This window comes from Gossypium raimondii, chromosome 1 (genome assembly GCF_025698545.1).
Source record: "Gossypium raimondii isolate GPD5lz chromosome 1, ASM2569854v1, whole genome shotgun sequence".
Classification (NCBI taxonomy): domain Eukaryota; kingdom Viridiplantae; phylum Streptophyta; class Magnoliopsida; order Malvales; family Malvaceae; genus Gossypium; species Gossypium raimondii.
The window spans coordinates 28,483,238-28,555,326 of NC_068565.1; the positions used below are offsets into that span (position 1 = coordinate 28,483,238).

At 33.6% G+C, this 72,089-nt stretch overlaps 2 protein-coding genes and 1 non-coding gene across 10 annotated transcripts; 1 reads left to right on the plus strand and 2 right to left on the minus strand.

Annotated features, from left to right (window-relative positions):
• Positions 1-9,918: 9,918 nt before the first annotated feature.
• LOC105785520 (187-kDa microtubule-associated protein AIR9) lies at positions 9,919-39,139 on the plus strand. 6 transcript variants are annotated; one of them, XM_052633073.1, is made up of 40 exons: positions 9,924-10,164; positions 10,248-10,334; positions 10,914-11,776; positions 12,562-12,633; positions 13,116-13,181; positions 13,296-13,367; positions 13,448-13,513; positions 13,622-13,684; positions 13,790-13,855; positions 14,716-14,815; positions 14,977-15,078; positions 15,579-15,811; positions 15,946-16,060; positions 16,262-16,382; positions 16,500-16,675; positions 17,153-17,288; positions 17,650-17,750; positions 17,838-17,885; positions 19,680-19,864; positions 19,959-20,076; positions 20,267-20,394; positions 20,654-20,822; positions 21,581-21,699; positions 21,907-22,075; positions 22,195-22,279; positions 22,383-22,456; positions 22,542-22,661; positions 22,766-22,961; positions 23,052-23,176; positions 23,358-23,565; positions 34,242-34,315; positions 34,523-34,675; positions 34,781-34,919; positions 35,149-35,330; positions 35,774-35,929; positions 36,703-36,834; positions 37,135-37,193; positions 38,220-38,252; positions 38,350-38,481; positions 38,708-39,139. In XM_052633073.1, exons 3-40 carry the CDS (start codon positions 10,934-10,936, stop codon positions 38,882-38,884), a joined length of 5,313 nt encoding a protein of 1,770 aa, XP_052489033.1. In that variant the 5' UTR covers positions 9,924-10,164; positions 10,248-10,334; positions 10,914-10,933; the 3' UTR covers positions 38,885-39,139. The 6 variants fall into 6 exon arrangements, 5 of the variants coding, with proteins under 5 accessions (XP_052489033.1, XP_052489031.1, XP_052489034.1 ...); XM_052633071.1 differs by lacking the exon at positions 10,248-10,334; XM_052633074.1 differs by lacking the exon at positions 10,248-10,334 and having other exon boundaries at positions 23,055-23,176.
• LOC105785522 (cationic amino acid transporter 1) lies at positions 38,731-41,880 on the minus strand. Of its 3 annotated transcripts, none has more exons than XM_012611618.2 (2): positions 41,796-41,880; positions 38,731-41,187 (listed from the first exon to the last, which is right to left on the minus strand). In XM_012611618.2, the coding sequence occupies exon 2, from the start codon at positions 41,164-41,166 to the stop codon at positions 39,388-39,390; it is 1,779 nt and encodes a 592-aa protein (XP_012467072.1). In that variant the 5' UTR covers positions 41,167-41,187; positions 41,796-41,880; the 3' UTR covers positions 38,731-39,387. The 3 variants fall into 3 exon arrangements, with proteins under 3 accessions (XP_012467072.1, XP_012467073.1, XP_012467071.1); XM_012611619.2 differs by having other exon boundaries at positions 38,731-41,179; positions 41,796-41,847; XM_012611617.2 differs by having other exon boundaries at positions 38,731-41,310; positions 41,796-41,844.
• Positions 41,881-67,595: 25,715 nt separating this feature from the next.
• Positions 67,596-67,702, minus strand: LOC128032624 (small nucleolar RNA R71). The gene has a single exon (XR_008188869.1). It is a non-coding gene; the product is annotated as a small nucleolar RNA R71 (small nucleolar RNA).
• Between the last annotated feature and the right edge of the window lie 4,387 nt (positions 67,703-72,089).

Consider the following 72,089-nt stretch of genomic DNA (forward strand, 5'->3'; position numbering starts at 1 on the left):
TACCAAGAGATTGGATGATGGAAAGAATTAATAGTTCTAGTACTTCTAAACCAGTACGTACAATAGAATATATGTCGTCAGGCAATAAATTGTATTTTAAAAACAATTGTATAACAAATACAAATGAAAATTTAGTTTTACCCTCTAGTTCTCAACCAGAAGAAGAAGAGGATAATATTAGTACAAATAGTACACCAATAGGAATTAAAACTGTTCAAATTCCTATATTTCCTACTGAACCTAGTAATAATTCTAGAAAAACTAGAATGGAAGAAATTCAAACTTCAACAATTGATAAAAAGTCAAAAGTTGGAATAAATATCAAAGTTACATTCCAATTTAAAAAATATAAAAATATTCTCTAAATGCCTTGATAGATACTGGAGCTACAATCTGTAGTTGCAGAAAAAATCTGATTCCTGTAGAAAAATGGGAATTAATGAAAAAACCCATTAAAATAACGGGAATAGATCGTAGTAAAACCATTATAAATTATAAAGCTAAAAATATACCAATCTACATAAAGAATGTCAGATTTGTGGTTCCTAAAATAGTATGTTTTCCTAATATGCAGGGAGATATATTATTTGTAGATATTTACCTTTACTATAGATAAACATTCTATTTGGCTATCAATAGAAGAAAATTTGGTGGAAATTCCACTTGAAAATAATAATAATATTGTGTGTAATAAAAAATTTACACTAATTAAAAATTAATTAGTTTAACAAATATTTGTGATTTATTACTAATAATTGTTGATTATTTGAAGCAAGCCTTTTAATGGATAGAGGTAAAAACCCTCTAAAAGAAACTGTAAGTGAATGGACTATCGTTCACAGAAAGCCCAACAAAGGGAAAGTAGAATCAAACTCCAAAAAAGGATTTGTACCTGCACAAATACCATTTTATCCTAACCAAGGATATTATGTGTCTTATCCAATGGTAAACCAACCACTTGGACCAAATGTTTTAAAATATCCAATGGTAAACCAACCAGTTGGAAATAATTTTTCAAACACGGTGTACCAATCACCAATGTCTCAAGATTTGAATTTAGCATCACAAACCAGTTATGCTGAAATCATCAAAGGTTCGAAAAATTTGTCGAAAAAACAACAAATTGAAGAAGAAAAAGAAATTTCAAAAATAAAATATTTTTATAATCCTGGTTTATCACCAAAAAATTATGATTTTATAAATGAGATATGGAAAACCCATATTTCAAATCAAAGAGCTAATTTCAGAAGAGCTCTTACCAAATTTTCATTATTTTTAGTTGAAAAACAACTAAGGAAAATGAAGTCAAGCTTTATTATTAAAATCGCTTTTATATCGAGATTGGGTTGAAATCCAACTCTTTATGATGGATATTAAGGAGATAAATAATCTTCTTGATACTATTCAATATTTTATTCATAAAGGAAAAAAAGTCCTTTTATGAATAAGGTATTTAGAATCTGTTTACATACTGATTTGTCCATTGGAAATATTCAACAAAATAAATCATATGATCTGCAATCGCAGAATCAATTTAGAAAACTTTTTCTAAATATTTTCTCCAATCTTATGTTTTTACCAATTTTATTGGAAATAGTATTCCAACTATAAAATTTAGATTGGATCATGAACCATTTGATATAACAAGTATTGAATGGGGATTTGTTAGAGAAATAGTAGTACAAAATCTCTATTTTCATCTTCTAAAAGATTTTCCACCAATAGTAAAATCTTTTTTACAATCCATCATAAGCAATGATGATTTTTTCTATTATTTTTATATCCAAATTAGTACTCTTTTTGGTATATCTGAAAAAGAAAGATTTTTTTTAGCCATATCAAATTTGGTATTTTCATACTGTGATTGGCAGTCCTCGATTATCAGCCTTAAATGAAGATAAAGAATACTTGACAACAACAATTGACAAGTGTCAGAAAGATTTAAGCTATTATCAAATCCAAACTGGAATTGATTTAATGGCTAAAACCAAATATCTTCTTCAAGAAAGAAATTATCGACTCAGAACTGATGGAAGAAGGATAATGACGTATTATTCCAGAATTAGTGATAAAGATGACGAATCCATTTGTCTACTAAAAAAGATAGCAGAAATGGATATAGAAGATTTCCCACCTCATATTTTGCAACAAATCAAAAATATATAGGAAAATTGTCATCAAGATATATCTACAATTCATCACTATGGATGACATCAACAAAGATGGCAACATGTATTGATGATGCAAGCAATGATGGAAGCAACCATTAATGCTAAAGACAAAAAGTCCTAATCGTCATCAAAACAATGATGAGGTAAGCAGTGACAAAAGCGGCCATGACACAAGCAATGATGGAAGCAGTCATAAATGCAAGCATGCTACGTGGAATCAACCATGACCATGCAAAAGGACGTGGAAGCAACCACATCCATTAGAAGCCGAATCCTTATCAGAAACACTGTTCGGGATTCAAAATACGATTGTATAGAATTTTTTAATCTCCTCTATAAATAGGAGGAAAGATCAGTTGTATAGATATCTTGTAAATTACCAAATACTTTCTTTTTTAGTTTTCTCTTGTAAACTTTTCCTTTTTGAAATAAAACAGTCTATCTTCCCTTCCGCTCATACTCTCAAAATCCCTTCCTCTCATACTCTCAATATCCACTTTTATCCATCACCAATGTCTCAAGATTTGAATTTAGCATCACAAACCAGTTATGCTAAAATCATTAAAGGTTTGGAAAATTTGTTGAAAAAACAACAAATTGAAGAAGAAAAAGAAATTTCAAAAATAAAAGATTTTTATAATCCTGGTTTATCACCAGAAAATTATGATTTTATAAATGAGATATGGAAAACCCATATTTCAAATCAAAGAGCTCATTTCAGAAGAGCTCTTACCAGATTTTCATTATTTTTAGTTGAAAAAACAACTAAGGAAAATGAAGCTAATGATTTAATATTAAAATCAGTTTTATATCGAGATTGGGATGATTTCCAACTCTTTATGATGGATATTAAGGAGATAAATAATCTTCTTGATACTATTCAATATTTTATTCATAAAGGAAAAATAATCCTATTATGAATAAAGTATTTAGAATATGTATGTATAATAAAGCTAGGAAATTATTACTAGTAGAAATATTCACAAAATAAATGAAGTAATTTGTAGACAAAGAAATTCAATTTCAAAAAGCTTTTTCAAAATATTTTCTACAAGCATATGTTTTAATTATTATCTAGATAATGAATTTCCTACTTTAAAATACTGATTAGATCATGAACCATTTGATATAACCAATATTGAATGGGGTTTTACTAAGGAAGTAGTTGTACAAAACTTTTCTTTTAATCTTTTAACAGAATTTCCTGCTATAGTAAAATCATTTTACAAAGCATCATAAACAATGATGATTTCTTTTATTATTTTCATATCGAAATTAGTAGTTTAATAGGTATAGCTGAAAAAGAAAAATTTTATCAGCCGTATCAAATTTGTATCATTAAAAAGATGATTGGAACCCCTCAATTATCTGCGGTTAATGAAGACAAAGAACATTTGTCAAAAACTATTGATGAATGTTATAATAAATTTGATCATTATCAAGTCCAAACAGGAATTGATTTATTATCACAAGCCCATTATCTTCTCCATGATGATGTTTATAAATTATGGACGGATGGAAGAAGGATATTGGCCTTTCCTAATGGAAACATCCAGGAGGATAGAGATGAGGAATCTGTGAAGCTGTTAAAAAAGATAGCTGACATGGAATTAGAAGAATTTCCATCTCATATTATAGAAAAAATCAAAAATACATGAGAGACTTGGAACCCACCACCAAGACTTTCATCAGATTCTTTACATTTGGACGAAATTGAAGAAATGAATCTCAATAATATGCAAGAAGGTTGATGTCAACAAAGATAGCAACTTAATCCACATACCAAAAAAAAAGGTTTGGCAAGGTGGAAGTCATCAAAACAATGATGAGGTAAGCAGTGACAAAAGTGGTCATGACACAAGTAGTGATGGTTTAAGATAGACTATTTTATTACAAAAAGGAAAAGTTTACAAGAGAAAACTAAAAAGGAAAGTATTTGTTAATTTACAAGATATCTATACAATTGATCTTTCCTCCTATTTATAGAGGAGATTAAAAAATTCTATACAATCGTATTTTAAATCCCGAACAGTGTTTCTGATAAGGATTCAGCTTCTAATGGATGTGGTTGCTTCACGTCTCATGTCCTTTTGCATGGTCATGGTTGATTCCACGTAGCATGCTTGCATTTATGACTGCTTCCATCATTACTTGTGTCATGGCCACTTTTGTGCTGAAAATAATATTAATATTTCAGTTCTGTAGAAGAAAAAGTAAATAATTTAGGAGATATTAAAAATTTAGACCTAAACCATGAGTCTAAAGAAAATTTAATTAATGTTAATAATAAGTTAGATGAAGTCTTTAATAATAATAATAATAATATACAATCGATGTAGATTTAGGTCATTTATACTATGGTAATGGTAAGGATAATATTTTAGTTTTATCCGAAGAAGAAAACACTTCTTCGATGAATCAACATCTATGTTAAAAATTATAAAAAAACATAAAAAACATAAAAAAGATGATAAACAAAAAGAATATGATTTCCAGTCCTATAAAACCCTTATAGAACATTGGAAAGAAAAATTTACTAATACTAATGATCAACTTGAAAGAGTTGAATATTTAAAACTAATAGAAGACCTTTATGAAAAGCATAAAGAGTCTATCTTCCCTTCCGCTCATACTCTCAAAATACCTTCACTCCCCCTTGTTGGTATCAGAGGTGCCGAGTAACGAGTTTCTGGAGAAATAATATCGTAATATTCATTATAAGTTTTTATTTTTGATTTGCATTTCTGTTTGTTTCACAGTTGTTTGTTTCAAAACCCATATATCTGTTATTCTGTCTTCTTATTGCCGTTGAGTCTAGAGAGGACGTTAGGCGTTGTGTGAAGACGATATAGATAATAGACGGTCTTAGGTACCAGGAACAAACATTATGGAACAAATTGAGTGTCAATTTCAAGATAAAACTTGTAATCATATTACGCAAATAGACTCTAGAAATGAAAACAACATTTCATCTCTGAGTAAGGGTATCAATAGTCTTGTTGATATGACTTTTTTTATTTTTCTAAGTTATATAATAAGGTCAGTTCTGTAGAAGAAAAAGTAAATAATTTAGGAGATATTAAAAATTTAGACTTAAACCATGAGTCTAAATTTTTAATATCTCCTCAATTATTTACTTTTTCTTCTACAGAACTGACATTATTATATAACTTAGAAAAATAAAAACTTACAATGAATATTACGATATTATTTCTCAAGAAACTCGTTACACCGGCAGCTCTGATACCAACGAGGGGGAGTGAAGGTATTTTGAGAGTATGAGCGGAAGGGAAGATAGATTGTTTTATTACAAAAAGGAAAAGTTTACAAGAGAAAACTAAAAAAGAAATTATTTGGTAATTTACAAGATATCTATACAATTGATCTTTCCTCCTATTTATAGAGGAGATTAAAAAATTCTATACAATCATATTTTGAATCCCGAACAGTGTTTCTGATAAGTATTCGACTTCTAATGGATGTGGTTGCTTCACGTCTCATGTCCTTTTGCATGGTCATGTTTGATTCTACATAGCATGCTTGCAATTATGACTGCTTCCATCACTACTTGTGTCATGGCCGCTTTTGTCACTGCTTACCTCATCATTTTTTTGATGACGATTAAGACTTTTTGTCTTTAGCATTAATGGTTGCTTCCATCATTGCTTGCATCATCAATCCATGTTGCCATCTTTGTTGATGTCATCCATAGTGATGAATTGTAGATATATCTTGATGACAATTTTCCTATGTATTTTTGATTTGTTGCAAAATATGAGGTGGGAAATCTTCTATATCCATTTCTGCTATCTTTTTTAGTAGACAAATGGATTCTTCATATTTATCACTAATTCTGGAATAATACGCCATTATCCTTCTTCCATCAGTTCTGAGTCGATAATTTCTTTCTTGAAGAAGACATCTGGCTTTAGCCATTAAATCAATTCCAGTTTGGATTTGATAATAGCTTAAATCTTTCTCACACTGGTCAATTGTTATTGTCAAGTGTTCTTTATCTTCATTTAAGGCTGATAATCGAAGACTGCCGATCACAGTATGAAAATACCAAATTTGATATGGCTGAAAAAATCTTTCTTTTTCAGATATACCAAAAAGAGTACTAATTTGGATATAAAAATAATAGAAAAAATCATCATTGCTTATGATGGATTGTAAAAAAGATTTTCCTATTGCTGGAAAATCTTTTAAAAGATGAAAAGAGAGATTTTGTACTACTATTTCTCTAACAAATCCCCATTCAATACTTGTTATATCAAATGGTTCATGATCCAATCTAAATTTTATAGTTGGAATACTATTTCCAATAAAATTGGTAAAACATAAGATTGGAGAAAATATTCGAAAAAGTTTTTCTAAATTGATTCTCTGATTGCAAATCATATGATTTATTTTGTTGAATATTTCCAATGGACAAATCAGTATGTAAACAGATTCTAAATACCTTATTCATAAAAGGACTGTTTTTTCTTTTATGAATAAAATATTGAATAGTATCAAGAAGATTATTTATCTCCTTAATATCCATCATAAAGAGTTGAATTCATCCCAATCTCGATATAAAACCGATTTTAATAATAAATCTTCGCTTTTATTTTCCTTAGTTGTTTTTTCAACTAAAAATAATGAAAATATGGTAAGAGCTCTCTTGAAATTAGCTCTTTGATTTGAAATATGGGTTTTCCATATCTCATTTATAAAATAATAATTTTCGGTGATAAACCAGGATTATAAAAATCTTTTATTTTTGAAATTTCTTTTTCTTCTTCAATTTGTTGTTTTTTCAACAAATTTTCCGAGCCTTTGATGATTTCAGTATAACTGGTTTGTGATAGAGGTGTTCATGGGCCGGGCCCAGAAAAAATTTTTGGCCAGCCTCCTAGGTGGAGTCTCTACCACCAAATATGGGCTGAATTTTGTCCAAGCCCGGCAGGAATAAAATTCTAAGTTCGAGTCTTTCGGCCCTACCGCCCATTTTTAATAAACACCAAAAAATAATTTTAAAAATAAAAAAAATAAAAATAAAAGTATTTTAAAAATATTTTAAAATTAAAAAATAAAAATAAAAAATATATTTTTATTAAATTCGGGCTGGGCCTGAGCCAAAAAAGTGGTGCCCAAGGCCTATCCCGTTTTCTAAACGGGCCTCGTTTTTTTGCCCAAACCCATATTTCTGGCCTATATTTTTACTCGAACCTTCCCATATTTCGGGCGGGCTACCCGGCCCATGGACACCTCTAGTTTGTGATGTTAAATTCAAATCTTAAGACATTGGTGATTGATACACCATGTTTGAAAAATTGTTTCCAACTGGTTAGTTTACCATCGGATATTTTAAAACATTTGGTCCAAGTGGTTGGTGTACCATTGGATAAGACACATAATATCCTTGGTTAGGGTAAAATGGTATTTGTGCAGGTAGAAATCCTTTTTTGGAGTTTGATTCTGCTTTCCCTTTGTTGGGTTTTTTGTGAACAGTAGTCCATTCACCGGCAGTTTCTTTTAGAGGGTTTTTACCTCTATCCATTAAAAGGCCTGCTCTATCTTTTTAGGGCTTAGTATAATTCCATGTTTTAGGAATTCTTGAGAAATAATATTTAGATGTTTTCTATGCTTTTCAAGTGTTTCTGAAAAGACTAAGATATCATCTATATATACCACACAAAATCTTTTATACTTATTAAAAATAGAATCCATCCATCTTTGGAAGATTTGTGGGGCATTGCATAAACCAAATGGCATTACCTTCCATTGATAATGACCATTAGGGACACTAAAAGCTGTTAAAGGTTTTGATTCATCGGTAAACATGATTTGCCAAAATCCCGATTTACAATCAAATTTACTAAAGTATTTAGCATGTTTAGCTTGATTAATTAAAACTTCTTTTCTTGGAATAAAATATCCATCAAAAATAGTATTTTGATTTAATCTTTTATAATTAATAACTATTCTAGCTTTACCTCTTTTAATTTTAGTATGGTTTCTTACCATAAAAGTCGGACTGGAATGAGGAGTATTAGTTTTTCTATTAATCCTTTTTCTAATAGTTCATTTATTTGAACATCAAATTCTTCTATATCTTGTTTAGTATAGATTATAGGCTTAACCCTAATGATTTTATTAGGATTTATCGCTTTTATTTCACAAGATCTAGAACTGTTTTCCATAATTTTAATGGTTCTTCACTAAAATTATTTTCAAGAATTTTAAACAACCAATGATATGTTTCTAGTTGTTTAATTTGTTCTTTCCTTGTTGGTGTAAAATTTTGATCACACACAAATTTATGGTTTTCAACAAGTGGTATTTGATTGAGAAATTTTCTACAGATAGAATAACAAAATTTCTATCAATAGAAAAAGGTAAGTGTTGATATATAAAATTATTTCCTAGTAATATGTCTCCATGCATTTCAGGAAAACACAAAATTTTAGGAATAACAAATCTAACATTGTTTATGTAGATTGGTACATTTCTAGCTTTGTATTGGATTATAGTTTCGTTACCATCTATTCCTATTGCTCTTATAGGATTATTCATAGATTCCCATTTTTCTATAGGAATAGCATTTTTTCTGCAACTACTTGTTGTAGCTCCAGTGTCTAATAAAGCATGTAAAGAATATTTTTTATACTCTCTAAATTGAAAATTAATTTCAATATAAGTATAATATTTCTTAGGTTGAAAATTTGAAAAAGTAATAATATCATTTTTTCCAATTTTCATTTGTTGAATAATAGTTTTTACTTTTTCAATTCTAGTGTTTCTAGAATTTTCTAATAAAAATATTTTTTCATTTTTATCAAATTTTATATTATAAGGATTTGTAGTATCCATGAGTTTCGGGATGTCTATAGTTTCATCTTCGGATGAAGTGGTTTCTTCATCAGAATTATAAGTTGAGACTTTTATATCTTTATCCTGATCTGTTGAAGTTTTTTCTTCATCAGATTGTTTCTTAAATAATTCTGTTTTCAAAATTACTTGAACTGCTACTATCATCATATTTTAACATATAATGATAATTAAACATACTGAATAGATCTTTATGTTTTTCATAAAGTTCTTCTATTAGTTTTAAATATTCAAATCTTTCAAGTTGATCATTAGTATTAGTAAATTTTTCTTTCCAATGTTCTATAAGGGTTTTATAGGATGGAAATCATATTCTTTTGTTTATCATCTTTTTACGCTTTTTTATGTTTTTATAATTTTTAACATAGATGTTAATTCATCGAAGAAATATTTTTTCTTGAATAAAACTAAAATATTATCCTTACTATTATCATAATATAAAGGACCTAAATCTACATCGATTCTATATTATTATTATTATTAAAGACTTCATCTAACTTATTATTAATATTAATTAATATTTCTTTAGACTCATGATTTAAGTTTAAATTTTAATATCTCCTAAATTATTTTGGGTTAAGGGTAAGGGAACTTGAGTTAATATTGTATTTTTTAATGTTTGTCCATTCTAAAGGTGACTTCTAATAATAAATTTTTTCCTCTCTTCATTTTCTATAATTTTCATTCATGAGTAATTTATATGCCAGCAAACATTCCAGAAAAAAAAATGAAAATTATTTTCGAAAACATTATCCAGAAAGAAAACGTTCGAGTCACGTGTAGAGTTCTGACTGAGTGGACTCGCCAGATTTTTTTTTAAACAGTAAGTTTTCTATTTTCCGCCATTTTAATCACTACAAACAGAAATAATTTGAAGACAATAAAACAAACACTCGCACTCACATGAGCGGCACCCTTTCCTCTCTGCATTGCTTTTCAACTGCTAAGCTTCCATTTTCCTTTTTCTTTTTCTCTCAGCTCGTCTTATCTTCTTCAACCTTTTTCCTGCTTTGCTTTTTGCCCCATCTTAACAAATTTATATCTTATTTTATGCTAAAATATAAAAACCCTAGTTGTAATAGTACTCTTCTCCGGATCTACATTGCTGTACATTTAGGTAAGACTTCTTTTTCTGTTCTTTCTTTCCTCTTTTCCCTCTTCTCCCCTTTAGATCTGAGTAAAAACACTTAATTTTTGCAGAACAACCTGCATTGTCTACTAGATCCAACAATTATCTTTCTCTACCTCTAATTCTCATACCTACTTATCTGCCGAACCTTGTTCTTTGTAAGTCATTTTCTTAGAACAATCTTTCTTTTGAAAAGGTTGGCGTAATTATGTTTCCACTTTGGTTGCATTGTTATCCGTTTGGTAGATAAGAAAAGTGAAGGAAGTGGGAAGGAAAAAGAGCTCCCATTTTTGTTTTGTATAATTTTTTTATTATTTCGGTTTGGTTTTAAAGGAAGGAAAGAGACAACTTACATAAGCATCGGTTACAGTGAGTGTGCATTATTAACGTTTAAAGTCAATACTTTTTTGCTTTCGTTTCCTTTTTAACCATGTTTTGTCGGTCACCAAACTGGGCACACTCACCTCTCATATTGCAATGGAAACGAAAAATAAAGAGGAATTTGGGTTTTTCTTTTTTGGTTTGCTTTTGAGGCAACCGCAATTTAAAGATTATTTTGGTTAGAGTGGCTCAGATAAGGAGTCCCAAATTTATTTTCCGCTGCTCCGTTTAGTTCCTTTCTGCTTTTGTCATTTGGTATTTTCTCAAACGGGCAACAGTTTGTGAAAGTATCAGTTTTGAGTTTTTGATTAGTGCTTTTAGGGGGCTGAAGGACACTTTTGCTTCTTATTTGCTAGAACTAGTATTGTAGCTTAAAATGGAGGACCCCGAAGCACAACCTGGTGAAGATCCGGTGATAAAGCCCCTAAATTTGGACCACCATTTCGCTGAAAGTCCTGCAGAAAGTGTGACTAAGGTTGCTAAACCTGGGAAATCTAGTGAAGCAGCAAAGCCAAAAGTCTCAGCACCGGCTAATTCAACCAGAAAGAGAAGTGATACTAGAAATGGATCTGAATTAAGTTCAGGTTTTGCTAGATCAACTGTATCTTCTTCATTGAGATCATCCAATTCTGTTGCCGTGACAAGAAGGAACAGCACAGGAGGCTTGTCTGAGAAGTCACCAGCCTCTACTGCAAGACAGCAAAACAATACTAGTTCTATTGCAGGCAAGAAACCCTCCACCCTGTTGGCTACTGAGTCAGTTAGGCGGTCCCTACCAGAACTCAGAGGAAGTTCACTGTCTTCATCGGCAACAAAACTAACACCCCGAGCAAACCTTTCAGAGACTAGGAAGTTGGTTCCAGTGTCACCTGTGGGTCGAAGTTTAAGTACATCGACTGCGTCTGGTACAAGTATACAAAAAACTCTGAGAAAGTCCACTGTAAAGCCATCGTCGTCAGCCTCTTCATCCTTGAAAAAGATTAGTTCTTCATCACTGGACAGCACTGCCAGTAGCGCCAGCAAGAAGACAATCTCAAAGGTTTCTTCTCCAATCACACGGTCACCTACAGTATCCAGTGGTTTAAGATCTGGGTCTTTGTCATCATCCCTGGATAGGAGTTCTAATTTATCTGGGCAGAAGAAAGCAGCGACCCCAGAAAGTAGAGATTCACATTTCATTGTTCTTCCTCAGGTGGAGATCAAAGCTGGTGATGATGTGGTAAGAATATCTATTACATCACTGAATGTCTTATGGTATTCATCAGCATGTTAAGAAAAATGTTGTCCGCAATTTAGGTATGATTATTGTAGGTGCGCTTTTGGACCTATGCAGTCTGCTTTCTAGGATCTGATTTACATTGCCTCTGCATTTGCAATATGATTATGATTTATGAATAAAGAACTTAAAATGTTTTAGTGGCATTGGTTTTTCTCTTTATTTCTACCTGAACACTTGACAGTGGATTTTCCATATTGAAAGTTTGTTTCCATTCTGGAAAACATATAAATTATCCTTGTTATGTTGATCTTTGCTGCCTTATCTGTTTTATAGGATTTCTTTAAGTGACCATTGTAAGGATGATTGTAGTGAGAAAAAATTGTCTTTGAATCAACTATGTACTGGAGATTTCAATTTTCTGGTGATTTCCTCATGGATGAACCCCTAACCATTGAACATACTAGGAATACCCTAGCTTTAGCCTAGACATGCTTAAGATGAGCAGTTAATCCCTATTCTCCAAGTGGCTATCTGCAAGTAGTTCATATGTTATCAAAGTTGTAGTTCTCTTTTGATGATTTTGTAAATTTATCTACATAGATGTACATCTCTTTTACCCATCTCTCTCTCTCTCTCTCTCTCTCTCTCTCTCTGTATATATATATATATCTTTGTGTGCATATTGTATTCTCTATGGCTTTTTAGTGATCCTCATAAAATGCCATATGTCTTCTGGCTAAGCTTCTAATTGATACAGTTGTTTTGTTTTTCCACTGCATTATCAGAGATTGGATCTTAGGGGCCATAGAGTGCGCAACCTTAATGCTGGTGGGTTGAACTTGTCACCAAATCTAGAGGTAAACTAATTCTTTTGCCAGGCATCCTTATATAAATTTATCCAATTTTATTAGAAATTTTGTATGTTTTTTTTCATTTGAAGTTGCTCCATATCAAACAATTTACGTTTTTTTTTCCCTTTGTAAAATATCATAGAACATCCATACACTTAGGGTCCAACACGAAACTTAGCACTTAGGTTGCTGGTGTATGGCTTATATCTGTTGCTCCATTGTTTGGGGTTTTTCTATTTTTAGGCCTTATTTGTTAGGTTTGACCTAATTTTGATATCTTCAACTTTGTATAACTATAAAGCATGTGTGCTTGAAATTGTTTATCTAGACTAGAACTCAGTTTGAGGCTGGGATGAGGAACTTAGGAACTGAAGTGGAGATTTTATTGTTCATATTGGCTGTATCATGGGATGAGATTAGAATATTACTGGAGAAGTTCCGTTGAATTTCATATTGTTGTTCCTTCTGCTAATTATTTTGTTTGGCAGTTTGTTTATCTCAGAGACAATCTCTTATCAACACTGGAAGGAGTTGAAATATTGACACGAGTGAAGGTTTGATAATTTGAATTACACATTTTTGTCTTTTACCTGCTTTGTTTAAGAACTAATTTATTATATTTATCTTTTTGAATAAATTGGGAATTGATGAGAGTAAAATCTTTACAGGTTCTTGATTTGAGCTTTAATGATTTCAAAGGGCCTGGATTTGAACCTCTTGCGAATTGCAAAGCCCTACAGGTTTGTCTTTCTTGAATGACGAGAGCAAACGTCAATGTCCTCAATGCTTCAAGGTTCTAACATATTTATTGCTTGTGTAGCAATTATATCTTGCTGGGAATCAAATCACTTCACTTATAAGTTTACCTCAGCTACCGAACTTGGAGGTGAGCTCTTGAAGTAGTATTTATCTTTGAGATCATGTTAAGATTTAAAATTTATTTTAGCCTTCTAAATTTTGTACATTTTCCTTCTTGTTCCCTGTCTTTCTCTAGTTTCTCTCTGTTGCTCAAAACAAGTTGAAATCCCTTGCAATGGCAAGTCAACCTCGACTACAGGTTATAACCTATTTTGATTGTTTGCTTATTATTGGTTATTTGTTATATAATTCTGGCTGTTTATTGCATAATATTGATAAAGTTTAGTTCATATTTCCTGCACAGGTTTTAGCTGCCAGCAAAAATAGAATATCAACTCTAAAGGGTTTTCCCTATCTTCCGGTTCTTGAGGTTAGTACCATGAGTTTGTAATATAAGTTGGTATGTATCATGAAGAAATTCTAAGAGAAACTATGAGGAATTTTACAGCGTTACTTTCCTGCCTTATGCACACATAAAAGTAAACTATAATAAGAAAGAAAAATCTCCCTTTTAAAAATAAAATGTCTGTTGTAGATACAAAATCAAATAGTTGTACATATAGTTCTTCAGATTGGTTTGTCAAATCCTGAGAATCTTGGAATAAGAATCCCAAATTTCTTCAAATAGTTGTACGTATAGTTCTTTGAAATGTCCATTGTGGCTTGGCTTTGATGCCAACTTTTTATAGTCCTGAGTTTGGGATCGAGTATCCAAACTAGTAGCACAAAAAATCAAATTCAAAGAGAGGATCTTTGCCTTTATATCAGTTCCTACTTTTGCTTATGGTCGTTGAACTCTGAGGAAGTTTCCTACCTTAATTACTGGAGCTTTCAATTCCCTTTATTCATTAATAATTTTCCTCTTAAATAGAAGTGTACGATTTAGGAAATTAGATGCAAAACCTTAGTTTCATATTCTATTAAGGAAACTAAAATATGAAAACAAAGTATCCTAATTTATTAGGATGTTTTATTTAAACTAATAAGTGAATTCTATTTAATAAAATCACAGTCAAATCCTACTAAAATCAGATTCAAATCAGAACTAAATACCTAACAAAGTCTAATGGTTCTAATACCATGAAAGAATTCTAATTTAGCTGTACATAATCCTCTAAATTAGTGTATAAAATTTCTTCTATTTAGCCTATCAAACCTTGAGAATATTGGAATAAGAATCCCAGATTTCCTCAACATCATAACGGGTTTTCTCACTGTGATGTGGTTCAGCATTTGCGAGTGGAGGAGAACCCTATACTTAAGATGCCTCATTTGGAAGCAGCTTCCATTTTACTTGTTGGGCCGACCTTGAAGAAATTTAATGATAGAGGTACTTTTACCGTTGGCAATATATTGGTTTTGGAACTCTAATGTTTCATCTTTTGTTCTATGCATTAAACTCTTTCTATGTGAGAGGTTAACGTTGCTTTTGACAATCTATAGCTAAGTTTGCTTTAGTCTCTCTGGAACTAATATGGGTCATTCTTTTAGATCTTTCCCGAGATGAGCTAGCACTTGCAAAGCGTTATCCTACACATACGGCTTTGTGCATTAGGGATGGTTGGGAGTTTTCTCGTCCAGAGCATGCTGCAGGTTTGTATTTTGTGATAACTCGTTTACCATTTGCATTGCAAATTGGTTCTAATAAGATAGTTTCAATAGTGTTTTGAGATTGCATGTCATTTTTAGTATGGTTAACTATTTACATAATTCATTGCGTACACGGTGTTTAGTAGTTATGGGAGAAGTTTCAGTGCATTTGTGTGATTCCAGCTATAGGTACACATGCCAGTAAAAAAGGGAAAGGGAGATGTACTTGTCAAAGCATGCGCTTTGATGCTTGTTGTGTTGTTACAACAGTAATAGGAAAGGGGAAAACACAGAATGTAGTTAATCCTTGAAATTTTTGTATGTTCTCCTAACATGAACAACTTTTGCTTGGTAGTATATCTTAAATCGTATGTGGTACATGGACTGAGTTTAAGATTGCTCGATGTGAGTCATTGCTCTTGGGGTGGGGGGTGTAAATGCATGTAAAAAACACATGGACTGCTGTGGCAATTGAGTATTTAAATGTATGGTTTTCTCAACAGACTCAACATTTCGCTTCCTGTTTGAGCAATGGAAGGATCATTTTCCTCCTGGTTATCTGCTTAAAGAAGCCTCTATTGACAAACCTTTTGAAGAGGATGCTTGTCGCTGTCACATAGTTTTTGTTCAGGAGAGCACGTTGAGCATTGACTCAGATATAATCTTAAAGTATAAATGGTTTCTGGGTGAGAGAACCCTTTCGAATTTCACTGCTATTCCTGATGTCAATGGTGAGGTAATTGATTAACGCTAGATTGTTACTTCTGCTTTAAATTTATTTTGGTCGATTAATACTTATATTTTATGCCTTGTAATGACATCTTTTCGTTATTGTTCTTTTGTTCAATATGGTATTATGTGATTGTCTAGGTTTACTGGCCGAAGCATGAAGACATAAATAAAATATTGAAAGTGGAATGCATTCCAGTTTTAGGGGAAACCGAGTATCCTTCAATTTTTGCCATATCATCTCCAGTTGCGCGAGGTTTTTACCATGTCCTGTGGTTATTGAATTTTCCTTAATTTGGTTCCTTGTTTTGCAATATGTCTTAGTGCACGTGCATGCTCGGAGCAGAACCTGTTCATATCTTTAAATTTATATGCACATGCATACCGTGTTTATTTCACTTTGTACAAACTTCTCTTAGCTTCTCCACTCTAAAGCTTGTTTCTCTGCCTTGTAAAGGGAATGGAGTTCCAAAGGTTGTAAACCTTGAAGTACATGGAGAACTGGTGGAAGGTAATGTAATCAAGGGTCACGCTAAGGTTGCATGGTGTGGTGGGACTCCTGGGAAGGGTGTTGCTAGGTAAGGATGCTTCTTAAAGTGGTTTTACGACATACCCATACTGATATATGTACATGCTTACATGTTTCTTTTAAATGAAACCCTTACGGATAAATTTTTTGTTTTCCACATTTTCAGCTGGTTAAGGAAAAGATGGAACAGCAGCCCGGTGGTAATTGCTGGAGCAGAGGATGAAGAGTATCAATTGACCTTAGATGACATTGACTCCAGTTTGGTCTTTATGTATACTCCAGTAACAGAAGAAGGTGCCAAAGGGGAGCCTCAATATAAGTATACTGATTTTGTAAAAGCAGGTATGTGGGAAAAGTCTATGCATATCTCATCTTCTAGCTTTGGTATAATTTAATTTTGTTTCTTAAATATGTTACTCAATTTTGGTGGTATCTCATTTTTAAAATTTATGCTTTTGTTTTTTCTCTGGCAGATCACTTATTTCCATAGCAGTTCTATATGATTTCTATAGCAGTTGTTTGCATTTCTATTAACTGTTCATATCATTGTATCATGTAAGCTGCTAATTATACTTTGTTATAACATTCATCAAAAGATACAGATGTCTCCTTGAAGTCTTGGCAGCGTTGAGTAGAACTAGTTTTGCATTTCCTGTTGAATCTGCTTATCTCTTCTTTTCATTTTTCTAGTTCAATAAAGAGATTCTAAGTTGAGTACTTAATTAGATGTTATGGGGAGCTTGTTCCCTGTCATTCATCTTCTCTTGTGCTTTCTCTCTTTTTTAATTCCAATTTAAAATAATTGAAATATGTTTGCAGCTGCTCCATCCGTTAATAATGTCCGAATTGTTGGGGATGCTGTAGAAGGGAATGTCATCAGGGGAGTTGGCAATTACTTTGGAGGAAGAGAGGGTCCGAGCAAGTTTGAGTGGTTACGCGAGAATAAGGAGACTGGGTTAGTACACTTTTAAAATGAGTACTTTGGAGCATAAGTGGATCTAATCCCCTCTCCTCTTGTGTTTTTGCTAAATTTGAAGTTAACCTAATTCCTTTTGCAATTTTTTACAATTATTTTTTATTTTTTCCTTCTTACAACATTTTTGTTCGCTTGGGCTCTCTTACACTTATGCATGAGTGTACTTTCTTCCATATGGAGATATTGTCTTAATCACTCACCTATTATGATGATTGGATTATTTTCATGAAATTTATCTAGAGATTTAATCCCACTATCGTTTTCATACAGTTTTCTTACATTACATCACATTACCTTACGTTAGTTCTTCACAAATCCTTTTACTGGAATTTGTTGACAGAGACTTTCTGATAGTGACAAGTGGTACACCTGAGTATAGTTTGACGAAAGAAGATGTTGGGCGACGCTTGGCTTTTGTATATATACCTATAAACTTTGAGGGTATATCCAATTTGCCCTTTTTGAACTTTCTTACCATCAAGCAACTTGTAAATTGGATGGTAATGTGGTAATATTCACTGTTTTCAGGACAGGAAGGGGAATCTGTGTCAATAGTCTCTGGTACTGTGAGGCAAGGTATACTCATTTATGTTTATGTTTCACGGTAATGTATATTTTATCATTGTTTGTTGTTAAACTGGTAGTAGATACATGACTAGAAAAGTTTGGTAATTGATTTAATTTTATTTTATGGGGTAACTCTTAGTTTGCTTTTAGAGAATGCTTATCCTATTTATTCTGCAGAATCTGTGAAAAAAAAAGAGCCCACTGCAGCCTGTGGTTGACTTCTCTATCATCATTACTATAGTAGACAATTGTACTGCTTACTCGTTTCCAATATTTTAAGAATGTTCACTAGTCCATGGCATCATCAGACTTGTTGAATGTTACCCCAAAGTGCAGTCAATTGAGCTTTGAGTGATAAAACATCAATTAAGTCCTGTTAGTGGAAACTGTTTTTGATCAGTTTGACCATTAACGAATTCTGACTGACTAATGGAAGCAATGAGAAGCTTACATGGTATGTCATGTCGATAAGTATGCTGACTTGACATGCTACGTTAGCATATATTTAAAAAAATAAAAAAAAATCATAAAAAAGATATATAAAAGAATTATTAAAAATGCATGTTCAGAATGAACTTGGACAAATTGGTGTGCGAGTTCATTTTAATTTGGACAACAAATTCTGGATGTGGTTCAGAACATTATATATATAAATGGTAAAAAATAATAAAACATTAAATATTAAAATGGTAAAAAATTATAATAATTCTAAAAAATTAAAATTTATAAAAATCATAAAAAATAAGAGTTCTAAAATATTTAAAATTATAAAATTATTAAAAATTGTAAAAGATGAAAATAGTCGATGAAATATAGTAGGACCAAAATATCACATGATATTGTGGACTAAAATGAAATTTGGCACAAATATATGTATATATTACACACACATATGTATGTATAATAGAAACCACAATATCTACACTAATTTTAACATATATATGCATGTTAAAAATAAGAGGTATTTTAAGAAAATGGTGGTACAAAATATTAACACTAATTTTAATATACATATATGTGTGTGTGTAATATATATGTATATGTACATGTATATGTATATATTTGTATCAAATTTTATTTTAGTCATCATAATGTGTGATATTTTGATCATATTATGTGTAATTGACTATTTTGACAATTTTTAATAATTTTAATTTTAATATTTTACCTTTTTAAATAATTTTATAATTATTTACAATTTTTAATAATTTTTATAATATTCTAAACCATCTTCAGAATGAATCTAGGCAAATGGATGTCCATACTTAGATGACGTGGATGTTAAGTTTTCAGGGTTTATTCTAGACATGCATTATTTAGTTACTATTTAGGGTTTTTTAGAAACATGTTGACGTGCCACGTAAGTATCCTCAAGGCATGCCACATGTCAGTTTTTATTACTTTCGTCAGCCACATCAGTGTCTGTTAACAGTGAAATCAGTCTACGGCAGTTTCTGTTAATGGAATGCCCTAATTGATTTTTTATTTTTGTGATTGAGGGCTCAATTGATTTTTTTTTTTACTAAGGATTCTTTAGACCCCCTTGCCATTTTAATTTGTATGGTGAGGTATTATTATCTTCTTATATTGATTGCAAACTATTCTTTATGTTCCCAGTTTGCTTATAACTTATGCTTTTCATTTTATGAATATAATCCTTGGAGCAAGAAATATCATCTATGATATCAAGAGTTTAGTCCTTAACGTTTATCATCCTTATAGATGAGAATTAATTCTTAGTGTGACTGCTTTCTTGTGTTACTAATTTCCTTTGTTTTGAGATATTATTTTTTAAATTTCCAGCTCCACCAAAAGTAACAAATGTTAAGATAATTGGCGATTTGAGGGAGAACAGTAAGATTACTGTGACCGGTGCTGTCATGGGAGGTACGGAAGGTTCAAGCAGAGTACAGTGGTTTAAGACAAATTCGTCAACGCTCAATGGTGAGAATGAGCTTGAAGCAATGAGCACGTCCAAAGTTGCTAAGGTTGGTGGTTACTAAAATATCCACACATGTAGTTCCTTGTCCTCTCACATTTATACTTGATGCAAACTCTGAGTTGACTTTGACCTTTATTTAGGCATTCCGCATACCATTAGGAGCAGTTGGCTGTTATATTGTTGCAAAATATACTCCGATGACTCCTAATGGTGAATCTGGTGAATCAGTTTATGTCATAACGGAAAGAGTAGTGGAGAGTAAGTAATTTCTTTTTCTAATTTTTTTGTATTTTTTTGTTGAATTCCAGTGAAAAGTGAACAATGAATGCAGGAAGGTTTACTTGTAACTTTGGATTTTTTATCTCAACTCTCCCCTCTTCTCTTTTGAGTTTTTAACAATTCACTTATCTGATTGATGTACATGTGTGTATCCTTCTGACCCGTACAGCTCTTCCCCCCAGCCTGAATTTCTTATCTATCACGGGTGATTATAGTGAAGGTGGTATACTGACAGCATCATATGGCTATATAGGGGGTCAAGAAGGAAAAAGTATCTACAATTGGTACCTTCATGAGGTATACATTTCAGTTATACCTAGGGTTCTCATATGATTTCATTTACTTGCAAATGGTTGAGTTTAGTCCCTTTGTCAAGTTTTGATGCTTTAAATGTTTTAAGTTTAAAGAAACTCTATTATCATATGACTCTGCTTTAATAATAAGAAAAAAAAAACTACCAAAATATAAAGAAAAAAAATAAAGGTGCTAAAAGCATCTAAGCTAAGCTTTTGTAAATGAGTTCTGCTCTTACTACATATGTTACTGGAATCTGTAGGTTGAAAATGACATGGGCACTCTGATTCATGAGGTTTCTGGGCTTCTTCAGTATCGTGTAACCAAAGATGCAATTGGTAAATTTATCTCCTTTGAGTGTATTCCAGTGCGTGATGATGGGATTGTAGGTGAGCCAAGAACCTGCTTGGGACAGGAACGTATTCGTCCTGGTAACATCCTATCTTTTATTTCAGTATTTCTTATTCATCTTTTCTTCCTCTAACATGTTAACTTTTAACTAATTGAACTTTTGTAGTGGATTTGAAAAAAAAAATTAGCATTTACGTTTATTGGAGAATGGAGAATAATTGTTGAATTGGAGAAAATGGAACTTAGGAGAAGTTTGATATTTAGGGCTGTAAAATTCTCTCATTTACCCAGTTTCATCTACTTGGTGGCTTTGTGTTTCATCTGGTGATAAGTCTAGACTGTATTTGATTGATTCAAATGAGCAGGTTGAATGTTGTTAGCATCTTAATATATTGATTTCTTCTGAATTGCATTATAAGTTAATTCTATCTAACTTCGTACAACTTTAGGAAGCTTACTGTTATGCAACAAAAATGACCTTGTATATTATAAAGGATGCTTGAAGAGACTTGTATTATACAACATGTGGTTCTGTTAAGATCAAATATGCTTTTCTTTGAATAATCTTTTGGCGGCAAGCATGGAAATTGCATATTCGATATCTGCATTATGACATGTCTAATATGGATTGCACCGAGTCTACAGTTTTTTTATGTCTAATATCCTTTTGTAACTTTCCGTTTGCAATTTAATAATGGAGGGATTGTTATTTTCCTGGCATCTAAGCCCTTTATTTGTCTTGTTCTTCTTCTAAAGGAGAATAAGCTTTGGTGCATTCTTGGTTGCTAAATTTGGAGTGATTGGGTTTCATTCTTGTGTTGTGCTTCTTGATGACCAGGAAGCCCGAGATTGCTTGCTCTTCAGATAGTTGGAGATGCTGTTGAAGGAACTATTTTGAGTGTTGAGAAAAACTACTGGGGTGGTGAAGAGGGTGATTCAGTTTTTCGTTGGTTTCAGGTAATTATCTGTCTTTCTGTAAACTACTAACTTCTTAATTGTATGCAGTATTCATGAAACATTGCTATTATAAATGAAGTTCATAATTAGTATTCATAATTAGTATTCTAAGTTGACATAGATGGAAATTTATTTGAAAACTTCTTTGATGTTGCACTATAGAATTTTGTTTTCTGTAACTCATTAATAAAATATGTATATCTGCAGACTAGTTCAGATGGTTCGCAATGTGAGATTAGGGGTGCTAGTGGCTCATCATATATGCCGACAGTTGATGATATTGGTTTCTTTATTTCAGTCTCATGTGAGCCTGTGAGAAATGACTGGGCTCGTGGTCCCATTGTTCTTTCTGAACAAATTGGACCTATAGTAGCTGGTATAGAGTTAGCTTTCTAAAACTTCTCTTTAAGTTTTTACTTTTTTATTTTGCCTATACCAAGTTTCGATCATTAATAATTGAATAGGTATAATTTGGAAATTAAAATTGAAATGCAGGTCCACCTACTTGTCAGTCTCTGGAGTTTCTTGGATCAATCATGGAGGGACAACGTTTGAGCTTCATTGCTTCATATATTGGAGGGTGAGACTCTTGGAGAAATGCCTTCATCTTTGATGAGAGCTAATTTATGTCTTACTTGTAGTACACAGACCTTGTTGAACTAAAATTCTTGTTCTTGATTCAGGGAGAGGGGAGATTGTTTACATGAATGGTTTAGGCTGAAAGCCAATGGGATCAAGGAGAAACTAAGTAGTGATGGTGAGTTTTGTTTTTGAATGTTAATTGGAAATTTCTAGATAACCATTTGGAGATGCAAGGCTGAAATTCTTGCATATTTTTCCAGAGTTTATTGATTTAACTCTTGATGATGTGGGAAGAAGTATTGAACTTGTTTACACTCCCATACGCAAAGATGGAATCAAAGGGAATTCTAGGAGCATAATATCTGATGAGATTTCTCCCGGTGAGTTGTATTGCTCATTTTTAGTTTTGTTCGTTAATTCTTAAAGTTGGACACTTTGGTACCATGCTTATTCCTCTTATCGTGCTCAAATTTTCTTGCATCAGCGGATCCAGTAGGTTTGGCCCTAGTCATTCCTGATTGCCATCAGAACCAGGAGATTGTCCCACAAAAAACATATTTTGGTGGACAGGAAGGTGTTGGAAAGTATACTTGGCATAGAACAAAGACCAAGCCAAATGGGTTGGTTTTGACAGATATATCTAGCTCTTCTGAAGATGTTGTTATGTGCGGTCAGACATTGTAAGTTTTAAGTTTGATGTGATAGGGTACATGATTTCTAATTCCTTTTGCACATGTAAAATGAACATTTATTAATACCTTCTACTTTAGCAGCACGTATACTCCATCACTGGAAGATGTGGGTGCTTATTTAGTACTACAATGGCTACCCACTCGTGTCGATGGTCAATCTGGAAAGCCATTAGTTGCAATTTCTAGCTCAGCAGTTATCCCAGGTATATCTGTAATTCATTTTGGTTACATATATATTTTTTGTCCATACTGAATAATATTCACTTTCCAACCTTAGTCTTTACTCCCCCTCCTCCCCACCCCACCCCACCCCAAGTATCCATGATGATTCATGTTCATGGTTCTAAACTTTTTGTTGAGCTCAAATGGTTATGGGTATTGCAGCACCTCCAGCAGTTTCCAGTGTTCATGTTAAGCAGCTGACTTCAGGAATATATTCTGGGGAGGGTGAATATTCTGGTGGCTACGAGGGATCAAGTCTCTTTAGTTGGTATAGAGAGACAAGTGATGGAACAATCATTCTCATCAATGGGGCTAACTATAAAACTTATGAGGTCACTGATGCAGATTACAACAGTCGTTTGTTGTTTGGGTAAGCATTGCATCATACTCATGTTACTTGGAGGTTGGATATTCTTTGAAAAATATATTAGTTACGTTGTCACCACCAATTTTACTTAAATCAATAACTCGTGCCATATTTAGCTTAAAAGTTATTACCTTTTTTTGCTATTTAACCCTAAAAATTTTGATCTTTGTAACGGACGTAAAAATCGAGAAGAAAGCAAAATGAACATTATGATAAGAAAAAAACTTTTGTTTATTCACATAATAGGGTATCTTATTTATACAAGTTACAAGAGTCAATTTAAGGAAAGAAATCAAAATAAGCAAAATCCCTAAAAATCTCCACATCATAATATATAAATAATATCTCTAAGATTTAGCTTAACTAATATCTTATTTACAGCACTCCCCCTCAAGGTGGAGCATAGATATTAATAATGCTTAGCCTATTATAAATGGAATCAACCTGAGCTCCATTCAAAGCTTTTGTGAAGGTATCTCTTGTTAGATGTCAGTTTGTTATTATTTTATTAGAAGTATTAGGAGATTTTATTTGAGTTTTATATTTGTACGAGATTTCTTTAATTAAAAGTATCTTTCCGGTATTAGGGTGTATTAGGGTTTAGGAGTTTTTTGGTGTTCTTTTTTAATTTCCTTAGCTTATAAGTATTTTATTCAATTAAGTAAACTTATGTAATGTCTATTTAATAGGTTGATTGGGAGCAAAAAAAAAAAAAAAAAAGAAGCTAGAATTTATTCCAATATTTAGAGGTTTAAGACTCTTTCTTAATGAGTTTAAGGTTTGGAATTCCTATCGATGAGTTTCATTTGTTCATCATAGACATGGTTGACTTTTGACTATTGACAACCTTGTCAATCAAGGTTGATACGACTTCTTGGGCTAAATTATTGGGATTTATTCTATTTATTGTGAAGATTGTATTTCTTTAAGTAGTTCAACATACTTGTGTATATATACCCATTTAAATACTTGAGTTAATACATAAGAAAATTATTCCAAAACCTTTAAATTTTTGTTTTTTGTCAATTTTTTATGGTATCAAAGCTAGAATTCCAGATTTGAAGGCCAATTTTTTTCTTTTTTTTTCAAAACCTTAAAAACCCAAATTTGGTACTTTCCACCCTATGCTTTTCTTTTCTCGTCCCTAGGAAGAATTTGAACCTCATTGTCAGCAAAACCCCAGATTTAGGTAGGCCAACTATCTGCGCGTGGGTCTCACGCGCCACCGTTAGCTTCTGCGTATTCATCAACGTACTAGTGTCACGGGCGACAGTTCAAATCCCGTGACCATCGCACCAAATGCATCCAATGGAGGTCTATTGCTTAGATGGGGATCATTTGGCCCACGAGAACTGACCAGATTCAAAGAGCTATTGAAGAAGCTTGTCAGATTGAAGCCTGGTTGGCCCGATAACGAAGAGATGACAACTTAGGCTAATATGGTAACTAATCTTAGAAGATAGAAGGAATCATATCTTGTAAAGATTAGATTAGATTTGATATGGTATATCTTGTAAATCCCTAAAATGAAGGGATATGGTTATTCTCGTCCGTCGATATAAATATATCTTGACCGTCGATTTTGGGGGAGCTCAAGTATAAATAGAGAGCCCCCCCTTCATTTGTACTCACTCCATTTATTGTTTCATTATTCTTTGTGAATAAGAGAATAGGGAGCATTTACTCAAACACTTGCGAGCGTTCTTTCTGTTGTTCTTTGTTGTTCTTCTTTTGGCATAAATCGCTTCCGCTCTTCAATTTGGTGCATTAGAGGAGTTCTTAAGGAATCCTCGCTTGAGTTAAGACTGACTTAGGCGAGTTTGGACGAACGGATTGCCTAAGGCCGCACGGATCGTTAGACGAAAACTCTAGCCCCGTGACAAGTGGTATTAGAGCTGTCGGTTCGAACCAAGTGATATCTGAGTTATTGGTTCGAAGGCACTGTTGGGATGTTGAAAGAAGAGTTTGAACAAAGGTGGGTGAGGAAGTTTTTGAGGGAGACATTATCGGAGTAGAGGAATGTGTGGGTAAACTCAAGAGATCCATGGAAGATGTAAAGGAGGCACTCGACGGGGTCGAGGATCGCATAGCAAACTGGAAGGAATAGTTCAGAGACTATGTAAAGATGTCTCTTGATTCCACCATGGATAAGGTAAACGAGTTGTTTAATTCACACAGGGATAAGCTGTCGGAAAGGAATGATGCTCTCGAGGCCATGATGATGGATTTGAAGGAGGAAACAATGGCCACGACGAGGGCTTTGAGCACAAGAATAGAGGAGCTCGAGGAAGAGCTGGCCTTGTGTCGAGCAACCGTGGGGAAAGGAGTGGTAAATGCAGCACTCAGTAACGAGGATGTCCCGAAGCCGAAAGAGTTTGTGGGGACAAGGTCTGCATGCGATGTGGACAATTTCTTGTGGAGGATGAAAAACTACTTCTGTGCCAAAGGCATCATGGATGACGCAATTAAAGTAAACATTGCTTCAATGTTTCTTACTGACATTGCGCTTTTATGGTGGCGAGGCAGGACCACAGATAAAAGGCAAGGTGAGATTGGGACGTGGAAAAAGTTCCAATGCAAATTGAAGGGATAGTTTTATCCAGAATTTGCCGAGGAAGACGCTCGGGCAAAGTTGCAAGGGATAACGCAACGGGGCACAGTGGGGGAGTATGTTCGAGAGTTCAAGGAACTCATGCTCCAAGTTTCAGAGGTAACCGAAAGAGAGGCATTGCTTGCTTTTCAAAATGGATTGAAGCCGTGGGTCAGACAGGAGGTGGAACAAAGAGGTGTCCAAAAGCTGTCGGAAGCCATGACGATAGTTGAGTCCGTGTTCAAGCTTGGTTTAGGGAAAGACAAGCTTGGGTCTTCCAAGTCCGAGGAAAGGGGCGTATGTGTAATGGATCACAAGGAAAATATTGTTGATGGCAATGTCAACAGCGACAATGGTGGTAATGGGAAACCACGAGTTGGGAAGAAGAAACCCAAGAGGAAAAGGGACAAGCCGAGATGCTTTCTTTGCGACGGTCCACACATGTTGAAGAAATGTCCGAAGAAATCCGTGCTTAAGGAGAAGCCGGTGGGTAAGGCCTTGGTAATTGGTTCGAGCGCGAGGGGTGTCGAAGCCAAGGAGGCCGAAAGCGAGAAGAAGCCAATGGAGTGCTTCTTGTGTCATGGTTCGCATAGGTTGCGGAAGTGTCCAAGAAAGTCTGTCATCGAGGGAAATGATGGAGCAGACAAGGAGCCCAAGAAGCTTAGTTCGAGCAAGGGAAAAGTCGAAGCCAAGAGGGCAAAGAGGAGCGAAAAGAAGCGAGTAAAGTGCTTCTTGTGCCGTGGTCCGCATGAGTTGCGGAACTGTCCAAAGCAAGTCGGAGTCAAAAGAAAGGCAACGTCTGAGCTTGGTGAGTCATCGAAGGGGCTTTCACCCAAGGAAGAGGTGAGTTTGTCATCGGATTTAGAGGAAAGAGTTGCGATGAAAACAGTGAAACTGTGACCAATGAGGCTCAAGTTAAGTGAATCGTCGGAGTTGGCAGAGTCATCGACAAGGCTTCCACCTATGGGAGAGGTAGGTGGTGCATCGAACGTCAAGGAAAAAGAAGTGATGCATGTGGGACAGTTGACCAGAGTAAATGCTGTGATAGTGTTTTGCATTCTAACTTGTTGACTTGGCAAGAACGTAGCGGCCCTTTCGAAGATTTTGAGCAAAGAGGCCGAGAGACTGTGGGCAAAACGAAGCCAAGTGTGGTGAATCAAGAGGATTTTGTTTGAGCAAAGTTAGAATGTGGACAAGAGAGTGACATAACTTCTTGTCGTCGAGATGTACAAACGAGTACCACGGTTCGAGTGAAGAAGCGACGTAAGCCAAGGCAAAAGTCCCGAAGGAAGGGAAAGACTAAGGCGTCGAGACGAGACTGAGGCAAATCAAGTCAGTGCCATTCAAAAGTTGCAACGAGGACGTTGCGAGAATGGGTGGGGGAGAATGTCACGGGCCGCAGTTCAAATCCCGTGACCACGCACCAAATGCATCCAATGGAGGTCTATTGTTTAGATGGGGATCATTTGGCCCACGAGAACTGACCAGATTCAAAGAGCTATTGAAGAAGCTTGTCAGATTGAAGCCTGGTTGGCCCGATAACGAAGAGATAACAACTTAGTCTAATATGATAACTAATCTTAGAAGATAGAGAGAATCATATCTTGTAAAGATTAGATTAGATTTGATATGGTATATCTTGTAAATCCCTAAAATAAAAGGATATGGTTATTCTCGTCCGTTGATGTAAATCTATCTTGACCGTCGGTTTTGGGGGAGCTCAAGTATAAATAGAGAGCCTCCCCCTCATTTGTACTCACTCCATTCATTGTTTTATTTTTCTTTGTGAATAAGAGAATAGAGAGCATTTACTCAAACACTTGCGAGCGTTATTTCTGTTGTTCTTTGTTTTTTTTTTTGGCATAAATCGCTTCCGCTCTTCAATTTGGTGCCTTGGAGGAGTTCTTAAGGAATCCTCACTTGAGTTAAGGTTGACTTAGGCGAGTTTGGACGAACAGATCGCTTAAGGCCGCACGGATCGTTAGACGAAAACTCTAGCCCTGTGACACTAGCGCGTGACGCACACCTCTTAAGGTTGTCATTGCTCCGATCAGTTTTGTTGGGCTCTTAGGCATTGTTCCGGCCTTCGTCTATTGTTTTTGGTTGTTGGGACTAATTTTTTGGGAAGCTAGGTTTTAAAGTTTTAGTATTTAGATGGATAATCCCTCTTTACTAGCCTCGTAAATTTGGATGGGAAAAGTTATCTCACGTGGTCATGTTCATGTTTGGCATTCATCAAAGCTAGAGGCTTGTAGGGGATATATTATTGGAGCTACCAAGAAACCCGTTGAAAAAGATTTCACCATTGATATGTGGGACTCCAAAAAATTCTCTTTGTTATGGAGCCTCATATCTCGAAAACCTATCTATTGCTCGATACCACCACAAAGATATGGGAGGTAGCAACTTTTACATACTTGAAGGAAGGGAATGATGCTCAAGTCTTCGGAATCCAAAATAAAGTCTATAACATCAAACAAAGTGAGATGGCAATCTCAATATTTTTCAAAACTTAAGTGGATTATGGCAGGAATTGGATTACTAACAAGATTTTTAGGCTGATTGTATTGGATATGTAGTCAAATTCAAAAAGATGATTGCCAAGGAGTGGGTTTATGATTTCCTCATTGGGTTAAATAATGATTATGGTCAAATACGAGTTCAAGTATTGGGTAAGATACCATTTCCCTCACTTGAAGAACCATTGCTCATGTGCAACGTGAAGAGAGTTGGAGTGCTATGCCCTACAACATCGATTGAAAATGCTGGAATGGTTGCTAGAGGTTAACGAAAGCATCCTAAGTCCAAGGATTCAAATAAAGATCATCTGCATTGTGAGTATTGTGGGAAATCGAGACACACCAAGGAAACTTGTTAGAAACTACATGGTTGACCCATCAGAGGAAGGAGAGGAAAACGAACCACTTCAACTTGTGGTTAAGCCAATCTTTCTGAAACCACAGTCATCCAAAGAGACTACCACCGAGACAATTTCTATAGATGAAATTCAACATCTAAAGTGTCTTCTGCCTCAACTTGCCTCTTTTAATGCAATGTCTCATCTTGTGACATCAGGTAAAGCTCTTAATGCCTACATTAATACTAAGTCATAGATTATTGATTTTGGAGTGAATAGACACATGATGAGATCCTCTAAAAACCCTTTTAACTATTCTCCTTGTCCAACCAAAGATAGTGTCCTTATATTTCAGTATCCTCTAAAAATCAAGTTTTGTCAATTGTACTCACAATATTTCACTATATTTTGTGCTTCATGTCCTTAAATTTCCTGTCAACATCCTATTAGTTAGTGTCATCACTAAAGCTTTAAATTGTAAACAAGAGGTTTTCCCTAATTGTTGTCTTTTAGGATCTTTAAATAGGGAAGAGGATTGACAGTGGTAGAATGCATGATGACTTATACATGTTGGAGGAGAATTTAGATTTGGATCAGTGTCAAACTCCTTTTGGTGGAAATAAGGATGTTAAAAGGGAAATAATACAATGGCATAGATGGTTAAGGCATCCATCTTTTTATGTTTTAGAAAAGTTATATCCAAGCTTGTTTTCAAAGATACAGTTTGATTCTTTGGTTTGTGATGCATTTGAATGTGCCAAACATAACGAAAATTCTTATCCTTTGCGAAATAATAGTAGTGTTCCTTTTATGACTATTCATTATGATGTTTGGGGACCTAGTAAAATTAACTAATTGAATGACAGTTGTTGGTTTGTCACTTTTATTTATTGTTGCACTAGGATGACATGAATTTACTTAATTAAATAAAAAAGTAATGTTTTCTCTTGTTTCCAATCTTTTCACAAGATGGTTAGTACTAAATTTGATACGAAAGTGAAATTTTTGAGAACTGATAATGGCAGGGAATACAACTTCGTTTCTTACTACAGTCTTATGGGATCATCCGTCAAACTTGTCCAATAACTAGTGCACAAAATAGGGTGGTAGAAAGGAAGAATAGACACTTATTGGAAGTAGCTCGATCCTTAATGTTCACAATGACTCCCAAAGCCTTACTAGGGAAATGATGTTCTTGTAGTTGCGTATTTGATTACACAATTCCTCTAAAGGTGTTTGGGTGTTTTTGTTTTGTTCAGTCTCCAAATGTTGGAAATTAGATCCTCGTGCCCTTAAGTGTGTATTTGTTTTATACTTTCCTACACAAAAGGGTTGCAAATTTTATCATCCTTCGATTAGAAGATATTGTCAATATGGATGTTACATTCTACGAAGATGAATCCTACTTCAGCATCAAGGAGTCACCTTTTCAAGGGGAGCATGGTACAGAAGAGCTTACACCTATGCCTAGTATTGTTGCTTTAGGAGATTTTATTCAAAGTGAAAAACTTGTTTAGGCGGAGATTACGGAACGCTTGAACAAGTCAAATTTGAAGGCTTATGGAGAAATAAGGTAGAAACCATCATGCACCCTACTCAATGCCAAGAATCTACCTCTCTTGGTGAATCATTTATAATTCCTAGTTCTAATGATTTAGATTTGCCTATAGCTCGAAGGAAAGGTGTCAGTTCCTATACCAAACATCCTCCTATATCTAACTTTATTTCCTATGAGTCATTGTTTCATTTCTATAGAGCTCTTGCGTTGTTCTTGTCCTTTGTGTATTCCACAAGATTGGCGGGAAGCTTTTAATGATCCAAGGTGGAAGGGCGCCATGATTGAAGAGATGAATGCTCTAGCAAAGAATGAGACTTGGGAATTGGTACTCTTCCACAATTAAAGAAACTAGTTGGATACAAGTGGGTGTTCACAATAAAACAAAGGCAGATGGATCAATTGAGAGGTTTAAAGTAAGATTGATAACTAAGGGTTTCACTTAGACTTTATGGAGTGGACTATCAAGAGACACTTGTCCTTGTTGCCAAGATGAATGCTATTTGAATCTTGCTATCGTGTGACCAACCTTGATCGAGACTTGCAGCAATTTGATATAAAGAATGTGTTCTTGCATAAAGATTTGGAAGATGAGGTTTATACGAAGATTCCTCCTGGTTTTGGTAATGTAAACACCCAAGGGAAAGTTTGTAGATTGAAGAAATCTTTGTATGATTTGAAATAATTTTCTAGTGTTACGATGCTAGAACTTTAGTCTGGCAAACTTTTCGACTTTAGGTGATTTCTTAGGTTCAAATTTGTTTAAGTCAGCCTACTCTCAAAAAATGAGAATTCTTACAAAAATTCTCTAAGGCACTGAAGCAAAGCGGAAGCAAACTTACGTGAAAGAGCAATAAGAAACAAAAAGCCGAAAGAAAAATCTCACACCAAGTGTTTGAGTAAATACTCTTAATATATATTTTTAACTCAAGAATGGGATGAATATAAATAAAGGGAGATAGAGCTCTATTTATAGGTAAGCTATCTCAGATTCAATGATACATATCAAATTACATCAATGATTGAGGTTAGTTCCCTCTACATAAGAGAGTTTTAACGGATTCAAATTCTATACATGTTCATCTTTTAGCATTTTCAATAATTACCTTGGTAAAATACAATGTTTACAATTTAACCTGAATCCAAATAGATGGACCTTGAGTCTCTTCTAAGCAATGGGTCAGTCCTGTCAGGCCGAATGATCCCTAATGAAACATCAGAGTGTGCCTTGGTCGCGGGTCTTTGTGCGGCCCGTGACACTAGAGGATGGTTTGATAGATTTAGTAAACCAATGATAGGGGATGACAAAGAAGAGATGACATGGCTAAAAGGGCAGTTGGCTCAGGAATTTGAGATCAAGGATTTGGGAAAATTGCATTTCTTAGGAATTGAGGTTGCTAGATTAGGGATGGAATCTTCATCTCTTAAAGAAAATGCATTCTAGATCTCTTGACAAAAACGAGTGATGGGGTGTAAACCAGCAGAATCACTTGTAGAGAGCAATCACAAGTTGAAAGCGAGAGTTGGAAAAACTAAGGACATGGTAAGCTAGTTTATGCATGATCCTTGAGAACCTCATGCAAGTTGTCTTTTTCCTCTAAACTTGGTCATCTTCAAGTAGAAGCTTTTATGGATGCAGATTGGGCTGGGTCACTAGATGGTCGAAGATCAACATTCAAATATTGCACACTTGTGGGAGGTAATCTTGTCACGTGGAGAAGTAAATTGAGTATAGGTACTCATTCTAGTGCTGAGGCAGAATATAGAGCAATGGCTCAAGGAGTTTGTGAGCTTTTGTTGTTGAAGAAATTGATAAAGGAATTATGGTTGTTAGAAGGGAACAAATTGTCCTTGAATTGTGACAACAAAACTGCCATCATTATTTTTCAAAATCTAGTCCAACATGATTGAACAAAGCATATTGAGATTGATAGACACTTCATGAAAAAGAAGTTGACTACTAGTATTCTGAACTTAGTTCATGTGGCATCTGATTGGCAATTAGCCAATATCTTTACTAAAGGACTCAACAACAGAACTTATCACTATCTGGTCTACAGGTTGGGCATGTGTGATATCTATGCAACAACTTAAGGGGGAGTGTTAACCATTGACTATTGATAGTCTTGTCAATCAACGTTGATCTAATTTCTTGGGAATAAATTATTGGGATTTTATTTATTCTATTTATTGTGAAGATTGTATTTCCTAAGTAGTTCAACATAATTGTTTATATGTACCCATGTAAATACTTGAGTTAATACACAAGAAAATTATTTCAAAACCCTCAAATTTTTATTTTTTTCATCAATTTCTTCAAACATTCGCGAGGAAGAAGTAAAAATTAAGGAAACAACCCCGTTGAGACATATAGTTTACCTGTGAATTGTCCAATGACAAGATCTATAAGTTGGGATTGTATCATCTCCTGGTTGATCTCCAGCTTTAACATAACTTGTAGAGATAAACTTTTCTTGGTATCTTTTCTTGAATAAAGTGACATTCAACTTCAATATGCTTAGTTCGCTCATGATATATTAGATTAGAGTATATACAATTTTTAATCCAAATTCACAATTGATACACCCATGCAATTTCACACACAAATTGTGCCATAGCTTTGAATTTTGATTCTACACCGATATGCTACTTTCTATTTCTTGTTTTTCCAATAAATTAAGTTTCCTCCAACAAACACACAGTATCCTGTGATTGATATTCTATTTTTTTTCGATCCTTCCCAATTTGTATACGAGAAGCATTCAATATTAGTGTTTACATGATTTTCATATAATAAACCTTGTCCTGGACTTCCCTTTAAATAACAAAGAATTTGTTCGAAGGTCACCCAATGTTTGACTATTGGAGAAGACATGAACTGACTCACAATACTAATAGAGTATGTGATGTTCGTACGAGTTCTGTAAGATGGTTCAATTTCCTAACCAGTAGTCTTTCTCTGGATCTTCAAATAAGAAAATATACACTTTCCATCGAGTTTGTTGAACTTTCACATCTAGGCTAAACAGCAACAAAACTTTAATCTCTTAATGCACCTTTTTAAACTCCGTAAAATATAGGCTGCGAGAGACTATCTTGTTTCTCTAGCGGTAGAACGCTTGACATAACTCGTACATAAGAGATATTCTATTTCCCAAAATACAAAAAATCCAAGTAATCCTTTGGCTCCTTAAGAAATTTATAGTGATTAATCAGAGAAATCAGTTCAATAGAATTATGAAATCGTAAAAGTAATTGAGCATTTTCCCTTAGCCACTCTTGTTTGGTATCATTGGTAGGAGGTTTGTTGGTTAAGCGATCCTCTTTATCGATGCTTCATAAATAAATCCAAACCATCTTGCTCCGATCTAGATAATTTGGCTCCAGTTAAATTGTGCTTTGATACCATGTAACAGAAGTAGAAACCAAGTAGAAAGAAGAAAGTTATGAGAAGAGAAAACTTGTGTTTATTCACATAATAGGTGTCCTATTTATGCAAGTTAAAGAATCAACTGAAGGAAAGAAATCGAAGTAAATAAAATCCCTAAAAATTTGTACATAATAGTATCTAATCTGTAGGATTTATCCTAATATCTTATTTACAACAGTCTCCAACCATCTTACTGCTTAAATTGTAGCTGTACTTGTCATTTTAAGCTGATAAATGCTTCTCTCAGGTACACACCAGTTCGATCAGATTCAGTTGTTGGAGAACTTAAGCTGTCTGAACCAACTGAATTTGTTTTCCCTGGTAAGTATAGTATTTGCTTTTGTCTCTTGGGCAGGGAAGCATTATTTGAATCAAATATTTCTTTAAAGGCAATGAATATTTGGAATGTGGAATTCCCATCTCATTGGGTAGAATTTCATTATTTGTTTGTTGTGAAAATTTCTTCTACCTGTATCTTCTGTCCCATCTGGTCTAGTTCTACTGCTGTTATTGTCTTGTATGTTTCAGCTTCGATTATGCAAGTTATGATTCAAGCCTGTTTACTGAGTTATACTTCATACCAGCAACCAATGGATGTTAGCACTGTTTTGGTATATGAAAGGGGAGTACTACTAGAGAGCATAGAATTTCTATCCAATCTTCCATCCCTCCTCCTAGCACGTGAATATCCTAATCGATATTAAGTACCAAATATTTGTTATTTATTTATTTTGCAATTTCAATAGCATTATTTTGATTTGAATTTCAAAATTTCTTGCCCTTTAGAGCTTCCAATGGTAGAGATGCTTGCTCTTACTGGGAAGGCAATAGAAGGTGATGTACTAACTGCAGTTGAAGTGATTCCAAAAAGTGAAACCCAACAATGCGTCTGGAGCAAGTACAAAAAAGATGTGTGCTACCAATGGTATTTCCACATCATACATAATCTTGTTGAGATTCTAAATCAATCACTAAAGTTCCTAATCCTATCTTTGTTATGGAACTTTTGTAACATGAAGCTGAATTATGAAGGGAATGAGTTTTATAGAATTAAAAAGAATTGAACAAGAAAAGGCAGTAAAAATAAATTTTTGTTTTTCTCATTTCTGCAATTGCTATTCATTTGTTTTAGTGTAAAATAATGTATTCTGCAGGTTTTTTTCATCAGAAACAGAAGATAGAAAATCCTTTGAGCCCTTACCATCACAACGCTCCTGCTCTTTTAAAGTTTGCTTCGAGGAAATTGGTAGATGCCTAAAATGTGAATGTATTGTGACGGATGTGTTTGGAAGGTCAAGTGAGCCAGTTTATGCTGAGACTGCTCCTGTATTGCCAGGTTATTTGCATATCACATTCTTCACTTTATTCTCTCCTAAGGAAAATTTCTCTTTAAAAATTTAGTATGGTTAAAGCTCTTTCACTCATTGTCTAACTTCATGTTTGGAATGAGATGGTCATTAGAAAGATTTCTGTTGTGGGTGTGGGAGTAATTACTTCTATGTGAGCTGCTCACCACCACTTAAAGTTGATGTTCGTGATTCCTGTAAAGTTAAATATGGCTTCCAGTTTTTAGTTTGGATAAACTCATGTTGCAAAACTTTGAGGTGTAAAATGGGTGCTTACCTCATTGGAAGGTGGAGGAAGTTACGGGGATAAGTTAATATCAAATAGCATCGAATATAAGAATTACTAGTGCTGTTACTTTTTACATTAAGAATTTATTGTTTTGTTCTTTCCTTCTGCTCCTTAATTTGATACTGAAATTCTCTTTTTCTTCAGGGATTCCTAGAATTGATAAGCTAGAGATTGAAGGGAGGGGCTTTCATACCAACTTATATGCTGTACGTGGCACTTATTTTGGAGGAAAAGAAGGAAAAAGTAAAATTCAGTGGCTTAGATCGATGGTTGGTAGTCCTGATCTTATCTCCATACCAGGTATGCAAAAGCCATGGGTCTGCTAAGGATTTTAGATATTGACATCACTGTTTGACTGAAATTCCAATCTTTGGATGCCAGTAAGAATATGCTTTTTCCCTTGTTTCTGGTCAAAGGTTGAGAATCTAGTTTCTTAGTTCCTTTTACATCTTGTTCGAAAGATTGGCTGATCAGGTTAAAGTGCCTGAATCACAGTTCAAAGAGCTACCGCTGACTCAGTTTTGTAGGAAGCTGCAGAGTTGAGAAATAAAGGATAAATCTACTGCCTGCAATGCTCTGCGGCTTTAAGATTCCTTTATTGAGATACCAAAATTCTTTTATGAGATTATGAGGAATATGATTTATTAACTGAAAACTTTAAAGCATAATGTCCAGGTTCCAATCTTCTGACATATTGGTTATGAAAGGTTGACTGGTCAGGTTACAATGACTGATGGGTACCCTGATTGTGATTCAAAGAGGTAGCTTTGGCTTTGTCTTCTAGGGAGTTATAGAAGAGAGGGAAAAAACGAATATACTGCCTGGCTATGTGCTGAATGCTTTAAGATTCTTAAGATATTAAACCCTGATTGTGATTCAAAGAGGTAGCTTTGGCTTTGTCTTCTAGGGAGTTATAGAAGAGGGGGAAAAAACGAATATACTGCCTTGCTGTATATTTCTTAAGATATTAAACTTCTCTTACAAGATTTTGAGGAACCGTATTTATTAACTTGATTTAAAGCTTAGGGTCCAGGCTTCATATATTTGTTCTGAAAGATATTCTGATCCTGCAGGTGAAACAGGGAGGATGTATGAAGCAAATGTTGATGATGTGGGGTACAGGTTGGTTGCTATTTATACTCCATTCAGGGAGGATGGCATTGAGGGACAACCTGTTTCTGCATCAACTGAGCCAATTGCAGTCGGTAATTCTGAAGCTCACCTTCTGCTCTTTTTTCAACCAATAATATTCTGAAGTTTCTGTTGCATTTCTACATGAAAATGAATTCTTCTCATTCTGTTTGGCTGAGCATGGGCTCACCTGGTGTTAGATGACTTTCTTATTTCCGTTCTTAGTAACTAGATGTTGATGTTGTCTGTCCCACAACAAAGCTCCAACTTGAGTGGGGTGAAGGTGCTTTGAACAGTTGTACATACTGTTCTTCAACTTTTCATGTATTTTATGTCTATCCTTTTTGTTTATTTGGTGATTGTTTAAATTGCAGAGCCTGATGTTTATAAAGAAGTAAAACAGAAGCTTGATCTTGGATCTGTAAAGTTTGAGGTGAGATTATATTCCTTGTTTTAAGTGATTGGTATTTCTTTTCACCTTATAAGTTTTTTCTTTTCCTTAATCTACTCAGGTTGCGGTATTGATGCATCTTTCTATTTTTATTACTATTGAGTATGAAGATGTAGGAACCTGATCTGCCTTTCACTCATTTGACTTCAAAAGTCACAAGAATAGTTAGGACGTTCCTTGCTATGAGTTTTGTGAAGATCCAAACAGTTACTATTATTTTATTTTTTTCAAATAGATGTTATGTCAGTTTAGGAAGTTCCCTTTAAGTATTAAAACCAAATAAAGGAGCCAAAGGACTAGTTTAGCATTGTTTTTGGAAAGTGTTTTTAAAAACTGTGGTGGAAAAATAGTTTTGAAAAGCTCGGTTTAAGATTTAAGTGTTTATCATTGTCAAAAAGTGCTTTTAAATTAGAAAATTTGAGATATTATGTTGTCAAGTAAAAGAATATGTATTTAAATGATACTCAAATTCGTTAATATTATGATATATAAAATATATCAACTTAAATTACAATAAAAATATAAAAATAATTTATTATATAACTCATTATTAATATATTGATATATGAAATATAAATTTTAAATATTTTCTTAGACAATTAATATAAATTTTTGTAAAATTTAATTTGAATTTGAATATATAAGCAAATAAATTTCAAAAGAGAAAAATTGTATACCCAACATAAATAGTATGAAAAAAGTAGGGATGATAAATGAGGCTTAAAAGGTGATTTTAAATAAATAAAAATGTCGAGTTTAAAAGTGTTTTCCAAAAGTAATTGTCTTCAAAAATATTATCTGCATACTTATGGTTGTAGAAGTGCTTTTGGTATCAAAAGTGTTTTTCAAAAGCAATGGTGGAGACATCCTAAGTAGAAATATATTTGAGTCTTAATCCTAGGAAAAAAAAAATAAGACAATGTAACTTGATACTTTGACAGATGAAGTGGCCAAGTTTGTTTATACTTTTTTGATTTCTGAGACTTATTGCTTCAATCTTTGGAGCAGGTATTATGTGACAAGGATCGCAACCCAAAGAAGGTTCTTATTTCATATCCTCCCTTCCGTTCTTCATATGGTTATTCTATTTCAGAAAGAAAAACATAATTATCTAATTTTATCATTATTAATGTTGCAGGTCCCAGGAGAAGGGTGCCTTGAGAGAAGAATCCTGGAAATTAATAGAAAACGAGTTAAGGTTGTAAAGCCGGGTTCAAAGACTTCTTTTCCTACTACCGAAATACGGGGAACCTTTGCTCCTCCTTTTCATGTAAGTTTGTTTCTTGACAGAGCTAATTTCATGTTGTTAGACAATGCAATCCACATTGTTGTCTTCTAGTTGGTGCATTAGATTATAGGATAAAATGAATTGATAATACTTTTCAAGGACCTTTTTTCTCATATTAAGAAAATATTTTAGTGATGAATGGCTAGATTGCTCATCAAGACTCGGTTCTTTATTTTTGTTTAAATCTAAAGGATCCAAGTTGTGGCAGGTGGAGGTTTTTCGTAATGACCAACGCCGACTTAGGATTGTGGTGGACAGCGAGAACGAAGTAGACCTCATGGTGCATTCGCGATACATCAGGGATGTTATTGTTCTTGTGATCCGTGGTCTTGCTCAGCGGTTCAATAGTACATCTCTTAATTCTCTCCTTAAGATAGAGACATAAAATTTGGTCAGAAAATATAAACGCATCAAAAAGCAATCAATTGTAAGTTTCCTTTTTTTAGGTCTGTGTGCTTTCTCACCCAAAGGTCTTTTTGTTGGTGCCATTGCCATCTTCATTGTTTTTAGCTTGTAAGCAATTTATATATATATATATATTATCCAGTGTTGGGTTTTCAAAGCATTAGGGGAGCTGCAGGTGTTTCACTTGTGCGTAATTCATTATTTAAATGACGATATTCTACTCTATTCGCAAGAATTTCCTTCGTTTTATTTGATCATCTTTCCTTCGGCCTTTTTATCTTCTTGTAGAGAAAACCAGCCTGGACGTTTGGCCTTGCCTCCTGAAATGCTTCAGTTGGTAATCTTAAAAATTTTAATATGAAATTAATTTGCAGAAGCCGAATTAGAAAACAAAATGTTGCATTAATCTAATTAAACCTTGAAGTTACAAATAATGAAAATAAATAAGAGCAATATATAATAATAATCTACTCCAGAAAAGGTTCAATGGTGGAGTTGTGATGCTCCTCCATCCTCAAGGCATGTAGCAGTAGCTGCGGAAGTTGTATCAGTAGTCTCCTTGGCTGCATCATATGAAGCATGTAGTGCAATGAAAACATAATAGAGTAGCAATAGCAATGTCCAGATTCCAAATCGCACATATGATGCCCCATTAACTGAAGCCATGATAAAAACATTAGTGGCAAAAGAAGCTGATGGTAGCCAAGGCACTAATGGCACTCCCCACAACTTGGGTTTCTTTGCTTCCTTCACCATCAGATTTAGCCCAAGCGTAGCTATGAACCAAATGGGGACTGTCACTGCATACCCGATCCATCCATTTTTCCCAATCGCCCAATATACAGCAGTAGCAATTGAGGATCCTATGATCAACATCAAGAACAGGATCAGCTTGTTTCTGTTGGAGCTTGTTGTCTCACCTCCCACATAGTAACGTCTAACCAAAAGCGCCAATGCAACCAGTGAGAAAATTAACAGTGTTGTCAGGGAAAGAAGGTTTGCCAGCACGTCAAGGCTTGTGAAGAATCCTACGATGGAGTTTACGAGGGTCATGACGACTGTGGCGTTAACTGGTGTTCTTGTTTTCTCGTTAATGGTTGCAAGGAAGGGTGGTGCCATATGAGTGCGCCCTATGTGAGTGAAATACCGAGCTTGTCCGAGTATGTTGGCTAGCAAGACCGTGGTCATGCCCTTCAATGCACCTAAAGCAACAATATATTTAGCCCATTCCAGGCCTATGGCGTGGAATGCCAAAGTAAATGGCGCATTCACATCAATTTGGTAGTAGGGTTGGATCAAAATCAATGTTGCTGAGAGAAGGCAATACAGTAGTATTATAATCAACATCGAGCCTATTAAGCCGATTGGGATATCTCGACCCGGGTTCTTAACCTCTTCTCCAAGGGTTGCCACTCCATCAAATCCCACATAAGCAAAGAAGAGAATAGAGGAAGCTTTCAGAATACCACGGATGCCATTAGGGGCAAAGTTGGAAAAATGTTGGGGGTTAGCTTTGGTTAAACCAACAATGAGAATGAAAAGCAAAACTAGTAGATGGACAATGGTGGCAATGGAATTGAACCTTGAGGACCCTTTGGTGCTCATACAAGCGGCAATGCAGATGAGCAGTGAGACAACTGCTGCAATAGGGTCTAAATGGCTGTAGTCTTCGGGAAAGGATGAAGCATGGAAGCGGAAACTATTGGGGTCATGGTTGAACAAAGTAGCGAGGTAGGAAGTCCAGGACCTTGCCACACTAGCACCAGCAACCACGTACTCAAACAGAATGTTCCCAGCAGCAATATAAGCAACGAAATCACCCAGCTCTACTCTAAGATATGTAAATGAGCCTCCCGCAACCGGCAGTTCCACACAGAATTCAGTGTAGCACAAAACCGAGAGCAGCGCAGTCATACCTGAAATAAGATACGAAACCACAACTGCAGGCCCAGAATGATTTCTAGCAGCTTCCCCAGTGAGGACAAATATTCCTGAACCCATCACAGCTCCAATCCCAAACCAAATTATGTCCCACCAATTCAACCTTTTCTTCATTTCATGCTGGCTACGACCACGTATTTCATGTAGTTCCATGTGGTCCGCGGAACGTGCCAGCAGCCGGTCTCTAAGCCTAGATTTAGTGTTACACAATGCATTCAAATAGCTTCTACAACTCTGAAATGACTCTTCTGGCAAGAAATCTTGCTTGCTGCAACCACATCCCCTCTTCTTACCCCCATTCTCATTCTCACCACCTTCCATCGCTATCTTCGTTCTGAAATACTAACATGTAAAATGTTTGAGGAATTAAAATGACAAATCATCAAATATCAGTTTCATAGTCGTTGTTATAAGATTGAGCGAGGCTCAGCAGACCTTACAAATCCAGGTTGGCTCACCCTAGACCTATAGGAAGAAAGTCAAGAAATTATTCGATAACTATGACAATGTATTCTCCATAAAAAAAAGAAGATAGATTTTATCTGTTAGGATTTTTCTCTCCGTCCAAATTCGAGCACAATTGGGACAGTTGGATAGAATTGAAGCCTTCTTCTTGGCTTTTCTATTTAGGGGTATTTATTTTCAATGAAATTTGAGTTTTTCTCTACAGATCTCATCACTCAACGATGTAAAAATCTACCAAACAACTTCTCCACTATGATTTAATTAAGTTCAATGGCTATAACCAAGAAAGATCACGAAGAAGAAGAAGAAGAAGAAGAAAGGAAATGGGGAGCAAGAAAGCAGATTGCTTGCATGCACTTAAACCATTACGGATTTCATGGGAGATATCCTTTTGGTTTTTATTCTTTGTTGTCATTTCGTGTGTGCTTGAGACTGAGATAATACAGAATAAAAAAAAAAAAAAGAGAAAAGAAAAGAAACCATACCTTGAAAAGCTTGAAAGCTAAGCAGAGACTGTTAAATCTACAATTGCACTACAGGTTAAAATAATAAAAATGGTGAAGGCTATTTATTATAGACAGAGAGCTCTTTCCACATGACAATTTCCCATATATGCTTTATATTTTCGATCCTATATACTGTTCCATTACGTACGATGCTCTCTAGGTGTGCGGTTATAGATAATAATATTTGTAATTCAAATTTCCTTGTGTTTTTAAAAATAAAACTAATTCATTATTTGGCCTAATTTTGGTAATTGTTTTGGTCTAGGGTTTGAAATTTCTTTTAAATTCGTTTTGAATTTGACAATTAATTTTACATTTTAATTTTAATTTTTTGTCTAAATTAATCCATGATATTTTTGGAAAGAAGTTAGAGAAAAAAATTTAAACTCTATTATGAGAACAATTATAGGTTTAAGAATTAATTTAAAAATATTTAAACTTTAATGTGGAAACAATTATCTAATTCAATTATCAAGGTAGAAATAATTACCAATTTAAAAAGTATTTGAGATAAAAATAAGTTTAAACCGTGAGAACCATTACCTAATTTAGACTAAAACTATTGCATTAAGATACAAAAATATATTTGGAATGATGGATGATTAATATAGTAACAAAATCAATTCCAGGATACTCTTCGGTAAACATTTCGTACATATGGACAGGTTAGTGCAAGATTAGTTGGCTTCCAATTAAAGTTGAAAAAAACACCCATAAGTTTAAATATGCTAGCGATCCTATGGTATATTAAAATTTGAATTTAGTTCATTTATTTTAAATTTGGACACATTAAGTTTTTGCATTTTTAATTTAAAATTTTGATTTTTCTTTTAATTTTGTAATTATAAAAAGACAGAATTATTATGAAATAATGAAAGGAAAGAATAAAGTAAAGAGAAAATATAAATATAAAGAAATAGTATAATAGAATGACAAATGAGAGAACTTTTATTTCATTCCTTCTGTATATTGTACATACTTCTAGGTCTTCTAATATAATACAATCTCTTAAGTTACAAATAGTAAATATAGGCTTAATTACAATATAAAATCCTCATTTTTCCACTTGAGGTTACAACTTTGAGAGTTATGGACATCCATAATAATATATTGTTTATAACACCTCCTCTTGGATATCCATTAACAAAGAATGAATATGTCTCGTTAAAATATTACTAAGAAAAACCCTGTGGGAAAAACATTCTAGTAAAGAAAAAAGAGTCTAGTAAAAAAGGGTATAGTGTGTATTTTACTCTCTTATTTTAACATCATTTACAACTTAATGTTGAGACGTTTAATATTATTTATGAATAGTAAATCATCAACATATATAACAAATTTTGTTGATGTGTATCAATATAACAATAAAATTCAATTGCTACGCTTTAGATGTTGCCAACAACTTTATAAAATTATGGATTTTATCATTCACTATTACCAACTCAATGAGTGTATTAGACACATAAAGAATAGTACTTTAGTACCATCATTTTATACATAATTGTATGATCAAATTGTATTCCTTTTCAATATCTCCAATCTACATAAAAAATGATCTTGATTAATTTTGATTATATAAACACCATTGGTGATACGAGCCAAGGAGGTGACACTCAAAGGGTTGTCTTTCCTAGTGGTCCAATCACTCGAAGCAAGGCACGACAATTAAAATCAAAGATGAATGCTTTTGTCCAAGACTTTGTTGCGACAAATTTAATTCATCATGTTCGTGACATTGATAAATACGGGAATGCAATTCACTAGACCAATCTTGGAATAGTAAAAGCCCATAAATTGGTGGATTAATTTTTTATGTATCTTATTATTATTATTACTTACTTAATTCTCATTGGTTGGGACACATCATTTATGAGTTAAGTAATTTTATTGGTTAGGTTATTATTTATTTATTTTCTTAGATAATTTTAAAGAGTTTTATTAGGATTTAATTACTCTTTAAAGAGTTTTATTAGGATTCAATTACTCTTGAAAGAGTTTTATTAGGATTCAATTACTCTTGTAATTTGCCTATAAATAGGCTTGTTTTCTACACATTGAAGGAGGAATAAAAGAAGAGTATTTGTTTTCTTTCAAATTTGTGTGAGGCAATTTTTTTAGAGTAGAGTGATTCTTCTCTTGCTATTTAGTTTGGAGTTTGTTACTTTTGAGGGTATTTTGAGTTGCAAATATTCAAATTTCTTTCCGTTCATCGGTGTTTCTAGAGGTTCTTCTTCTAGGGTTTCGTGAGGAGCCGCTCAATCATTGGCGTTTTGGTTACAAGTTAACCAAGGGTTCCATAGGGCAAATCTATCCTTTTATTTATTTATTTATTTATTTATTATTTAACTAATTTTATTTATTCTCGTTTTATTTCTAATTTGTGTTTCTCTTGTGTCTAGATCCGGTTTCGCATCGGTTGGTATCGCCAGCCATTCGGTGTTATTTTCGAAGCTAAAATCAAATCCGAAACGAATCAAAATACCTAAAACACTTTTCATCGATTTCTTCGATTCTCTTTTTTGTGAAGTTTGTCTTTATTCTCCTCTTATTCTTTAAAAAAACAAAAAAAAAGCAAAAAAAAGCGCAAAAAAAAAAAGAAAGAGTAAAAAGCGCAAAAAAAAAAAGCAAAAAGCAAAAAAGCGCAAAAAAAAAGTTGCCTACCTTTCATACGTAGGTTTCTTCTTTTCCTATTATTGTTATTATTTTTATTTTATTTTTTCCCAAAATTGATTTTTTTCCCTTCTTTCTTGACTCAAGTATAATTAAAGCTTCAATTTTTGAAAATCTTAAGACACCAAACGTTTCCGATTTTTTGTTTTCCTTTAAATTGGGTAGAGTTTTCTTAAGTTTTCTTCTTATTAAAGCTTTTCTTTGACTCTAGAGTTAGGGATCGTTGCAGGTCTACGTTTTTTTTTGTTTCTCTTACGTTTTCTAACACTTTGTTTCTTCTTGTGTTAGCAGATATTAAAGGCACGCACAATTCCTTCATCCGTGTAGCCTCTATTACAAATTGCTTCGTCAAGTTTATTGGCCTCTTAAAGCAATTAGGATCTTCATTTTTTCTTTGAAGTTTGCACCTCCATTATTTGATCTTGATTAGTAACCCTCTCCAAACATATTTATAAGTTTTGAATCATTTAGAGAGTTATTCTTTTGAGAGCTAACGAGTGAGATTATTATTATTTTTCTTGTTCTGTTTGTGTGATTTTTCACGAGATACCATGCCGATCACTAGATCCCAAACTAGTAAAATGAAGAGGATGAGCAAAAAGAGATAACGATCCTTTGGTCGAGTTGTTACAAAAGAGATGAAAAAGTTGCAAACTCAAGTCGAACATCGCATGACCCAGATGATACAAGAGCAAAGGGAGTATCTTGATGCAAAACTTACAACTCAAGAGAGATACATTGCCGATAATTACAAGAAGTTGAACGAAGCCTTTATAAGCCGATCAAATTCAGCGATCGAACTTTTAAACGAAGGAGGACCATGTTTTTGATGATGACTTTGAATCCAGTATGTACCTAGAGAAAGGGTGGAACGAAACAATGACACCCCAAACCAAAATTTCCTTCTTTCTTAGGGAAGAATGATCCGATGCTTACCTTGATTGGGAGGAAAAGATGGAAGCAATCTTTGCTTGTTACAATTACTCGATGAGAAAAGGTAACATATCCGTCATTGAGTTCATTAATTATGCACTAACATGGTGGAATCAATTATGTAAAAGCAGGATTCTTTATAGAGAGCAACCTGTTACTACTTGGGTTGAAATGAAGCGCATCTTACGAAAACGGTTTGTTCCACCATACTATTATCGAGAACTCCATCAAAGACTCCAACATCTTGTTCAAGGAGATAGATGTGGATGACTACTACAAAGAGATGGAGACTATTGATTAGAGCCAATCTTGTTGAAGAGGCTGAGGTGACTATGGCTAGATTCCTTGCTGGCCTAAAGCCTGAGATTGCAAATCGAGTTGAGTTACAACACTATATAGATGTTGAAGAGATGCTTCAAACCGCACTCACCATTGAAAAGCAATTACGAAAGCATGGGACATCGAGGGGTGCTAGTTCAGTTTCTAATCCTGCTTGGAAAGGAAATTGGCAAAAACAAGATGATAGATTGTGGAATGGGAGAGATGTACGGTTCAAGCCAAATGAGCCTAAAACTTACTCCAAAGATAGAGGTATGCCTAATTCATTTAAAGGTTCTACTTCTACTAATCGAGCTCCATCTTCTTCTTCTACTTCTCCTAGTGCCATTAAGCAGCCAAAAGATATTACCTGCTTCAAATGCCAAGGAAGGGGTCACTATGCTCGAGAATGCCCTAATAAAAAGTCTTTGGTGATTCGAGAAGATGGCGAGGTTGATTTTGAGTCTGATAACGAAGATGAGATGCCTCCTTTGGAAGATGCTGATGATGTGCATACTCATGATGAATATGATGAATACTTGGAGTATGGTGAGAAAGCACTTGTTGCTCGAAGGGCTTTAAATGTCCGATTTAAAGAGGAAGGCGCGAACAAAGAGATAACATTTTCCACACGAGATGTCTGATTGGTGTTCAACCTAGTTCATTAATCATTGATAGTGGAAGTTGCACCAATGTGGTGAGTTCTTCCCTTGTTGAGAAACTTGGCCTACCTTGTGTGAAGCATCCAAGGCCATACCGCTTGCAATGGCTAAATGATAGTGGGGAGGTAAAAGTATCTAAACAATGCTTAGTTTCATTTTCCATTGGTAGATACTCTGATAAAGTTTTGTGTGATGTTGTTCCAATGCAAGCTGGGCACATATTACTTGGACGGCCATGGCAGTTTGATCGACGAGTAAATCATGATGGGTTCCTTAACCAATATACCTTTGTGTTCCTTGGAAAGAAGTTTACTTTGGCTCCACTTCCTCCTCAAGAAGTCTACAATGATCAACTCAAACTTGCTAGTGAGATGGGTAAGGGAAGTGAGGTAAAATCATTGAAAAAGGCTAAGAGTAAAGAGGCCATTAGTGTTAAAAGCCAACTTAAAGGCCCAACATTGGTGAGTGATTGCACACACAAGTCACGATATGAGAAAGTGAGTTTATTCGCTAGGTTTCGAGATATCAAATTTGCTCTTTGTACAAAACAAACATTTGTAATAATTAGGTTTAGGGAAAACTTTGTTTTGACTAACCCTAATACACATTTGCCTAGTTGTTTTGTTGATCTTTTGCAGGATTTTGAGGATGTATTTCCTTCTGAAATGCCTAAGGGATTACCTCCTTTATGAGGGATTGAGCATCAAGTAGATTTTGTGCCTAGTTCGAGTATTCCGAATAGACCAGTCTATCGAAGCAATCCTGAAGAAACTAAGGAGTTGCAAAGACAAGTTGAAGATCTCTTAGAGAAAGGGTTGATTCGTGAGAGTCTAAGCCCTTGTGCGGTTCCTGTATTTCTCGTCCCAAAAAAAGATGGTTCTTGGAGAATGTGTGTTGATTGCCGTGCTATCAACAAGATTACGGTAAAGTATCGATATCCAATTCCTCGATTAGATGATATGTTGGATGAGCTTAATGGTGCATGCATTTTCTCTAAAATTGACTTAAAAGTGGTTACCATCAAATAAGAATGAAACAAGGTGATGAATGGAAAGCGCTTTTAAGACTAAGTATGGCTGTATGAGTGGTTAGTCATGCCATTTGGCTTAACTAATGCTCCTAGCACATTCATGAGATTAATGAACCACATACTTAGACCTTTTTTAGGAAAATTTGTCGTTGTGTATTTTAATGATATACTGATTTATAGCAAAACTTTGAATGATCATGTTAGGCATGTTAAATTAGTATTGGATGTGTTAAGGCATGAACGACTCTTTGCTAATCTTGAAAAATGCACATTTTGTATGGATAAGCTTGTTTTTTTGGGTTTTGTGATAAGTTCTACAAGAATCCATGTGGATGAGGAGAAAGTAAAGGCAATTAAAGAATGACCTATCCCTAAAACTGTTTCTGAGGTAAGGTCTTTCCTTGGGTTAGCCGGTTTCTACCGCAGGTTTGTTCGTAACTTTTCCACAATTGCTTCACCTTTGACTGCACTTATTAAAACGAATGTATCTTTTCATTGGACAGATAAGCAAGAATTAGCATTTAATGAACTTAAAGATAAATTGTGTAATGCTCCTATTCTTGTTTTACCTAATTTTGAAAAGACCTTTGAGATTGAATGTGATGCTTCTGGTGTAGGTATAGGTGCCGTCCTCATGCAAGATAGTAAACCACTAGCCTACTTTAGTGAGAAACTTGGTGGAGCACATTTGAACTATTCGACCTATGATAAAGAGTTGTATGCCTTGGTAAGGGCATTAGAAGTTTGGCAACATTACCTTTTACCAAAGGAGTTTGTGATTCACACTGACCATGAATCACTTAAGCACTTAAAGGGACAAGGTAAGTTGAACAAGTGACATGCGAGGTGGGTTGAATTCATTGAATCTTTTCCTTATGTTATAAGGTATAAGAAAGGTAAAGAAAATATTGTGGCTGATGCTCTATCAAGGAGGTACACTTTACTTAGTACTTTGCATACTAAGTTATTAGGTTTTGAGTATCTTAAAGATTTATATGCCACTGATTCTGATTTTGCAAGCTTTTATGACGCATGTGAACATGGTGCATTTCATAAATTTTATAAGCATGATGGCTATCTTTTTCGAAATAATAGACTATGCTTACCAAAATGTTCAATGCGAGAATTGTTGGTTCGAGAGGCTCATAGTGGTGGTCTTATGGGTCATTTTGGAGTCACTAAGACTTATGATGTTTTACATGAGCATTTTTATTGGCCTAACATGCGAAAACTTGTTGAGAAAATTTGCTCTACTTGCATTACTTATATACAAGCTAAATCCACTGTGATGCCTCATGGTCTATATACTCCTCTTCTTGTTCCTAGTTCACCTTGGACTGACATTTCAATGGATTTTATAATAGGTTTACCAAGGACAAAGCGTGGACGAGATAGCATCTTTGTGGTTGTGGATCGATTTTCTAAAATGGCTCATTTCATTCCATGCCATAAGACTGATGATGCAACCCATGTTGCCGATCTATTTTTCCGTGAAGTTGTGAGATTACATGGAATCCCAAGGACTATCGTTCCGATAGAGATGCAAAATTTCTTAGTCACTTTTGGAAGGTGTTATGGGGTAAGTTAGGTACTAAATTACTTTACTCTACTACATGCCACCCTCAAACCGATGGTCAAACCGAGGTGGTAAATCGAGTTTTGGGATCTTTGCTTAGAACCATAATAGGTAAGAATGTTAAATCTTGGGAAGAATGGATACCCTATCTTTGAGTTTGCTTATAATCGTTCATTCATTCTTCCACAAGTTTTACTCCTTTTGAGATTGTATATGGCTTTAATCCACTTATCGTTTTAGATTTGCTTCCTTTACCTTTGAATGAGATTGCTAATTTAGATGGTGAAAGGAAAGTGATTTAGTGAAAGAGATCCATGAGAAGGCTCGTAAAGCCATTGAGAAAAGAATGAGTCCAATGCACATCGAGTTAATAAAGGCGAAAGTAAGTCTTGTTTGAACACGGAGATTGGGTGCAGGTGCATATGAGGAAGGAACGATTTCCTTCTAAGAGAAAGAATAAACTTGAAGCACGAGGAGATGGACCATTCCAAGTACTCGAGAAAATAAATGACAATGCTTATCGCATTGATCTTCCTGGTGAGTATAGTGTTAGTGCTACTTTCAATGTTTCTGATCTTTCTCCTTTTGAATTTGATGTAGGTTCAGATTCGAGGACGAATCTTCTTGAAGAGGGGGAGAATGATACGAGCCAAGGAGGTGACACTCAAAGGGTTGTCTTTCCTAGTGGTCCAATCACTCGAAGCAAGGCACGACAATTAAAATCAAAGATGAATGCTTTTGTCCAAGACTTTGTTGCGACAAATTTAATTCATCATGTTCGTGACATTGATAAATACGGGAATGCAATTCTTTGGACCAATCTTGAATAGTAAAAGCCCATAAATTGGTAGATTAATTTTTATGTATCTTATTATTATTATTATTTACTTAATTCTCATTGGTTGGGACACATCATTTATGAGTTAAGTAATTTTATTGGTTAGGTTATTATTTATTTATTTTCTTAGATAATTTTAAAGAGTTTTATTAGGATTCAATTACTCTTTAAAGAGTTTTTATTAGGATTCAATTACTCTTGAAAGAGTTTTATTAGGATTCAATTACTCTTGTAATTTGCCTATAAATAGGCTTGTTTTCTACACATTGAAGGAGGGAATAAAAATAAGAGTATTTGTTTTCTTTCAAATTTGTGTGAGGCAAATTTTTTTAGAGTAGAGTGATTCTTCTCTTGCTATTTAGTTTGGAGTTTGTTACTTTTCGAGGGTATTTCAGAGTTGCAAATATTCAAATTTCTTTTCCGTTCATCGGTGTTTCTAGAGGTTCTTCTTCTAGGGGTTTCGTAGGGAGCTGCTCAATCATTGGCGATTTTGGTTACAAGTTAACCAAGGGTTCCATAGGGCAAATCTATCCTTTTTATTTATTTATTTATTTATTTATTTATTATTTAACTAATTTTATTTATTCTCGTTTTATTTCTAATTTGTGTTTCTCTTGTGTCTAGATCCGGGTTTCCGCATCAATTGGATACTTAATAGTAATTGTTTATGATGTTATTGCGTGACCATTTGTCCTTATTGAACACTCGATCTTTAGGTATACTTTTATTGTAAAGTTTATCTACCAAAATATATTGCTCTTGGAAATTCTCGAAACTCCAATTATAGTTGATACATAATATCAACAATAATAACATATATGTATAAATACAATGGTAATTAAAAATATGTGAAAAACTCATATTCATATTTAATGGTTTTCTCACGAAACTCGAGTTTTATGCTTCAAGCATTAATCTTTTAGGGTTTTTGTTTTTTTTATAAATTTATCAAATAATTTATATCAACTTAATACAAATGTACTAAATGTAAAATAAATAATTTTTATTTAGTGTCAAACTATTGCACTCCAAAAATTTAATTATTTTTCATAATCAAAGTCAAGTGTCTTGTGAAAGTTTGTATTACAAGTCAATTCTAGATTTTATAACTTTTATTTTTTCACTATTATGCTACATGTTCTCCACTTGGCTTTAAACCTTTTGGGTGTTTGAACTTCATGTTCGAGATACATTTCATAAGGTATAATAGAAGCATTGTTGACAATAATTTCCTTTTGTTAGCTCTATCATCTTTAGTTATGACACAACTGATTGAGATATCTCATTATATTCATAATTTCATGTACCTGAACCACTTTTGGGGTTTTATCAAAAGGTATGCATTGGATCTCTTCATGAGTACCCGCCTCTTTTAACATGTGACCATATTCATTTCTTTCTTCTTTCTTTTAAGAATTTTTCATTTTATAGAATTGGCTAGTTTTTCGTACTTCTAGCATGCCCAAGACTTATTTGGAAAGACATAATTATTTAGAGCACTTTAGCTGATGCATATATCAGCTAGTATATGCAATCTCTAAATGTCTTCACTAAACATTAGAGCTGGCAAAATAGACTTGAGCCCGAAAGTCTGCCCATGTCGATCTGAGCTTGTAACGATCCAAGTCCGAGAAAGCCTGAGCTTGTAACAGATCCAAGTCAAAGACCGATCTGGCTCGAGCTTGAGATAAATCTGACCCAAAACCCGAATTCATAACTAAACAACCATAATAGACTACAATAATAAAGATAATTTTATGTTGTTACTTAAAATAAAAATAAATGATAATTCTTTATTTTTAAAAAAATGTATTCATAAGCATTGTATATTTTATACTAAAATTTTATTAATAGGAAAAGTAATTGATAATAATTTTTATGTTAAATTAAAAGTGAAATAAAATTTTAATAATATTATTTTAATATAAAATATTTTAATACTATAATTATATATGTATAATAAATATATAAAATTAACAATATTAAAAATATAAAATTAAATTTTAATGATTATATAATAATATATTATATAACTATTATCAAACGAAGACCGATTACCTAACCCGACCTTAAACCAATATACTAAATTAGTATACTATTAATACATAAAATAATGATATAATATATAACTATTACTAAAAATATTAATACATATATATTATTATAACGTAGATTATAGTAAAAGATATAACATTTTATGATATTATAATGTTTAAACATCAATGCATATATATAAACTATAAATATATGATATGATATGATATAACATTATATAATATATTAGAAGAGTTAACTTTCAAATGTACAAAAAGTGTAGGGACTTAGAGTGTAACAACCCGATTTTGGGCCTAGGCGGAATAGTGGTTTCGGGACCACAAATTCGACGAGGAAAAATTTATTCTTATTATATTTTTATGGTCTACAATTTTACAGAATAATGTCATGAAAATTTCGTGAAAATTTTGTTCAAAAATTTCGACGTTTGAGCACTCAATTTAGTAAAAAGGACTAAATTGTAAAAAGTGCAAAAAAATTAGTTCTACATGTTAGAAGTGTCCAATTGTTATGAAATTTTAAATTGGAGATCCTTATATGGTAATTAGACCATTGGTTAAGTTGGTGGACAAAAATGGACATGGTTAGGCATGTTTCCAAAGTTTTTCATTAAGGGCATTTTAGTCATTTAGTAATTAAAATGAATTAAAAACAAAATTAAAAGCCAATTTTTTTCCACCTTCAAGATAGGGGCCGAAATTTGCATGGAGAAACCATGGATAGGGTTTTTCAAGCTTCCAAGTTCGATTGCAAGTTCGTTCGAGCCCCGTTTTTAATGATTTTCACGTTTTTTAAATCCTTGTAACATGATTTATTTATTTCTACCACTTATTTGAGATATGATGAAGGTATAGGTTCTGACCCATGTTATAAATTTGTGTATTTTTATGGTTAATGGTAGATTATGCATGTGTATGGTTAGAGAAACAACTTTTACTAAGTGATTTTCGGTGAAAATGCATAAAAGGACTAGTTTCTAAAAAGATTGTAAAATGTGTGTAAGTGTCTAAATAAGTGAAAATTGTGGATTGCTATAGTTATGAAAATGGTTCGGCTAGACCTAAAATGCAAGGAAATTAAATAAAAATTATTTTACGAGCCTAGGGGTAAAATCATAATTTTGTAAAATTTTAGGGGCCAAAATGTAATTTTGCCAAAGTATGAGTTTTGGACTAAATTGAATAATGTGAGTGTTATGTAAGTTTGTATGTGAATAATGCATTGTTTTAATTTTATTTAATATATTGTTGAGATATCATTGAATATAGAATAAATATTTGATGTAAATTACAAAAATGTGGTTAAATTTGAAAAAGTTGGTAAAATCTTGTAAAATAAGGTTCCCGATTGAACACTCGGATTAGACTAAGATTCATTGAATGTAAGGGGTTGTTAAGTGCAAATTCTCCGAATCACTGATCAAAAAGGGGTTGCTAATTGCAGATTCCCCGAATCACTTATCGAAAAGGGGTTGCTAAGTGCAAATTCCCCGAATCACTGATCGAAAAGGGGTTGCTAAGTGCTGATTCCCTGAATTATTTATTCTAAAAGTGGTTGCTAAGTGCTGATTCCACCGTATCCTTGATTGTGAAAGGGGTTGCTATGTGTTGAATCCCCGTATCACTGAATATAAGGTGGTTGCTAAGTGCTGATTTCACCGAGTAACAGTTAATATTTCGAAGTGTTCATCGGGGATATTGAACAAGTGAAAGTACATGTGAAATGAATAAGATTATGTGATGAATATTGGGTTCGATATTTAATCGACCCTTGAGTAAGATGATATGAAGAAATGAAACTATTAAAGAGTAAATTTTGAAATAAAACAGTTTTGAACAACAGGAGTTTTGTGACTTTGAAATAAAAAATGGTGGAAATTGAATTAGAAGCTGAATAATATATGAAATTAAATCTGAATGAGTCTATTTTCACAAAAAAAGAGACAGAGCAAGCAAAAGAGTTTTATATTATGAGATATTTAAATTTTAGTGAGGCAGGGCCAGAATGATTTTGAAATCCCCTATTCTGACTTTGGAAAATCATTAAAAATTATAAAAAAATAATTATGGGCTAAAATTTATATGTTTAGAATCCTAAATGAGTCTATTTTCAAAAGAAACAAATGAGAACATTATCTGAATTCTGTACAATGAGATAATTAATTTTTAGTGAAGAGGGATCAGAACTATCGAGCAGTGAAATAGGGGAAACTTTAAAGAATAAACTGTACTTATTGGATAAGCCAAAAATTCTGAAAATTTTATGAAAAAAGATATATAAGTCTAGTTTTGGGAAAAATTAACAGATCTTAATTTGGAGCTCTGTAGCTCGAGATATAAATAAATTAGTGACTCAGACTCAGACAGACAGCTTGAATTTACATACAGGAAAATAGTGAAAGTATGAATAATGTTGTTTAAGAGTGTTATACACATTAAGGATGTGGAATGGAGAGGAGGAGGAGGAAAATATGAAAATATATGAATTATTTGTGTATAATTAGTCATATGTTAGGTTATAATTGATAAACGATGAAATAGAAATGACGCTTATATTTGTGCATTATTGGTCATGGTTTAAGCTCATGTGGGAAAATAAAGTTTCATAGTGTGTGTGTATGGTATATTGGGTATATGATTTGGCATGAAGTAATGTCATGAATGGTTTATGAATTAACTCATGTTGGTAAGTTTGATACATGAACAAATGTTGTGCTTATCCATGCTTATAATGTTTATGCTATATGTTTATTTGGCTAACATATTTGGTGTATATGCTTAGGCTTTGGCCAAGTTGTGGCTGGATTATGCCACGTTAAACTTATAATTTATGCATTGAAATGGTAAATGCCTAAATGGAAATATGCGTGTGATCAAGAAAGGGGTGATAAGATTTAAATTATGTAATCTTTAGTGAAATGGTTTATCATGTGGTTAGTTCCAAAAAGAATTATGTTTAAATGCACTAGCTTGTGACTATGGTTGAATGATATGTTTATGTCTTGTGTGATATGCATAGGAAACGGGTATAGAAAGGTAATGAAATAGTAAGTTGATACTTGAAGTGTAAAATGACGAAAAAGGGGAAATTGAGTTGAATTGATGTTGTTATTTAAGCTAAAGTGATATATTCATTGCAAAATTGAGAATTCATAGATGTGTTAATGAATGGTATAATCGATAAATATTGAGTTAAATGGTAAATAAGTATTAGTATTGATCTTAATGATATTGAATTGTAAGTGAATTAAAAGGAAATTGCTAGTGATATGATTTGAATTGTAATCATGAGAAATTGTGAAATGAATGAAAAAGAAATGAAGCATTGAATTGCATGAGTATGTATCGGGTCTAGTAGGTCCTATTTATTATGAATATAAAATTTTGAGGATATATAGTGAAGAACTATAAAAGTATGTTAATAATTTGAAAATTTTAATTTAGATGAAATTTTATAACTCGGTTCAATACGTTTACAAGTGTATGTGTTCTGGTAATGTCTCGTACCCTATTCCGGTGTTGAATACGGGTAAGGGGTGTTACACAGAGCATATCTCAACTAGTATAATAATACACAATGATATATAACAATAAGTTATATATTGTAATAGCCCATTATTAATGGTGTCAGAAACAGTGTTTTTGGGACAACAATTTTGACGAGTGAGTTATTATTATTTTATTTATTAAATGTCTACGAGATTATATTAAGGTCGTATTAAATTTTTGTTAAGAAATTTTGAAGTTTAAATAGTTAATTAAATAAAAGGACTAAATTATAAAATGTGTAAAAGTTGAATTGTATTAGTTAAAAGGGTTAAATGGCTATGGAAAGGAATGTTAATAAACTTGAATGGTAAATATACCAATTAAAGAGTTAGTGGATATGCATAGATAGGTTTTAATGAATTTTAATGAATTTTAAAGGTTAATATGGTAATTTGATAATTAGATTAAAAGATTAAGTTAATTAAAAGGAAAATAAGCTATCATCTTCTTTCTTTTCTTATGTTTTGAACTAAAAATTTCCATTTAAGAGGAGAAAAACTTCGGTTTTGAATTCTTCCTTGCATGGTATGATTCTATGTTCCGTTTTTAATGATTTTTATCTTTTTGAGTTCATTTTAGCTTGATCTAGCTAGCCCAGGGGTTAATTTGAAAAATTGTTAAAGGTTGAGGGACTTACCATTGATGTTTTTGAATGTGTTTTGATGTTATTTGATAGATTATTAATCTTGGTTGTAAAGTAAACATGTTTTGTTAAGTGATTTTTGATGAATTTTAGAAATAGGGATTAAATTGTTAAAAGTATAAATCCATGGGTTTTATCATGAATTTTTGGTAATTATGGATTGTTTAAAGGTCCCTTGTAACATTGATTAAGTTGGATTTACGCTAAAATGAGTTATATTTAAGTTATGAGCTTAAGGACTAAATTGTGAAAAGTTAAAGTACTAGGGGTAATTTTGTAATTTTAACATAAATATGAACTATGGATAAAATTGAATACTAGAAGTACTTAGTTGATTAAAATTATCTATTTAGATCAAGATAAACCACAATCGGACTTAAATCGAGTAAAAGCTAAAGCTTCGGATTAGTGTTCGATTCTACTTTTATGCCCTAGTTATCGAGGTAAGTTCATATGAACTATAATTGTGTTAATGTTAGTTAATTTGATTATATATTATATTGTGTTAATTGTAAATGGATTTGAACATATATGCAACAATGCTATGATGAATTGACAGATAACAAGTCTCGTTTGAACCTTAAGAATTCTTAGGATACAAATGACATGTCATTAGGGGTTTCATGTTTCAGGTGCTGGTCTGGAATGTCCTACCGATGGCTGAGGTCCTGCATTTGTTGCGGATACTCCACAGCTCGTGTGAGCAGCATCGTGTAGCTTACATTCCAACCCACAACTCGTGTGAGCAGGCCCATTTCATAGCTCGTGTAAGCATTGATGTAAAGGAAATGTTACGGTTATATGGAAAGACACACTATGTAGGTGAGTATTCTTGAGTATCCGACGTAATTCTAGATGGTTCAACGGGTAAGAAAAAGAAATGAAATGGTAAGTATTCAAATAGAATGAATCATGATCTTATGGAAAGGTTGATGAGTTAAATGATGCATATATATAAGGAAAATCTACTTATCTTATGATTGAATTCATTTATATCATGGACAAGTATACTAACTTGTGAGTTTGATGATGTTGTATAGGCTTATACTAAACATATGGCATTGGTATTGATTTTATGTTTAATCTATGAATTATATTAATGAAATAGTAAGTTATGTGTAAGTTTTTATAAGCTTACTAAGCACTCGTTGCTTACGTAGTTACTTTCCTTTGTTTTATAGATAATTGACAGCTCATCGGAGACCTATCACACTATCCAACAATTGTTTCGGTAGTTTTTGAGTATTTTGGCCAAAGTTAATAATGGCATGTATAGGACCTTTTGTAATAGCAATTCATGGATGTGTAATGGTTGATTTAGTATGTTTATGCCATTGAAGTTTATGTTTGGTTGATGGACTTGTAATGCTTGTTACGTTAGGTCATTTTGACCACCTTTAGGTAAATGAAATGCATGGTCTTTTGGTATGTTTGTGATGGCTTGAAAATGGTCATTGTGATGTGTTTTGGTAGGTGTTTGAACTAGGTTATTTGCTTGAGACATGGTAAAATTGCTTTGGTTTGATCCATAATGTTTTGATACAATTGTTGTGCCTTTGAATGACATACTGGTTAGATGAATTAGGATGTTTGAAATGGCATGTTTATGTGTAATTGAATAATATTTAAATCCCTTGAATGTGTGCCCAAATGGTATGAATGATTAGGTATGAATTAGACTTGAAATGGTTTGATTTTAGGTGAATTTTAGGGTTCACATGGCCGTGAACTCGGCCTGGCGACACGGTCGTGTGTCATTTGTAAAATTCTATTGTTTCAAGTCAGTGAGTTACACGTGTAACACCCCTAACCCGTATCCATCATTGAAATAGGGATTCAGAGCATTACCAAGTAAATGTAACCTAAATCATTCATTTCAAAACATTTCAATAATCATAACATAACCCATCATTAAACATGCATATCCTCCATTATTCAAGCCACCGAGGCCTTAGAATCACTTTAGAAATGATCTGAGACTAAATCAGGAACATTTAAAAATTTTAGAAAAAGTTAGAAAAATTTCAACTGCAAGGGTCACACACCCGTGTGGCCAGGCCGTGTGCCTCACACGGCTGAGACACACGCCTGTATGGTAGGCCGTGTAACTTTCTGACTTGGGTCACATGCCCATGTGTGTTGCCCGTGTGTGACACACGCCCTTGTGGCTAGGCCGCGTGCACCCAAAAGTACCTTAAAACTCAAGTTTACCATTTCCTACTCACTTGGGCACTAAGTAACTGAATTACCAATCGTTTAACCTATTCAAAGCACGATTAAACATGCCCAAAATACACCAAATTCATCACCTAATATGTCTAACCAATATACCTCCATATGTAATATCATCAAAACATATCATCCATGCATCATTCAAATCAAAGTTTTAAACATGTCAAAATCAATCAATTTGGCCTAGCTTATATCTACCTAAAACATCAAACTTAAATTCACAAACACCTAACAAGTCTTGGTTCAAATCAACATGCCAAATTATGGCTCCAAACACAAACATAAGTTTCTATATATACCAAACCAACATTATACTTAAACTCAATTACATCACGTATACCAAATTCATTAAAAACCAAACACATCCTAGGTACATGCCATTACAAAAGATAAACATCACCACATTTGGGATTGGGATCGTTGTAGGATGTTGAGTCGACAATCAAAAGAGAAGTACCTAACCTGCACATGGCGGTGTAGTTGAACGCCACACTTGTAAAAGTGATAAATTCACAAAGGAATCATACTGACGCCACTAGACTAGCTAGATAAGTCAATTTGAGTCACAAAAGAAGAATGAGAGTTGAACAACTCACAAATATATTAAAATTCATCAAATGATCAAAAGTTCTTTCTACATGTTTCAAGCCTAATATTTATAGGCTGTAAAGAAGTCAGCCGAATAGGCATAATACAATCAAATTAAATGGAGCTGAAAGTTTATTGATTTATCTGATAAATTCTTTGAAGACTTCTAGGTATGGAAGTTGCCATCAGCTTTGTCAATTGAAATTCCCAAGTAGTCAATTTAGTGGACTTAGAAGTTGAGCTGAATAAGCAATGAGCTTGATTGGTCAAGAATAGTTATGAACATAAGTTAATGCCACCTTGGATCACCGAATGTGCATGCATCTTTTAAATGCTGCTTGAGGCGCCTGAAAAGTCCTTGGTGTGAACATCAGGATTTGGACGGTCCTTTTGGTGTGAACAAAACAGCTGGCTGATCAGTTCAAGTGTGGACTCAATTGATGTCATAGCTTTTCATGAATAGTCACTTGGAAGAGTGTAACCAACAGCTACCATATGCGTGAACGTCCTAGTGCATGTTCCCTCATAAATTCGGTCCAATGTATCTGAAACTATACATGCATGTTCAACCGCCAATGTGAACAACCTGAAAGACAAATTGGAAACATAACTTAATTTGTATTAAACTTAGACACACAATTATAATGTCTGACTTAAGACCGAATGTAAAACATATATTAATGTTGTCCAAACTAGTACTTAATTAAAGAAAAAATTAATGATGTCCGAACTATTAATGATGTTTAACTTAAGTAACTAAATTAACTAAAATAAATTAAGTCCTCTAACTAAAATTAAAATTGGCTTGAAGCAAGTTGCATGGGTTGGATGGAGGGCATTCCCAAGCTTGATTAATGAATCCCGCTACAACTTCTCCCCAAACTTGATCAACAAGACCCGAGATAGCTTCCGTGAATCTCTTGGCTTGGGCATGAGTGATTGGTCCCGTTTGCAGCTCAATTGGAAACACGAAGAATCCACAATCCCCTTCAAGCAGATCTAACTTCCCCTCCAAGAAAGAAAACTTGGCAAAAAAAAGCTTGAAGATGATCACCACAATCTGAAAAGATTGTTAAAACTTTTCTAAAAGAAACTCAAGAAAAATTCTTAAAAAGAAAACTCAAAGAGAATTTATACACTCAAAAGAAAAGTTGAATAATAATGGGTTGAATAAATTGTGTACAATGCAAAGGCCTATATATAGGCTAGCTAAATAAATCTAAATAAAACTCTTAAGTATACTAGAACTCTAATTTAATCTAAACAAGAAGTAGTTTTAAACTAAACTTCCTTGTTAACATAAAACTCTAAATAACTTAAAATACTTAATAATTATAAAAAATTATGAATAAAATAATAAAAAAATAAAGAGCTGATAAATACAATATTGGGCTCATATATAATAAAAATTAAGCCTAAAACCCAAACCCAATAAGATTTAAACTCGAATTACAAGCTCGAAATTCGTAATTCCCGTCATAATCCTATTTAGAAATTTGGCTCACGCAATCTTTACTAAAATGATCATAACTTGAGATCCCAAACTCAAAATCGAGTGATTCAAAATGCGTTTGGAAGCTAGGAGATAGATCTTAAAACGCCATGTAGACATCTCAACCCAAAAATACCAGGATCTCGTCCAAAAAGTCATTGCAAGTATGTTGATTTCCTAAGCTTGAAAATTGTTAGCTTTGGTTATTGGAATTTAATAAATTTCACCCCATCTGTGCATGTATCATTCCCCCTTTCCTCAAAAAGATTCGTTCTTGAATCGTGTTTTTGATTGAATCCTGTTTTGGTTTACTTAGCCTTTGAAATTATTGTTGGGCCTTGAGGTAGTGTGAGCCAATCACATTCATGGGTTTGAAATTCTGCCTTTGAGACTCGCATCATTTACTTCTTGGAAGGCCGTGGCAATTTGATCGTGATGTAATACACCATGGCAAACAAAATTGATATTTCCTTATCTTTAAAGGGAAGAAATTTACTTTAGCCCCTTTGAATCCCAACGTCGTGTATAAAGATCAAATGAAAATAATGAAATTCTATGAGGGGGTTAAGGGGAAAGGACAAACCAAAAAGACTGAGAGAAAAGGGGCCATTAGTGCTAAAAGTCAAAATTCAATTGACCCAATGGTGAGTGAATCCTCTAGTGGTAAAAACAAAGTGCAAAGTCTATTTGCAAGAGTAAAAGATGCACAGAGAGTGGTAACACAAAAATATAGACTTTTCCTGCACCTTTTGAGCCCTAATTCATTCAGTTTCATAGTAAATCCTGTCGAAATTCACACTTTAATTATAAAATAATTAATTTGCACTTAAATTATTAGCATATTTAATTGTAATTATTTTTATAATAAAATTTCTCAAATTTGGTTTATTTTCAACAGTTTTGCACAAAAGGTGAAAATTGGCTCGGCAGACACCTCAAAAGGCTTGAACCGTTGGAGAAATTTTTGCATCGAGTGAACCAAGAGCAAGGCTGAATATTTTTCCAGCCAATTGGTGGTCCAAATTATGATTATTTTATATAATTTATATTTAATTTTTGTCCAAAGTTAATTGGGTTAAAAATTAATATAAAGGCTGAAGGAGAAAATGGCCCAGAATGCTAAGAAGGGAAGACTGATCCACCAAACAAATTGGCAGCCCAAAACCGTCCAACAAGCTAAGCCAATAAGCTGATTTTTGATGATTTTTATGCTTGCAAAACAGCCCTCAAAGTTTCCCTAAACTCCATTCAAAGCCCTCCACTTTTCGTGTCTTCAAACTTTTGCCCCTAGCTTAAAATAACAAGTTTGTTTCAAACTTGCTTGTTGTACGGCCGGCCAAGGAAGAGTTTGTGGCTGCTCATTATTTGCTAGTTTTAGAAGCCATTCACACCTATAAATACCCACCTTTTCTACCTCATTCAACACACCATTCATTCCTATACATCTCTCTCTCTTTCACTCACTTTCTCTCTTCCATTCCCTTATTTGTTTTCCCATTTCCCTTGTCAATTTCTCTCTTAAAAAAAACCTTCTTTCACCTTGGAATAGCATCATTCAATTTTTCATAGAGGTCTCATTTCAACACAACGAGTAGAGAAGAAGAGGAGCGCACTAATCTAGCTTTAGAGAAATATTGGATTTGCTTCCTAGTTCCCTTCTCTTTAATTTTCTTGTTTATGTTGTGATCATGAGTATGAATAATTGTTTTGTTGTTGTTCTTATTCTAATTAAAATGGCTTAAATTAATTCGTGTTAGATTGATTGCATTCTGTCCACTTGAATTAAAATCATGTTTGTGTTGTTATAGGCCTTGGTGAGTTGTTCAATTAAATAGAACCATGCTTATGTTATGCTTGCATTATAAAATGTAAGGTAACGAATGAATTAATTATTAAATGTATTGAAATTATAATTAATTGACACATTATTTAATTGGTGCATGCTAAATCTTCTAAAGTAGTTGAAGGTTAAATTAGTGACGGTATTAAACGGTACATTAGCCTTGCATATCTTGCAAGATTATTGTGATTAAACAATTTCAATATAGAAATATATTGTTACCTCACTTAATCCTATACGTGTTTATGAAGACTGATTAATTGTTTGAATTGACATTGAAAAATGTTCAAGAGATTAGTTAATTTAGTAAGTATGTATGAGCAGTAGTTAACAAATTACCAAGTTGCCGTGAAAATATTCGTAACAACATGAACATGGGTTTAGTAATTCTAATTTAATGAACGTAATTGATCTAACACAATTATGTCACATCGATTAAAACTCATCTTTTTGAAATTGTGCATTGGAATTTTTACTTTTTATTTTTATTACTTAGTTAATTTTTAGTTTTTAAATCACTTCTTCAAAACAAAATATTTTTCCCATCACTAAAGTGTTTGATTTACATTTCATAAATACTTTTCTTTTGTAACAACCCAATTTTGGGCCTAGTCGGAACAGTGGTTTCGGGACCAGAAATTTGACGAGGAAAAATTTTTTTTATTATTATATTTTTATGGTCTACAATTTCACGAAATAAATTTGTGAACATTTCGTTCGAAAATTTCGAAGTTTGAGCACTCAATTTAGTAAAAAGGACTAAATTGTAAAAAGTGCAAAAATTGAGTTCTACATGTTAGAAGTGTCCAATTATTATGAAATTTTAAATTGGAGATCCTTATACAGTAATTATACCATTGGTTAAGTTGGTGGAAAAAATGGACATGGTTAGGCATGTTTCTAAAGTTTTTCATTAAGGGCATTTTAGTCATTTAGTAATTAAAATGAATTAAAAACAAAATTAAAAGCCAATTTTTGTCCACCTTCAAGCTAGGGGCCTAAATTTGCAATGAGAAACCATGGCTAGGGTTTTTCAAGCTTCCAAGCTCGATTGTAAGTCCGTTCTAGCCTCGTTTTTAATGATTTTCACGTTTTTGAAATCCTTGTAACATGATTTATTTATTTTTACCATTTATTTGAGATATGATGAAGGTCTAGGTTTTGAACCATGTTAGAAATTTGTGTATTTTGATGGTTAATAGTAGAGTATGCATGTTTATGTTTGGAGAAACAACTTTTACTAAGTGATTTTCGGTGAGAATGCATAAAAGGACTAGTTTGTAAAAAGATTGTAAAATGTGTGTGAATAAGTGAAAATTGTGGACTTCTATAGTTATGAAAATGGTTCGGCTAGGCTTGAAATGAAAAGAAATTGAATAAAATTATTTTACGAGCCTAGGGGCAAAATCGTAATTTTGTAAAAGTTTAGGGGCAAAAAGGTAATTTTGCCAAAGTGTGATTTTTGGACTAAATTAAATAATGTGAGTGTTAAATAAGTTAAATGTATTGTTATAAGTCAAGAAAGATGAGAAACTGAAATTGATCGATAAAAAGAAAAGTGAGAAAAAGTGAAAATTTCTCGAATGAATCTTTGGAATAAAAAGGGATGCGAATGAAGTGACAGAAATGATCACATGTGTGGCACGGAATGTGTGTAGGCCACTATGTAAAAGTTAAAGTGATGATCACGTGTGTAGTACTATGTGCAGGCTACTACGTGTACCAGAATGATAGGTCGCATGTGTAGTACTATGTGCAGGCTACTATGCGTACCGGATAGTTTCGATCACATGTGTAGTACTATGTGCAGGCTAGTACGTGTATCGGATGGTAATGGTCACATGTGTAGTACTATGTGCAGGCTACTATGTGAACCGGACATCATTGATTAGTAAGGTGGTTACTATGTGCTGATTCCACCGGACATCATTAATTAATAAAGTGGTTGCTATGTGCTGAATCCACCGAGTATCTGTTATTATTCTGAAGTGTTCATCGAGGAATTGACTAAGTGTAATTGAATAATGAATATAGGTGTGGAATTGAATTGAATATCGACTTAGAAATGGAAAAGTGAATTTTGAATTGAATTGTGATTGAAAGTGAAAAAGTGAAATTATGAAAGAGTACATTTAGCAACAAAATAGTTTAGACAGCAACAGTTTTGTGACTTTGAAAAATCACCAAAAATTGTGGAAATTGAATTAGAGGATGAAAAAAAATATGAAATTAAATATTATTGAGTATAGTTTCTCATAGAAGAAATGGTGTAATCAATAGAATTGTAAATTATGAGATATAATAAATTTTGTGAGACAAGTTCAGAATGAATTCGGATTCCCCTGTTCGACTTTAGAAAATCATTAAAATTTTAAAAAATTATTATGAGTTATAATTTATATTATTATAATCCTTAATAAGTCTATTTTAAAAAGGAACAAACGAGAACATCATCTGAATCCTGTACAAGGAGATAATTAATTTTTAGTGAAGAAGGATCAAAACTGTCAGATAGAAGAACATGGATGAATTTAAAGAATAAACTGTACTTATTGGTAAACCAAAAATTATGAAAATTTTATGGTAAGAAGATATGTGAGTCTAGTTTCAGATAAAATTTATGGATCTCAATTCAGGGTTCTGTAGCATAAGATATAATTAATTCAGTGACTATAACTCAAGTGAACAGCTTGTTATCAGTAAACAAGTAAATAGTGGTAATATATATATCAAGGATGTGGAATGGAGTGGAGGATAAGGAAAAATAATATATGTGAATATTCAGCTAATATGAGTTTATTTTAAAATAGCTAATTTACATGTTTTAGGTTCGAGGTCTAAATTGAATAAAAGTAAAATTTTAAGGGTAATTTTGTAAAAATGTCAAAAATGACCAAATGGCATGAAATGAATTGTTTTATCATTTAAATTAATAAATTGAATGAAATATTAATTTAGATCAAGATTTGGGTGGAAATTCAGAAAAAATGAAAAATTACCAAAATGTCCATGAATTTTGATATTTCTACAATTTAGCTCGATAAGTTCGTGTAACTTAAATTATATTCTTAGATGCTTGAAATGTATGTTATTGATGAAACATTGATATATTTGATAAAAAGAAAAAAATCCAGGTTAAATGGAAGGAAAATTCGATGGATCTCTAAAAAGGAATTGACGGTAAAAAGGATCTAGCCCAGATGGGTGATCCTATCCTGATATATCCCTCCTGAAGAATATGTGTGAAAAAGATCTACCCCGGACGGATGATCTTGATATAGCCCTCCCGAAGAATATGTGGAAAAAGGATTTAGCCCGGACGGGTAATCCAAATTAGGGCATGAATTTAGCCTAGACTGGTAATTCAGATCCAAGCTCATTAGAGTAATTGCCATTGCAGGGGATTTAGCCTGGACTGGTAATCCTGACAATACTCTATGAGTTTATATTACAGGGGATTTAGCATGGACTGGTAATCCCGCTGTAAGAAATGAGGTTCGCGGGAGTGTGCTCTCTGAACTGAAAAATGTGCGCACATGAATATGAATTGACGGACCTGAATTTGTACACTAAAGTGTACCCTTGAAAATCCATCGAAATTTCGAGAAATTCAACGGGATAAAAATAGAAAATGATAAGTACATGAAATCATGAAATTAAACTTGAAATACATAGAAATGATAATTATTTGATATACTAAAATATGACATGGAAAATACATGTATGTGAAACTTGCCTGATAATTATGCATATTCAAGATTATGAACTGCTACTGGAATAAATATACATTGAACTTATAAAAAAATTATGGTACATGAAATATTGTCATAATAAATTGAATAATTTATATTTAAGAAGAAACAACAAGAGAATGATATGTATCATGACATGTAAATATGAGACTATCTTTGATACGTTGATACAAGGAAAATTATGTATATTAAGACGAGTAATAAATTTAAGTGAGACATGGCGAGAAAATAAGTTTGTTAGTATTAAAGTACGCTAACTAATGTTGTTGCTTGAAGTTTAGGGAAGTGCCAAATTACTGTTGAATGGTAATATGTTTAATTATAAGGTGCATTGGAATAGTAAGTGCTTAGATGAAAATATAATTGAGCTTATGAAAGAGTGGAAAGGTTTCAGTTATGTAATTTCTTATGAAAAGATTTGTTGTGTGATACGCCCGTATGAACCCTGCACCTAATTCGGAAATAAAAAAAATTTAAAATCTATATATATATTTAGGATTCTGAGAAAAATTCCCTATGATTTCGATTTAATCCCAGTAGGTTCCTAATAAATGTTTTGGGCTTCGAGAGCTCAATAGAGGGACGTTATGATTATTTTCAGAATATGAATAGTAAATGATTCAGAATTATTGAAAATGTTCAGTAAACTCCGGTAATGCCTTGTGCCCTATTCCAACAACGGATACGGGTAGGGGGTGTTACATATTTCACAGTCCCTGTGGGTACGATAACTTGACATTTACTTGTCACTTTATTACTTGTTGCGATTGTGTACACTTGCACATTTCTGTCATTCCAAGTTTTTGGCGCCGTTGTCGGGGACTGTTTTAAAAGTCATTATTTGTGAATTTGTTAATTTTTCATTTTGCTTAAATTTTTTCTGTTCAATTTTCACTTAGCTAATTTTTCAATGTTTGTTGTTCCAAGTTTTTGGTGCCGTTGTCGGGGACTGTTTTAAAAGTCATTATTTGTGAATTTGTTAATTTTGCATTTTGGTTAAATTTTTTCTGTTCAATTTTAACTTAGCTAATTTTTCTGTGTTTTTTTCAAGTGTTTATAAGTATGGATCGAATTATCAATTTACTCCCTGTAGATCCTGAAATTGAAAGAACTTTTCGACAAAGAAGAAAACAAGTAGCTCAAATAAGGACCGAAGAGATGAACTTTGAAAATTTGAATCAAGGAAACGAAGCAAACCCTGCTCAAAATCCTATCCTTATTACTGATGATAGGGATATAGCTCTAAGACAGTATGTCATGCTAGTGTTTCATGAGCTTAATTTGGGTATTAGGAGACCCAAAATTGAGGCATAACAATTCGAGCTAAAACCAGTCATGTTCCAGATGCTTTAAACAGTGGGTGAATTTAGTGGAATGCCTACCGAAGATCCTTACCTTCACTTAAGATTATTTATGGAGGTGAATGATTCTTTCAAATTAGCCGGAGTACCTAGAGATGCAATATGATTAAAGTTGTTCCCATGTTTACTATGGGACAAAGCTCGAGCTTGGTTGAACTCATTGCCACCAAATTCCATTACCACATGGCAAGAGTTAGCAGAAAGATTCGTTATGAAGTACTTCCCACCTCGCAAGAATGCTAAGTTGAGGAATGAGATTACTATGTTCCAATAATTGGATGACAAGTCCTTATATGAGGCATGGTAAAGGTTTAAAGAACTATTACGAAGATGCCCTCATCACGAAATCCCTCATTGCATCTAATTAAAGACGTTCTTTAACGGTCTCAATGCTCACACAAGGATAGTAGTGGATGCTTCTGCTAATGGTGCTCTCATTTCTAATTCTTACAACGAGGCTTATGAAATCATTGAGAGGATTTCCTGCAACAGTTATCAATTGCCAACCAATTAAGCATCATTAAGAAGATGAGTCTATAACAGCCCATTTTCAGTAAAATCAAAATAGTGGTTTTGGGACTACAAATCTAACGAGAAAATTTTTATTTTATTATTATTTTAATGTCTATAGTATGTTAGTAGTGTCTATAAAAGTTTCGTTAAGAAATTTTGACGTTTGCATGCTTAATTAAGTAAAAAGGACTAAATCGTTAAAGGTGCAAAAGTAAAGTTCTAGTAGTTAAAGGTATCCAATAGCTATGAAACTTTAATGTAAGAGGACTTAGATGATAATTAGACCATTATTATTGGACACTTATGGACAGAAAATGAAATGATTTTAAGGTTGATTAATAAGGTTAATTTAGTAAATTAATAAATATGTTATGTAAATTAAGGAAAAAAAAGATATCATCTTTAGTTTCATCTTCTTCCACCCAAAAAAAAAAAAGAAAGCAACTCCATGGAAGCTTGCTAGGTTTGGCTAGATACATCTCTTGCATGTAAGTGATATTATGTCCCTTTTTAATGATTTTCATATTTTTGGGATCGTTGTAGCTTAATTTAGCTAGCCCAGGGACTAATTTAAAAAAATTTTAAAGGTTTAGGGTTTTCCATGAGCATTTTTGCATGATTCTTAAAATTTAATGAAAGATTATGAGTCCTTGTTACTAAATAAACAAGTTTTATAAAGTGAGTTTTGATGAAATTATCATTTAGGGACTTATTTGTTAAAGTAGTAAAATATCATGGTAAAATTGTGAAATGATGATTTGTATGGGTTGATATAAGTCCCTAGGTGATTCGGCTAGCATGAACTGTGGATGAAATTGCATAAATTTCAATTTATGAGCTTATGGACCAAATTGTAAAGAAGTTAAAATATTAGAGGCAAAATATAATTTTGCAAAAGTATGAATTTTTTATTTAATTTAATAATAAAATTATTAAATGGATTGAATTTATATATTTAGATCAAGATAGACCTCGTATGGAGTTAGATAGGGGAAAAGCGAAAGCTTCGGATTGTTGATCTCGTTTCTATGTCTTTGTTATCGAGGTAAGTTCGTATGATTCTATATTATTTTAATTCTATTTATTGATCTATATGTTAATGTGCTAATTGCTATGTAACTGAATGATGTAAACCCAATGATGTCACGATGATTATCGAGCCCCTTTTGAACCTTAGGAATTCGTAGGATACAAATGACATGTCATTAGGGTTTTCATGTTTCGGGTGCTGGTCTTGAATGTCCTACTGATGGCTGAGGTCCTACATTTGTTGCGGATACTCCATAGCTCGTGTGAGTAGCATCTTGTAGCTTACATTTTGACCCACAGCTCATGTGAGCAATGATGTAAAGGAAAGGAAAGGTTACGGTTACATGTTTAGCACACTTCGTATGAGCTATCCCAAGTATCCAATGATATTCTAAACAATTCAACGGGCATGAAAAGAAAAGGGATGCTAAGTGTTTAAAAAGGAACTATGTCATGTATTTATGAAAAGGGTTGAATTGGTAAGTTTCATTGAAAGTATGATATGTTAAGGAAAATGATGAATTCAAATGAATTATGTTTATGTGTAATGGCTTACCTATGTTAAATTCACGTGGATTATGTTTGAATATTCTAACATGTGTTGTTGATGATGCTTAGGCTTGTGCCAAGCTTATTTTGGATTGAATCATGCTTAAATTATAACGTTATGCATTGAAAACGTAAGTTATGTTCACAACTTACAAACTTACTAAGCAGTATATGCTTACGTAGTTTTCTTTCCTATGTTTTATAGTTTATCGGAAGCTCGATTACTTTGGAAGCTCGTCGGAGATCTATCACACTATCCAACGAATATATCAGTAGTTTTTGAAGTTTTGATCAATGGTATAATGGCATGTATAGGTGGAGTTATGTTTAAAGTTTGGGTTGAATGCTAAATGTGGATTTTGGTATGTATATATATGTTGATTGTTTGGCACCATTTGGAAATAGTTGGTTTGTGTCACTTGGGTGATTTTGATGCATGTGAGTAATGGTCCAAATGGTAGGATTATATTAACATGGTATAGGTCAAGTATGGTATGTTTTAAAATGGTAGCAATGTGTTCAAATATGCATAAGTTTAGGTATGTTAGTTTGATTTTGATTCAGGCGCCTATATGAAATATTGATTGAATGGAATTTGTCATTTGAGTTGGTCATTTTGTGCATGTTTTGGTATGTTTTGATGCCTTGGACAAGGGTCCTAATGGCTTGTAAGTACATGCTTGAAAAGGGTGAAGGAAATGGCTTGATTTTGGCCAATTTCTTGTCCACACGGCCTAAGACACGGGCATGTGTCTCAGCCATGTGTGACACACGGCCATACGACACGGCCGTATGTCACCTGTAGGTTTTAAAGGTTGCAAGTCAGGCAGTTACATGGTCTAGACACGGCTTGGCACACAGGTGTGTAAGGCCATTTCGAGTGTTACACGGCTTGGCACACGGGCTTGTGGCTTGGCTGTGTGACCCAACTCAAAGAGTAACACAAGCATGAGTCACGGCTTGGCACACAGGTGTGTAAGGCCATTTCGAGTGTTACACGACTTGGCACACGGGCTTGTGGCTTGGCTTGGAACACTATTGTGTGTCCCTAATTCTATTTTTACACGGCTTGAGACACGAGCGTGAGTCACATGGGCATGAGTCACGCGACCTTGTGACCCCTGCAGTTCAATTTTTCTAAATTTTTCCTAAATATTCCAAATGTTTTCGATTTAGTCTAAATCATTTCCAAAATGTTTCTAAGGCCTCGAGGGCTCGATTAAGGGACGAATGCATGTTAATGTATGGATTATGATATGTTTATATTAAAGTTTGCAAATGTATGTTTTAAAGCTACGTTTTTACGGTAATGCTTCATAACTCTATTTCGACGACAGATACGGGTTAGGGGTGTTACAAAGTCACTGGAGTACATGAAGTAGACGCCCTCACTTCACTCACATCTTAGGTATCTTCGATATCCTCAATGCCAAAAACTTTACTACTAATGGGTTTAATAATTTTGCAGCTCAACCACCAAATCAATTTGAGAATGTAGACTGTGTTTATTGTGGGGAAGGGCACTTGTTCGAAGAATGCCCATCAAACCCAGAATCCATGTATTACATCAGTAACCAGAACCAAAATCGAGGAAGGCAAGGACTGCAATCTAATTTTTATAACCCATCTTGGCGAAACCGCCCTAATTTCTCTTGGAGTAACCATGGGGCTGGACTCAGTAACACTTATGCACAACCTAGACCGACCCAATCTGTAACACCCCTAACATGTATCTGTCATCGGAATAGGGTTACAGAGCATTAATGTAAATATGCAACTTAAATCATTCATTTTCAAACATTAACAAATCATATCATAGTTCGTTCAAACACATACATATCGTCCCTTATTTGAGCCTTATAGGCCTTAAAAACACTTTAAAAATGATTCTGGACTAAATCGGGAACATTTGAAACAAAAAGGAAAAAGTTAGAAAATTTTATACTGCAGGGGTCACACGGCCATGTCCTAGCTTGTGTCTGTGCCCGTGTAACTCTCTGACTTGGGCCACACGGCCAAGCCACACGCCGGTGTGCTAGGCCGTGTAACTTTTGAAATGGCCTCACACGTCCGTGTAACATACCAAATTGGTCATATCCATACCAATCCTTAAAGCATCAAAGTGACAAAAGCACACCGACCAGTATACCATATTTATAAACCAAACATAACAACTAAATTCATCAACAAACCAAAACAACCCGTGAGTGTTTACTTCCATAACATTCTATTATACCAAAATATATCTATTCAAAAACTTAGAAAAGTACCTAAACACCTAGTTTACTAATTCACCATGCTATACCAAAACAACATATATATATATCCACATATACATGCCACAACCCTAAGAGTTCAAGAGTTGCCAACAACGACAGATAGTGTGAGCCGAAGATTCGATTCGTCCAAGGGTCAACAATAATGATATACAAAATGATACACAAAAATGTATAAGCTTACAGAGCTTAGTAAGAACATAGCAAATATATTAACTTAACATCAATTGAATGCAACTCTTATTTTACTTGATTGAATTACCGAAATGTAAACAGGGGCACGCAAGTGCAATCAGGGGTACCGAAGAACAAGCAAGGGCACTTAAGTGCAATCAGGGGTACCGAAGTACAAACAGGGGCACGTAAGT

Excerpts from the sequence above, each read along its gene's own strand:
- LOC105785520 (XM_052633073.1), top strand. The coding sequence starts at position 10,934 with ATGGAGGACCCCGAAGCACAACCTGGTGAAGATCCGGTGATAAAGCCC. Across the intron at positions 13,368-13,447 it reads CGAATTGCAAAGCCCTACAG|CAATTATATCTTGCTGGGAA; the intron begins GTTTGTCTTTCT and ends TTGCTTGTGTAG. Across the intron at positions 36,835-37,134 it reads AACTGAGCCAATTGCAGTCG|AGCCTGATGTTTATAAAGAA; the intron begins GTAATTCTGAAG and ends TTTAAATTGCAG.
- LOC105785522 (XM_012611618.2), bottom strand. The coding sequence starts at position 41,166 with ATGGAAGGTGGTGAGAATGAGAATGGGGGTAAGAAGAGGGGATGTGGT.